Source organism: Plecotus auritus (assembly GCF_963455305.1).
Source record: "Plecotus auritus genome assembly, chromosome: 4".
NCBI classification, from domain to species: Eukaryota; Metazoa; Chordata; class Mammalia; order Chiroptera; family Vespertilionidae; genus Plecotus; species Plecotus auritus.
The window spans coordinates 166,784,788-166,856,876 of record NC_137775.1 but is presented as its reverse complement, the minus strand read 5'-3'; the positions used below and the strand labels follow the sequence as shown (position 1 = coordinate 166,856,876).

The 72,089-nt window shown below is 38.4% G+C and overlaps 1 protein-coding gene across 2 annotated transcripts; it reads left to right on the top strand.

The window, feature by feature from the left end:
• The first annotated feature begins 19,929 nt into the window (after nt 1-19,929).
• Nucleotides 19,930-39,008, top strand: SEM1 (SEM1 26S proteasome subunit). 2 transcript variants are annotated; one of them, XM_080666339.1, is made up of 4 exons: nt 19,930-20,124; nt 25,793-25,837; nt 34,630-34,723; nt 38,812-39,008. In XM_080666339.1, the coding sequence occupies exons 1-4, from the start codon at nt 20,049-20,051 to the stop codon at nt 38,852-38,854; spliced, it is 258 nt and encodes an 85-aa protein (XP_080522465.1). In that variant the 5' UTR covers nt 19,930-20,048; the 3' UTR covers nt 38,855-39,008. The 2 variants fall into 2 exon arrangements, with proteins under 2 accessions (XP_080522465.1, XP_080522466.1); XM_080666340.1 differs by lacking the exon at nt 25,793-25,837.
• The last annotated feature ends 33,081 nt before the right edge of the window (nt 39,009-72,089 follow it).

Below are 72,089 nucleotides of genomic sequence, written 5' to 3'. Positions count from 1 at the left end.
CTGAACAGAAAAAGGACATTAGGTAAAAACTATGGAAATCTGAATAAAGTATAAACTTTAACAATACTGTATTGATATTGGGTCATTAATTTTGACAAACAGACCATACATACTAACATGGTAATAACAGCGGAAATGAGGTGTAGGGTATATGGGGCTCTTCATGCTAGCTGCATAATTTTTATACAAACATAAAACTTCTAAAAAGTAAAGTTTATTAATAGAAACAAAAGAGCATATAAAAAAATTTTGCTTTGAATAAGTTCCTTAAAATGTATATTTTTCCTTCTGCTCCCATGTTTCTTTAAAAATCGCAAGGATGCATAAAGAACAGCATTTTTTAAAGAAATTCACAGGAAATGTGTTTATCATGTAAGTGTAATAAATCACTTTTCCCATCCTACCACCATGAATAGAGATTAAAATTTTAGGGTCATTTTTCTTTAGCTTTATTATCCTATCTAATAAAAGAGTAATATGCAAATTGACCATACCTCTGCTACACCCACCAGCCAATCAGGAGCGAGTATGCAAATTAATCCAACCAAGATGGCTGTGGCCACAGAGCGAGCAGGAGGCTTGAGTTGCCCCCAGTGATGGAGGAAGCCAAGCTTTCCACACACCCTGGCTGGCCTAGGCCTCTACTCAAGGCTACAAAGTTTCAATTATAGAAGATAAATAAATCCCAACAGAAATGGCTGCCGCCACAGAGCGAGCAGAAGGCTTGGCTCCACTCCAGGCTACAAAGTTTCAATTATAGAAGATAAATAAATCCCAGATACCAGGGCCTCCGCTTGGGTTGCTGGGGGGCATGGCCGGCCTGCAAACCACCAGAAGCCCCTTGCCCAGGCTGCCACACGCCCCAAGGGAACCCCCACCCTGATCCGGGACACCCTTCAGGGCAAACCAGCTGGCCCCCACGCCTGCACCAGGCCTCTATCTTAATAAAAGAGTAATATGCAAATTGACCATCACTCCAACACACAAGATGGCTGCCCCCATGTAGACACAAGATGGCCACCACAAAATGGCCAGCAGGGGAGGGCAGTTGAGAGGGGCCAGGCCTGCAAAGGAGGGCAGTTGGGGGTGATCAGGCCTGCAGGGGAGGGCAGTTAGGGGTGACCAGGCTGGCAGAGGAGGGAAGTTGGGGGTGACTGGGCCTGCAGGAAAGGGCAGTTGGGGGGGACCCAGGCCTGCAGGGGAGAGCAGTTGGGGGGTACCAGGCCTGCAGGGAAGGGCAGTTAGGGGTGACAAGACCTGCAGGGGAGCAGTTAGGCATCAATCAGGCTGGCAGGGGAGTGGTTAGGGGGTAATCAGGCTGGCAGGCAGAAGTGGTTAGGGGCAATCAGGAAGGCAGGCAGGTGAGCAGTTGGGAGCCAGCAGTCCTGGATTGTGAGAGGGATGTCCGACTGCCCGTTTAGGCCCAATCCAGGTAGGGGTCCCAGATTGGAGAGGGTGCAGGCTGGGCTGAGGGACACACACCCCCGTGCACAAATTTTGTGCACTGGGCCTCTAGTTAATTATGATCTTAAAAAGTAATTTTTCTATTTGTAAAATAGATAAAATCCTACCTTGAAGGAGGTTTATAAAGCTTAATGAAATGAAATAGATAAGTAGTACCTAAAAAATTACTTTAGAGCTAACATTCCAATATCAGAGCTTTTTAGAATGATTCATTGTTATTTATTTTCACAACTAACTAGAAGATTTGACTCTCCTGTCAGTGAAGAGTCCGAGGCCTATAATAATTTTAGTCCTTTGTTAGATTTTCTTCATACAAGTGAAGACGACATGGACTCTGCTTAAATACCAGGACATGCTGTCACAAGCCGGGGGCAGAATTGCATAGATGGTCCACACCCTGGCTCCGGCTCAGATTTTAGAATCCAGGACACAGTGTAACCAAGCAAGTCACTGTTTTATGAATCAGCCCCTCCACATGAGGGGAAGATTCCTTGGCAACCTGGCAGTGCTGCTCTAAGAGAAGAGAAGTGATTGCCTAGGGAGAAGACATCAAGACTACCACACGTATAGGCTTGCTCTACCCAGGACGTGGGGAATTTTGTTTCGCTTGGAATCAGCCCCAGAATTCAGAAGTAAGCTAACTACAGCTTGCTTTTTAATATCCTAAAAAATGCAATCTTTTCATAAGACCCTAGGAACTGGCTTTCATACTTGTGCTGGCTTTGTCTCTGCTTGCTATCCCAGAGCGCTTGGGGTTAATACACCATTGCTTGATCTCATCAGGTAATGTGAGGCAGAGTGAGGCAATCAGCTGTTCAATGCAGTCACAGGTGTGCATGTAGCAACAACCCCACATGTAATCAGAAGTCACGAGACAGTAAGGGTGACTGCAGGTTCTGAAAGAAGACCTGATTAGGTCAATACCAGAAACTAAGCAGCCTGGGTGGGGTACGGTCATCACCTCTGTGGTGTCTGTTGTTCTCATGGTTTCTGCTATCAGTGCCTGATTCAAGAGAAGTTCACCTGGTGGGACCACCAGGAAATAGGCAAGCTCTTCTCCCATGGAACTGCTGGGTCCAGTTTTTGGCCCAAGGTAATTTTCAAGTGCTCCTTTCTTTCTCTCATCTAGGCTCATGGGACTCATGGTAATAAAGACTTATGACTCATGGTAGCTACTGACAAGAGTTTTATGGAACATAAATTCACGAGGCTCTGTAGCTTGACTTTTAATACTATATGACTTGAAAATTGTATGGCTGAATCCCATAACCTGTATTCTTTTTCTCTATAATACTGTTCCTATTGCATCTCTCCCTAGAGATTCCTCTCTTCTCATCTCCAAGACTGCTGTGACTCATATACTCCTTAGGTCTTTCCTGTTAACTGCATAGACATGCACTCCATTTCTGCTTAAGAATTTAGACTGAATATGATAGGAATGCTGACACCAAAAAAGAATGTAATAAGCATAGGGAAAGTTGTTAAAGCTAATAAATTGTTTAAATATCTTCCAGTCATAGTCCCTAATTTGAAGTGGTATGATGATACCCTTTGGCTTTTAGTTCTTACACAGAATAAATTTTTTTTAAATGTTGATCAGGTTCCTATTTGTGGCTAATATTTATTTTTCAGGAACTTTCAAATGCATGTAACCAAATTCAGTGGGCATTTTCACAACACAAGAACCACCCCCATGAACATATTATTGGGGTATGTATATCTCTATCCAGAATTCTCTGAGTGCTAAAGAGCTAGTCAGTTAATATACAAAAAAAAAGGTGTGGCCGGGGATTTGGCTTCAAATTTTATTTCTATCATTTGACTCATGAAAGTAACTATTTGGACAATGTGTTTGACATTCCACTTATCTGACTCCCTATGGAAAAGAAATACCTATGTATATTAATTGCTGTCAGTCCCACAGTAGGACCTGCATTTTAAAAATATTTTTTGTTTATTTTCTAGCATTCATCTTATTTTGCTGTTTTCAATTACTATAATAGCATATGGGAATAACCCACCACATTTCAAATTTGTATTTCCATCATCAATTTAATGGGTACCATGAGCATAAATAAGAGCAAACTGGTATTATAAGATCACAAAGGTGCATACAGGATAAACACTGCTTTGTTCCTCATCCTGTGTGTGTAATGGGAGAATTAATATATGATAAATTGGTGGGAATCTTGGTACTTTAATATATAACAATAAATGAGGGAATTTGATTGAATAAACCTATCTTATTGTGGTCAGTCATTACTGACTTGAGGTTTTAACTCAGAGGACATTTGCTTTGTTCTAAATATGCTGACAAAGCTTTGATAGAATAGCAGGGAAGCACTTCAGGGGGAAAAAAAGTATTGTAAAAAATAAACGTATTGCAATTAATACAGCCTCTGAAGTATTTTTACCTAAATTTTAGGAAGATCTTATGATCAACAAATGGTGTTGGGATAACTGGATATCCACATGAAAATGAAGTTGCACCTTTATTTCACACAACATATAAAAATTACTAGAAATGGATCATATACTTAAATGGTCATGACCTTGGGTTAAGCAATGGTTTCTAGATGTGACCCAACAGCATAAATGATAAAGGAAAAACAGATATGGATTTCATCAAGATTAAAAGCTTTTTAATGTTAATTATGTGAGGAGATATGTTAATTACCTTAACTGTAGTAATCAATTCATAATGCATATGTATATCAAATTGTACACCTTAAATATACACAATTTTTATTTAAAAGATATATAAATAAAAAAGATTTAAAACTTTTTGCTTCAGTGGACACCAAAGTGAAAAGACAACTCACAGAATGGGAGAAATTGCCAATCATATATATCTGATAAGGGACTTGTACCCAGAACATGCAAAGAACTCATACTCAACAATAAATAAAACAAATGACCCAATTTAAAAATAAGCAAGGGATTTGAATAGACATTTCTTTAAAGAAGGTATGCAGCCCAGTCGGCGTGGCTCAGTGGCTAAGCATAGTCCTAATGAACCAGAAGGTCACTGTTCAATTCTGGTCAGGGCACATGCCCAGGTTGCGGGCTCAATCCTGGTACAGGGGTGTGCAGGAGGCAGCTGATCAATGATTCACTCTCATCACTGATGTTTCTAGCTCTCTATCCCTCTCCCTTCCTCTCTGAAGATATATATATATCTCCCCTATCTAATAAAAGAGGAATATGCAAATTAACTGTCACTCCATTACACTAAGCCACACCTACCAGCCAATCAAGAGCGAGTATGCAAATTAACCCAACCAAGATGGCTGCGGCCCCAGAGAGAGCAGGAGGGAGGCTTGGGTTTCCCCGGCGATGGAGGAAGCCAAGCTTTCCGCACACTCTGGCCGGCCCAGGCCTCCACTTAAGGCTACAAAGTTTCAATTATAGAAGATAAATTAATCTCAACAAAAATGGCGGCAGCCACGGAGCTGGAGAGAGCAGGAGGCTAGTGTTGCCCCTGGTGATGGAGGAAGCCAAGTTTCCGCAGCCCTGGCCTGCTTTGGCCTCCACTTAAGGCTACAAAGTTTCAATTATAGAAGATAAATAAATCCCAACAGAAATGGCTGCCGCCACAGAGCGAGCAGAAGGCTTGGCTCCACTCCAGGCTACAAAGTTTCAATTATAGAAGATAAATAAATCCCAGATACCAGGGCCTCCACTTGGGTTGCTGGGGGGGCGTGGCCGACCTGCAAACCACCACAGGCCCCTCGCCCAGGCCGCCCCAAGCCCCAAGGGAACCCCCACCCTGATCCGGGACACCCTTCAGGGTAAACCAGCTGGCCCCCACCCATGCACCAGGCCTCTATCCTATCTAATAAGAGTAATATGCAGATTGACCATCACTCCAACACACAAGATTGCTGCCCCCATGTGGTCAAAGATTGCTGCCCCATGTGGTCAAAGATCCTGCCCCCATGTGGACACAAGATGGCCACCACAAGATGGCCAGCAGGGGAGGGCAGTTGGGGGCAATCAAGCCTGCAGGGGAGGGCAGTTAGGGTGACCAGGCTGGCAGAGGAGGGAAGTTGGGGGCAAACAGGCTGGCAGGGGAGTGGTTAGGGGGTGATCAGGCTGGCAGACAGAAGCGGTTAGGGGCAATCAGGAAGGCAGGCAGGCGAGCAGTTGGGAGCCAGCAGTCCTGGATTGTGAGAGGGATGTCCAACTGCCCCCTAAAAGGGCAGTCGGACATCCCTCGAGGGGTCCCGGATTGGAGAGGGTGCAGGCTGGGCTGAGGGTCACCCCCCCACCGCTGTGCACGAATTTCATGCACCAGGCCCTCTAGTGTGTGTGTGTGTGTGTGTGTGTGTGTGTGTATATATATATATATGATATACAAATAGCCAATAAGCATTGATAAGATGAACAACATCATTAGTCACTAGGCATGTACAAATCAAAACCACAGTAAAATATTCTGGGGGAAAAAGCCTAATAAAATATACCTAAGCCATTAAAAAAAAAAAACGACAACAAATGAGATACCACTTCATACCCCCTAAGATGGCTATATTCAAAATAACCAGACAATGACAAGTGTTGGCAATGTTGTAGAGAAACTGGAACCCTCGTATGTTGCTAATGTGAATGTAAAATGGTATAGTGCCTTGGAAACAGTTTGATAGTTCCTCAAAAAATTAAACATTGAGTTAGCATATGAGCCAGCAATTCCACTCCAACTGGATTTACTCCTAGTTATATCCCAAGAAAAATGAAAACATACATCCACACAGATTCATAACCCAAGAGAAACAACCGAAATACGCATCAACTGATGAATAAACAAAATGTGGAGTGCCCACACAATCTTACTTGACTATAAAATGGAATGAAGTATTGACACATTATAACATGGATGAACCTTGAAACCATTATGCTAAGAAATCAGACACAAAGGACCACATATTATATGACTTTATTTGTATTAAATGTCCAAAATAGGCAAATCTATAAAGTAGATTAGTGGTTGCCAGGGTCTGGGGGAAGGGAAAATGGGGAGTGACTGCTAATGGGTATTGGGTTTCTTTCTGGAGTGGTGGGAATGTTCCATAATTAGATAGTGATGATAGTTGCAAAACTGTGAATATACTAAAAAACATGTGAAATGTTAAATTGTATGGTATGTGAGTTAGGTTTATGAAATATTCACACTTTAAGGTAAAGAAACTATGGTTCAAAAAGTTTGAGGACTTTATTAAGATTGGAGGTAGGAAGTATTAGACCAATAGTTCTCAAATTGATGTGCAAATCAGCAGGCATCAACGTCACCTGGAAACTTGTTAGAGATGCACATTCTCAGGTTACACCCCAGATCAAATGAGTCAGAACCTCTGGAGGTGGAGCTCAGTATTCTGTGTTTTAACAAGCCTTGCAGGTGATAGAACACAGGTTTGAGAGCCACGGGATTAGTTAGTTTTAAAGCCTCATTGCTCTTCCATTCACTAGATTTGTAGCCTTTGGCAAGTTTCTTGACCTTTCTGTGCCTCAAATTATTCATCTGGAGAAATGGTTCCTTAACAGGGTTATTATGAGGATTAAATGTTTAAACACAAGTATTGTGCTTGGAAGAGAGATTTTCATTAATGAGTTGAATACTCAATAAGAGTCGGCCATTATTTATGTAATAGCACTGAGCTGACCTGGGAATCAAATGCACATCCCCTAAATGGGCGGATTTGGGGCCACATGTAAAAGTTAAATTTCCTAGTAGATACATAAAAAAAGTAAAAAGAAACAAGATAAATTAACATTAGCATTTCAACATGCAATCAATATAAAACTTTTTGAAGTAGTTTACATTCTGTTTCACACTGACTCACCAAAATCCAGTACATTTTATACTTAGAGTGCATTTCATTTCGGACTAATTGCATTTGACAGTCACCTGTAACTAGCAGCTGTAGTACTGGACAATGCACCTGTAATTCAAATGCTGTGCTCTTTTCCCTCTCTAAAGTTCTGGAGCATTCAGCTTGCAGTCTCTGTCTGAGGATTTTCAGAGCAGATGACAAGATGGGGACAGGTCATCAAGCATCCTTTCCTGACCAGTCCCACCTTAACAGGTGATGCTGGGTTGCAGATGGAGCTTCCAACCCACGTTCTTAACTACATATTATTACAGAGGGATGACCTGATAAAATGCCTGAGGTGAATCCTAATAGAGTAACATATTAGACTAGAGGCTCAGTGCACTAAATTTGTGCACAGGTAGGATCCCTAGTGGCTGCTGGCTGCGGGCCGGGGCCTTCCTTCATTCCGTGTCACCCCCTGGTGGTCAGTGCTCATCATAGTGAGTGATCGAACTCCTAGTCGGTCGAACTCCCAAGGGGACCCTTTGCATATTAGGCTTTTATATATATAGATTGCCGGCTTTCATATGGTGTTCACTGTTCTAGCTATAGTGTCTAGAAAACATACCTGGCACATAACAGGAGCTCAACAACTTCCTTTTTTTTCAATTAATTAATAAATATTAACAGTATTTTTCTAACTTAACTTTAATTTTATGATTTTTTTCATAAAAACACCTAATAGTTCCTTTAATATTGCCTTTACTTCTCACAAGCAGATCCATTTTTGTCTTCAAAATTGATTTTCAAGCTCCTCCTTAACTTTAAATATTTATCAAGCCCCGAGTAAAGATTAGGTTTCATAGAGCAGGCCAGGCCAAGGGACCCCACTGGTGCCTGAATTCGTGCACTGGGCCCCTAGTATAAGAATAAATACAAACAAATATCCATATTTCTAAAACAGATGGTTCCTCCTCATTCTCAGTAGCAATAACTGTAGGACACATGAACACATTAAGGGACACACTGACCAGTTTGAAGGAGCACACGGAAACACTGCCGATGTGTGGGTGGAATGGTTTCCCAGGAAGGTTGATATCTGCTGTGAATTCGTTTCTTCACTGAGTTCCTAGGATTCTTGATTTGAGATGTTGTGAGTAGTTTACTCAGATGGAGTAAAAGATGAGGTCCTAGTGGCCCACAAGGCCTTTCTGACCATACTCATAGTAGTCTTCCCCATGCCAGAGGGGCCTCCTTCCTGTTCCTCAGACACACCAGGTTTGTTCCAACCTTCGAGCTGCACTCTCTGGTTCCCTCAGCCTGGAATGCTCCTCCTCCAATATCTACTTCGTTACCTCCTTTCACTTCCTTCAAGTCCTGCTCAGATGTATCTCATTCTCCATGAGTTCTATCCTGATTGCATTATTAAATACAATCAGCTGCCCAGATTCCAACTTCCCTTCACCTTCTTTACCTTGCTTTTTAGCACTTACCACTCCTTAACTTATGATATATTATCCTGTCCTGTTATATTATATTGTTCTTCACACTAAAATATAAGTGCCACAAGAGCAGATATCTTGTCTGTCTTGTTTACCCATTTACCCTACCTTAGAGCACTGCTGGCCTATAATAGGTGCTCCATAAATCTGTGTAGAATGAATAAATGAATTAGTTCACTCATAGGCCAGGCTCCTTCATAGATTTCTTTTCACTTTCACTCTTAAGCCTAGTATTAAGATCAACTGGGAGGTTTTGTAAGCTTATCTCAGAAGTTGAAATCTCCCAACCTGCTTGTTGCACTTGCTCACTGAAGGACCCTGTCTTTGGAATTTATTCCTCTGGGCAGGTTGCCAGAGCTTGAATTTGTTTTCTTTGGGGTATGATGCAAGATTTTGGAGATTTTTTTTTTTTCCTTTTAGAGGGGCGTGTTTTCAATTTTGGCTGACATTGTTGTTTTGTCTGGGGTTTTAGTCTTGTGTTGAGTTTTGTCTAGATTGATCAATTTAGCAACTATTCTTCACAGAGCTATGGGATAGTAGAAATTAGATCTGGAAAAGACCTCATGGTTCAGCCAGTCCATCCCCCTTGCCATTGAAGTGTTGCTCTCCACAATATAATGTCCACAGCTTTGTTCAATGAGGTTTTAAATGTCTTCATTGGGCACCCTATGTGCCCAATTACGTTAGTATTAGCTAACCCAGTGGTCAGCAAACTCATTAGTCAACAGAGCGGCAAACCACGACTCGCGAGCCTAATGCTTTTGACAATTAACAAAAATTCCCAATGTTTGTCTAAACTTTCCCTTTTATATTATCATTTTATTTCTCCTATTTGTAGTCCAAGGTAGCAAGCCTTTTCTCTTTTAGGATTTTATGCCTTTTCTGCTCCATTGGTTCTTTAAACTATATATGCATTCCTACTTTAATCTCTCTTCATTCTGTTTAATTTTGGTTTTGGTTTATTCAATTCCTTCCAATTCTTCCCCTTGATTTTTCTTAGCACATGTAGTTTCACTAGTGGTCCATCGAACAACTGTGCTTTCCCTTCTGAAACTTTAAGACAAAGCAATGCCATCCTAAATAGTAAATATAGCCAATTCATTGGCATAATCAGCCTAGGGTATTTTTATTTTGTTTATCAGAATACTTAAGTTCTAGGCAATGCTCTTCATGTAACTGGACTTTAAAATTTTGCTGGTAATTGGGTAATATCAGATATCTCACTCAAGCACTGTTGTTTTTATATCTGCAAAGGAGAGACTATCCGCTTCAGCCTCTTTTGCTGTAACCTTATGAAAATAAGTATGTTTTTCTAAGGCTGAAAGATCTTTCGGATACAAAAATCCTCCACTTCCCAGCTTTCAGATAGAATCACATGGGATAAATTATTTTCAATACTGCAAAGTTCAAACGGCTCCTTTTTCCCTGGCTTATAGTAGTTTATATTAGAGCAATGCAACTCAAACTAATTGTAGCAAAGGACAAACTTTTATAATTCTCAAATGCAGTGGACTGATCTTTGTAAAATACAAAATCACTGGGTTAGATGATGTGACAATGTCAAATTAAGGTTTCTAAATGCTACGTTCACGGTTTGTATTTATCTTGCCTCAGATGGGCACTGGTCTGTAGATTCCACTTTGAGTAGCTCTGATAGTCCTCACCTTCAGATTCAGATACTTTGCAAGATAAATTTTCTATTCTGAAGATTAATATACTTGATTTTACTTTTCAGCTTCACTTCAAAATCAACTTTTATACAGCATAGTAAATACTAGTACTAGTATAGTTAATAATATTGAAATAACACTGTATGGTGCCAGGTGGGTACTTGAAATGTCAGGGGAACACTTTGTAAAGTATATGATTGTCTAACCACTATGCTGTACACCTGAAATTAATACAAAATAATGTTGCATGTAAACTATAGTTAAAAATAAAATTAAAAATGTTTTATTAAAAAACAAAATGAACTTTTAAAAAATAGAAGAGCCAATCATTTCCCCAAAATATTTGGTTACATGTTTCCCACAAGTATTTATCTTTCTATTTTTCAAAGTATAATAATCACTAATTTATTTCATAAAATCAAACCTGAATAAAAAATACTTTTAAGAAAGAAAAGAAAAATTTCTTGGAGTTTATACCAGGTCAGTGAGTCACAGGATGGTCTCTTGGTCACACAATGCCAGCAGCTCCACTTCTCAAACTGCCATCATTAGTTTCTAGCAAACCTGACCTCAGCCAGGACCATACTGATCATGGGCAGAAATCCACCAACCCAAGAAAGGTAAAAAAAAAAAAAAATTACTTTTTCCACCCTGCTTGGCAGTCTGCCATCAGCCTGTACATTTTGGATTTAAGACACAGATTATATGTCAGCAATAACTGGAGTAGCTATTACATAAGCTGGTTATGGGATGCCATGTGCTTTCTACCGGCATCTTTTACAGTTTGAGTATAACAAAATTTTAGTTTTAGCACTTTTTTCTGAAATAGCCTTCTCTTATTTTTAGTGGGTTTTAATTACTTCGAGAAGGAATTAAATAAAAATATACCAAAATATCTTTTCTCCAGGGAATTAAAAAAATAAAGTTTATGAGAAAACATGAAATGTGGGGAAATATTAAATATAGTAAACTGCACAAATGTAAGATATAAGTTACATGTTGGGCTTTGTATGATCTAAAAATCTATTCCAAGAAAAAGAAAAATTGAAATACGAAGACTTATGAGCTTGTTTCAAAAATAAGTTCCAGCTGGTGAGAACATGATAAAGGTACAACACCATACCAGGTAAATAATAGCACAGGATGGGTGAGGCATTGGTAGAGGGTTACTTTAAATGCAGAACATTTTACACAGCTTTTAAAAGGGGTTTTTACAAAAGTAAGAAAACATAAATATATGTGTGTGTGCGTATGTGTGTGTGTGCATATGTATACATATATATATGCAGAAAATGTATTGAAACAATATATCAGATGAAGTTTTCTTTACACAATTTTCCAAGCAAAGCACATGGCCAATGTGGATTAATCACTAATGAATTTTTAAAAAGTGAACAGATTACTAGCTCCTAAAGCTTGTTATTTTGTTTTCAAATGTTTCAATGTGCCAGGTGTTTCATAAAAATAGCTTTTATTATTTCAAATGACTTATGTAACTAGAATGCCCAACTTTTATTTCCGTATTAAAATCTAAGAGTTAAAAACCATTAACAAACGAATATGCAGTTCAGTTAGCAGTCACTGAATGTGAAAAGAGTTCTTAAAACGCTCTTCTTCAGAGCCATTCTCGTTCCCATAGAAACCAATGTGAGAGATTCTGGAAAACAAGGTAAGTTCTAAAATAATCACCATTATAAATACCCATTATATAAATGTAAATACAGGCAATTGAAATGATTTAGATGATTCTGAAATTGCATATCATTTCCCAAACCATAATGATTCCTTCTGAGTGGTTCTTGTCTGTCATATAAATATAGCATTTACAAAATTTTTAAAATTCTTATGATTTACTTGTGAGACCATAATCGCCTTTTCAAACAAGTCTTGGGCATGCAAATATAGATTTCTGAACATGAATTCTGGTGCAAGATGGCTGGGTTTTTACTTTGTGGTAGATTAAGTACTTATCATTAGCATTTGGATTTTATATAACTGTTTCTTTATTCATTATAAATTGCTCTGCATGAGACTAGATATCTTAAAGTATTATTTTACAATTATGATTTTTCACATTTCTATTTGCCCAAGGATTCTGTCATGATAAAAGAGCCAAGAAATCTTCTTTTATTGGGTTTGTAATTCCTTTCAAAGTCTAGAATTGATCACTGAGTATGGACTACTTACAATACTAAATGAAGCTGTGAGTTGTTCACAGGGATATATTTCTCTAAGAAGAGCTAAGCCCCTAATGTTTAAGAAGCAAGAATATATCAGAGGAAAAATTCCAATTGTGAGAAGCAAACATTTGAATTGGGTATAGATGTTGAAGGAGTTCTGGGCATGCCATCCCAAAATATGCTGCTTTGGTATATTGATTACTTTGAACTGAAGGTACTTGAAAAACAACAAATGCAGGGAGAGGTTTTCTCACCCTATTTGCCTAAAGACAGATCCTCCAAAAGAACCTCAATTGTCATAAAACTCCTCCCCAGGACTGACTCATTACTGGGAAGGAGACTAGAAGTCGACTCCACATCCAGACACATTTTTCCACAAACTCGATTGTTACCTTCATAACTAGCTAGCTAATATTAATAGGAAAGGAGCAGAGGGGAGGCCATAAGCATGGTCATCCACGCAGCTTCACCAGGAAGCTGCCACTTGACACTCCCGGGAACCATCAGTCCACCCTCTGCAGATCACTGGAGAGGGGGTCCAACAAAAGGGAAGAGGCAGCAGGTGCAGTAAAGTCCGGGTGACATCAGTCCAATTTGGGAACAAAGATCATTGGCTAGAGGGGTGGAGCTAATGCAAGCCTGCAAAAATTGGGGAATACATAATCCCAGACAAAGGAATTCTCTCCTTCTGGTTCCTCTTGCTTTGCTCCTGCTTCATGGCGCTCGCCGGGCGCTGACCTGCCATGTGGCCCTAGGAACTGCATGGCCAATGACCATGCAGATCCCACATGCAATGGACTGCTGCTGGGAACACAAGCTAAAGTAGCCAGATGCTGGACTGGACTATGCATCTATGGAACAAAAACTCTGGGCAATGGCTTTGATCTTAGCCCTGCCAACGACAAAATGGGACTTTTTCCATGGCAGGATGGAGGGAGATTGACCTTGGAAACTCAGGGGTTTCATTCCACAGAAATAAAGCTTTCCACAATACCTCATCCTCTCATGGGGGCCTCAGGAAATTCTCATTCCTGCAGCACCCCAAGAAGCCCACTTCTCCCAGCAACAGGTGGGGACACAGAGGACATTCCACCGATAACAATATCTCCCAACTTTTCTAACAACCCATTCATTTTTTCCTAAAAACTATTTACTCTCCCCTAAATCATTTGTATCCTCCCTTCCACTTAACACATGTGAGAATAAACAAGTCATGTTTTCTGTCAAAGAACAGTTTAGATAGCCGCCATTTTGGACTGCCCGAAGTGGCAGCCACCATGTTGGCCGCATGGCTTGCAGCTCCCCGGGGGCCGCCATCTTGAACCAGCAAAGGCCAGCCCCTCCCTTTGAATTAGCCAATTGTGAAAGACTGCATGCCTGAACTCCAATTAAGAGTGAGGAACAGGTCACGTGTGTCAGGAATTATAAAGCCAAGCAGACCACCTGCTCAGTGTGGGCGTGCTTCCAGACCATGTGCTGCGCACCCTTCTAGGTAGAAGTAAAGATATTTGCCTTCCTGCCTGGCTCCCGAGTATGTTTTGTGTTCTACCAGGACCCCTGAATTTGGAGGCTCGCCTTATTTCTTACACACAGTAATAAACTCTCAAATCTCACTGCTATGGGGGATATTCACATTTTGTTCCTGGGATGCACCCAGGAACATATTAAAAATTAATAAATTTGTGCATATTAAAAATTAATAAATTTGTTTACTTTTTCTCTGATTAATCTTCTTGTTATCAATTTATTTTATAGACCCAGTTATTAAACCTAGGAGAGTAGGGAAAGTCTTTCCTTTCCTACACTGTTAAAGGAGCCACAACAAGTTATACACTGGTCATGCAGTGCTATTAACTACATCAATTTTCAGAAACTCAGATATTTTCTCTTACTTCCATTTCATCTAAACCTTTGCTTCTTCAAATGTGGTCTCCAGACCAGCAATATTGACATCACCTGGGAACTTATTCAAAACATAGAATTTCAGGCCTTAGGTAGACCAACTGAATCAGCATTTGATTTTAATAAGATCACCAGAGATTTGAATGAACATTAAGGTTTAGAACACAGCGAGCCCCAAATATTTGCTCCAGAAAAATTTTAGAAGCTTTATTCCAGGTGGACTGATGGAAGCTAAAGAACCTACTGGGGTATAAACTCTGAGAGGGGAGGAACCTTATCTGCACATGGCACCTGCACAGCATGTATTTCAGAGCCGAATCCATAAACAACGTTAAATCATTTTGAGACAAGAGAATGAAAAATATCTACTTATATCAAAGGTGACATATTTTCAAGTGTTATGTTTTTTAAAAAAACATGTGTTTTAATATTTTATTTTATTTTTATCACTCCCCTATAAGCCAAACCATTAAACATATATCACACATATATTAAACACACACACACACACACACACACACACACACACACACCACTGCCTTGGCCATATGGCACAGTTAGTTGGAGCTTCATCCTATACACCAGAAAGTTGTGGATTTAATTCTTGGTCAAGGTACATACCTACTTTGTGAGTTCGTTCCCTGGTCAGGGCATGTACTGGAGGCAACTGATCAGTGTTTCTCTCTCTCTCTTTCTCCCTCTCTCTCTCTCTCTCTAAATATATTTTTGGGTGAGGATTTAAAAAATATAGCCTGATCAGGTGTGGCTCAGTGGTTGAGTGTCAACCCATGCACCAGGAGGTCACTGGTTCAATTCCCAGTCAGTGCACATGCCCAGGTTGCTGGCTCAACTCGATCCCCAGTAGGGGGCATGCAGTAGGCAGCAGACTGATGTTTCTCTCTCATCGATGTTTCTCTCACTCTCTCTTCCTTCCTCTCTCTGAAATCAACAAAATGTTTAAAAATAAAATATAAAATAAACACAAAATAGATTAAAAATTTAGATATAGGACCTGAAGCTATAGAACTTCTAGAAGAAAACATAAGGAAGAGCTTCATAACATTGGTCTAGGCATTGCTTTCTTGGGTATGACACCAAAACTACAAGCAACAAAAGCAAAAGAAAGGCAAATGGAACTACATCAAACTAAAGAATTCTGTACAGCAAAATAAACAAACAACAGAGTGAAAAGGCAACATATAGAATGGGAGAAAAATAAACTATACATAACTGATAAGGGGCTAATCTCCAAAATATGTAAGGAAATCCTATAACTCAATAGCAAAAAACTAATAGCCCAATTAGAAAATGGGCAAAGAACTTGAATAGACATTTCTCCCAAGAAGACATACAAATGTCTAACAAGTGTGCAAAAGATACTCAATATCATGAATCACCAGGGAAATGTGAATCAAAACCACAATGACATATCACCTCATATCTATCAGAATGGGTATTAGAAAACAAACAACCAAAAACAAAATGTAACAAAACCCTAAAAGGTAACATGTACTGGTAAGGATGTGGAGAATATGTTAACTCTTATATACTGTTGGTGACAATGTAAAATAGTGTAGCCACTATGGAAAATAGCATGAAAGTGTCTCAAAAAATACAACCAGAATGACTATGTCATCCAGCAATCCCTTCTGGGCATTTATCCAAAAGAATTGAAATCAGGATCTTGAAAAGATATCTGCGCTCCCATGTTCATTGCATCATTATTTACAATAACCAAGATATGAAAACAATCTAAATGTCCATTGACAGGTGAAGGACAAAGAAAATGTGGTCTATACATACAATGGATTACTCAGCCTTTTGTTTTTAATTTGAAAAAAAATATATATTTTATTGATTTTTTTACAGAGAGGAAGGAAGAGGGAGAGTGAGTTAGAAACATCAATGAGAGAGAAACATCCATCAGCTGCCTCCTGCACACCCCCTACTGGGGATGTGCCCGCAACCAAGGTACATGCCCTTGATCAGAATCGAACCTGGGACCCTTAAGTTCACAGGCCGACACTCTATCCACTGAGCCAAACTGGTTAGGGCTACTCAGCCTTTTAAAAGAAAGCAATTCTGTGCTAGTCAACAACATGGATGAACCGGGAGAACATTATGCTAAATGAAATAACCTGGTCACAGAAGGACATAAGTAGCACAACCAAAGTCACTCAAGTAGATGATTCTACTGAGTGACTTTGGAGCCTAAGCTTTTCATCGTCCCTGAAAGGACATCATAGCATTGCGTTCTCAGTTTTTCATGGCTGGCTAATTACCTGTGTCCTCCCGAAGTCAGAATGAAGATGCTTTTAAAATTGGTCCTTTCTCCAGATATCGGCCATTAAACAGCCCCTCACCATTTCTTCCTGGATAGAGATGGATACAGAAAGGTCAGTCTCATGTGATCCATCCTGCCTAGTTATGGAATGGTTACTCCACAGCAAGCAAAGATTCGGGTATGTATTTGTGATGTAACTAATACCATGTGGTTCCCAAATGCAACTTCTAGAAAGGAAAAGATTTGCCTGAGACAAATGGAATCATCTACTATAAAATCTGCTACTAATTTGATTTCCTTTGAAGTTTAATATAATCAACCAATTAAAGACATGATCTGATATGAAGGTAAAGGCATAGTTTTTACTCCAATGCTTCTCACTAGAATTGTGGATGGTTCCTAGCCATGGAGAACTATGTCAACCCCAAGATTTGATTTTCTCCTTTATTCTACCTGTTTGACCTTGGCACTTCTGTCTACATTTATATGTTTTGCCATTTTCCTACATGTGTATACCTTTAGTAGTGTAAGAAAGAAATGATTCTGGAGATTTGTGTGTGAACTGTCTGCCTTTCCACACAATGAGATTGTTTGTTTCCTATCTTTAACAAAGCCCTTAGGATATAATAGCTCCACCACTTACTTCCCTCAAATATAAAACAAATTTAAATTTTAAGTATTCACTTTATAGGACTTTTGTGAGGAAGATTCAATAAGTAAATATACAGAAAGGGTGTGGCATAGTGCCTGATGCAAAGTAAGCACTAAATTCATGTTGGCTACTGTTTTTTATATTATTATTAACTTGTGGAGGGACTGACTTCCTCACAAAGTATCACCCAAGATGTCATCTAAGAAACAAAATCCACATTTAGAGATTTTTAGGATTGGTATGAAAGATCTGAGATAATTAATAATAACTAACATGTATTGATCACATTACACTATGTACATCATATAATCTCATTTAATCTTCACTATAACTCTGCAAGTAACCAAAATATACTTTAGAGAAATTAAGTAATTTGCCTAAAATCCCTCTTTGGTAGGAATTCACCATGGATTTATAGCCTGGTCCATCAAATATGTATTCTTATATGCTCAATGTAACAAAGTAATAATGCATCCAATGCCTCACACATTAATAGCTATCATTTCTCAAAGTTTTTCCCTGTGCCATAACCATGAAAATGAGAAGTCACTAATTTTAACCATGTGCCACGATGGCTAAAATGAGAGATTATCCAGTCAGTGGTTCCAGCATTTTGTATTTAATGAACTAATAAAATAAAATAAACGGGGACTAAACATGAGGTTGTTTCTCAATTATTCCTTTAAAAAGAATACATTCAGTTTCAGGGAAGAAAATCACTACATTGCTATTGCTTTTACTTTTGCTAAGAATTAATAAATCAAATAATAGGCCCAGGAAGTAGAATTTGGGATTCTCGACTCCTTGGACTAATTTTTTAATAGCATTTTAAATATTAAAATATACTTCACATAATATAAAATTCACCATTTCAGTAGTGTTCAGTATATTCCTTCTTTTTGCAACCATCATCACTATCTGCCATTACTATCCTCAGTCATCATCATATTAGCAGTTAGTTCCATCTCCTTGCAGCCACTAATATTTCTGTCTCTATAAACTTGTCCTTGGGCAAATCTTTTATCTCTGCATAAGATGACTGCTCGGATGTATGATTTGTTTTTTATTCTTTGATGTCAAAATCCAGTTGCCTGCCCCAAGCTTCAACTTGGTGTGTGGTTCTAGTGGTATATGTAATATGTATGATAGAAGGCATGATAGAGAGTATAAATCTCTTAAGAGAGTTCATCAAGGTTAGCAAATGCTGCCATTAAGTGGAGTTTAAGATGAAGAATATACTACATACTTTCTACATATGAAGAAATATACTACATACTTTCTGCATTTCTGCTGTCTACATTCATTACCAACTTTAGATTTTTCTCATAGTCTCTCTTCTTTCATTTATTTGGTACTTACGTATGTAGCATACCAAGTTACATATACTTGGAACTTAATTTGAAGACTGTCAATGTTTTCAATAATCAAATCAAATTAGTATTATGAAGGGTCCTCTTATTCTCTTAAAAGTTACATCTACTTGTAGGTTCCCAAATTCTGATCCAAATATGTGCTCTACTTAGTTGCTCCATTCTCCATACACTCATGTTCTTTGTTCACTTCTTAGGCAATTTTAGTTGAAAATAGAGTTCCAAATGTATTATTGTGTCATTGTGACCCATCTGTTTCCATGTCTCTGAGTGGACTCTGAGCTACTTGAGGGCAAGGACCTTGTCTACACGTTTGACCTTCCAGCACAGTCCCTGGTACATGGAATAAACTAATGCTGTTGAAGAAATGGGACTCCAACACATAAACAAACACATGTAACAAAACTTACAATTATTAATGTACATTTAATTATATTATGCAATATTCAACTATAATATTACATATAGATGAGACAGTTTTATGTAGATCACTACATTCCAAATATTAGATATCTTAAAAATTCAAAATGACATATTTTGAACGCCATACTATGTATCTCGCTTTTATGTAGCATTATTTTGTAATAACCTGTGAAGTGGTTATTACACACACTCGCTATTAATCGGGTATTCACCACAATGTAACTACAAGATGGAGGAACATTGAATGGGAAAATTTGGAGATTAAAGTCAGGTGAACCAATCTGCATTTGTGTTGACTAACACCACCTGAATGCCTTTGGCCATTTCCTAATCTGAATATTCTGGGATGTGATATATTTAATACTATGCTTAGCGAATTGGTTTAAGGACGGAGCTAACCTAAGCTAAGGGCCCGGCATTTACCAGGCCGTTCAAGAATCTTGGCGGACGCCTCACCCCTCAGGTTTGAATTTTGTTTTTACACATTATGAGTCTTTTCCAGTCACGGAAACCTACCCTGACATCCAGTTTGTCAATTCAGAGACTCGCGTTAAGGCCGCAGAGGTACAACAGACACAACATAAGCAACCTTTCTAACTGAAGGGCTGCTAAACCCGCAGGAGGCGCGCGGCCGACCTCCAGTATCCCAGCATTCCTCGCGCCGCCCCTGTCGCTCTTCTCCCGCGTCTCTATGGTAGAGCGCGCTCGGAGGCGGCAGCGGCGGCTGTGGTGAGGGCGAGTGGGTCCAACTTTCCTGCTGGCCTGAGAGCGTTGGGGCGCGGAGGGGCGCGATGTCCGAGAAAAAGCAGCCGGTAGACTTGGGTCTCCTGGAGGAGGACGACGAGTTCGAGGAGTTTCCTGCGGAAGGTGAGCGGCGGGGCCTCGGCCTCGCGGACGGTGACTCAGGCTTCGGGTTGGAGGAAGCGCAGCAGCGAGGGCCGGGCCCAGAGGCTCCCGCGGGAAGTTTGGACCCTGCGGCCGGCTCTGGAGGCTCTGCGAGTGCGACTCTCAGTGCACCCGGCTTGGGGCTCGTCGCGTCCGGGTGGGGCTCGCCGGGGACGCTGAATGCCTTCTGCTTCCTCATTGGGAGGAGCCATGGTGAACCTGGGCCCCCCCGACGCCGGTGTCCGGGATGGTTGGTCCTTTTCCTCTTCAGCCGGCTACTTCGCTCCTGACTCTGTTTTCCCTTTATTTTCTTTGGTTTAGCAGCCCTCCTTTGCCTTCACACCTTTCAGAGTTGTCGTTTCTGGTTAGGCCAGTGCTGCTGACTTTTAGGACATTACAGATAAAGTCTGAATGAATGTTACGTAGGATGGGAGGGGCAGGTGTTGCTGCTTAATACACGTTATTGTTTTTACTCTTGTTCCTCACTCATTTTTGATTACTTTGAACTAATCTAAGTTTAAGGATTTTTTAGGACCCTAAAATTCTATATTTTTATTAGTTTCATGGTTACCTAGAGGAACTAATCCATTTTCACAAATCTAGCCAGAAGGAACTGATATTTACAATTTTTCAGATAGACACTGAAGCCTGGAACAGTTGAGAAACTTCCCAGTGTCACATAACTGGCAAGAATTGATGGACAGCTGGCCCATTTGACACCAGAGTTCTTAAATTCTTTTCGCTGTTTATTTAGTAGATTTGGTTCTGTTTGTTTGTTAGATCGTTGTGGCTACTTAGATTTTTTTTCAAGATTATTTACTTTATTGGCTAAATGTTATAGTTAGGATAGATATTCGTCTCATAAGAAAAGGAGGTTACTATTGGGTAGTCTTTCTGAAGGTGGTAGAAAGAATTGTGGTTAATGGTGTACACATTTGTTACATTAAGCAATTATTTGCATCACTAAAATTGTCCTAAGTTATACCCATCGTGATTCTATTAAATCATAAAACCACACAGCTGGAACATTTGTTCTTTGTATATATAGTGCACTCATTTGTTATTTTTTAATGGAAGAAGAAAGACATTAGTGTGCAGACTACACAAATTCATAAACTAGCCCAAGCACATTTCTTTTCAATTCTGGGATTCATTATACATTGTGGGGATTGTCTTCTGTTTTGATAGTAGCTTTATCGTCAGACATGTTTTCTTTACCTCACTTTCAAGTTGGTTCATAGCTTTGAACTAACTATGCAGTAGAAAACTGGCTTATTTAGGGCAGGATCCATTTCTTACTTAAATTTCATATTTCAAAATAGCATTTATTCATTGTTTATCATATACAAGGTGCAATATTAGGCACTTTATTTAAATTAGTCTAATTATCACCACAATCCTGAAGCTCAAAGATTTGAAAATTTTGCCATTAAGTGGTTAGTCCCAACCAAGCTTTATTAACATTTATCAAAGTGCCTGGTACTTTTTAGATGGTCAATAAATGCTTGTTGAATGGATGAATCTGTATTTAAAATAAGTAGCTGAAAATTGACTGCTTAAAAAGGATCTCGAGATAATTGTGTACCTGATGATATACATGATTTTTCTCAGCAACTTTCATCTTACCAGCTTTTGCAGAATATGTAGTTTGTTCCTGTTCTATGTTTATGTTGTGAGCAGAAATTTGTTCAAAATGTTTGTAGTTACATAGTAAAAAAATGTCATTAAAGATAAAAGGAAAAGCAAAGAATATTTTTTGTGAAGAAAAAGGCCTTCACAATAGACTGGTTTATTAGTATTAAGTAATTCACCATTTATTGTTTAACTTACAGAATATTTGTGGTCTTCAGGTTTGAATGTGTAGAACCTGCTTTCATTCAGGAAACTTTCCATTTAGAATGACAAAAACATTTGAAATTACTTTATTTTGTTCAGGTTTCTGTATGTTTCTTCTTTTCAGTTTTTCTTACATGTTAATTTGAGTTAGTAAGATTTTTCTGGATACAAAATTAGCTTAGGAGGTGAAATCAAATAATTTACTAATAAAAACTTCAATAAGTAACAAAACTAAGTATCCTTCTAGAATTTACATATACATATGTATATAATTTTGTGTGTGTTTATATTCTTTAAATACAGAACTATATTTTATGTAACATTTCTTCTACTTGATTTTTATATTTTATGTCTTAGGCACATGTTTACACATTAATGTAAAACTTTATCTTATGCTTTTTAATAGTTGTGCACTACTAGTCCCTTGTATGCATGTTAAGTAATCTACTTAGCTTTTGTGTTTATCTATCAGATAAACTTTTAGAGAAGAATTTGCTAGATCAAATTGGCAGGTGCATTTGTATTTTTTTAATATAATTTTTTACTTTTAAATAATTGCAAACTTACAGAGTAATTGAAAGTACATTCTTTTTTCCCCCTAAACTAGTGGTCGGCAAACAGTGGCTCGCGAGCCACATGCGGCTCTTTGGCCCCTTGAGTGTGGCTCTTCCACAAAATACCACAGCCTGGGCGAGTCTATTTTGAAGAAGTGGCGTTAGAAGAAGTTTAAGTGTAAAACATTTGGCTCTCAAAAGAAATTACAATCGTTGTACTGTTGATATTTGGCTCTGTTGACTAATGAGTTTGCCGACCACTGCCCTAAACCATTTGAGAGTAAGTTGCCAACCTGATGCCCATCACCCTTGCGTATTCTAATTGGAATTTCCTACAAAGACATTATCACAGTACAACCATCAAAATTGGAAATTAATACACTAATACATTACTATCATCCACAAATCATCTTCAGGTTTCTCTAATTGTCTCAAAAATGTCTTGATTTAGAATCATGGATCACTACATTCAGTTGTCATGTCCCTTTAGTCTTCTTCAGTCTAGACCAGTGGTTCTCAACCTTTTTAATGCCGCCACCCTTTAATACAGTTCCTCATGTTGTGGTGACCCCCAACCATAAAATTATTTTCGTTGCTACCTCATAACTGTAATTTTGCTACTGTTAATGAATCGTAATGTAAATATCTGTGTTTTCCGATGGTCTTAGGCTCTACAGCAGCAGCTCTCAACCTGTGGGTCGCTACCCACAGGTTGAGAACCGCTAGCAGGGTCGCTTAAGGCCATCGGAAAACACAGATATTTACATTACGATTCATAACAGTAGCAAAATTACAGTTATGAGGTAGCAACGAAAATAATTTTATGGTTGGGGGTCACCACAACATGAGGAACTGTATTAAAGGGTGGCGGCATTAAAAAGGTTGAGAACCACTGGTCTAGACTCGCAGGCGTCCTCAAACTATGGCCTGCGGGCCACATGCGGCCCGCTGAGGACATTTATCCAGCCCACCGGGTGCCGCTGCCTGTCCTGCTTAGCAGCCGACTCGTCCTGGGCCCGCAGTGCACATAGGAATTTGTTCATAGTTTTTTTTTAAACTATAGTCCGGCCCTCCAACGGTCTGAGGGACAGTGAACTGGCCCCCTGTTTAAAAAGTTTGAGGACCCTTGGAGCGTTCTCAGTTTGTCTTCAACTTTCGTGATTTTGACACTTTTGAAGATTATAGGCCAGTTATTTAATAGAATGTACCTTAACTTTGACTTGTTTCATGTGTCCACATGAATAGATTCAGGTTCTGCACATTGGCAGGAATATCAAAGTTATGATGCAGTGTTCTTACTGCACCTTGTCAGGGAGAACATGATTTTCATTTGTTTCATTACTCATGATGTTCATTTTTATCACTTTATTAAGGTAGTGTCTGAGAGAGTTTTCCGTTGTTAGATTACTAATTTTCCTTTCATAGTTAACTGGTATTTTGTGAAGAGGGATTTTGAAACCATGTAAATACGGTATCCCATTTATCATCAAACTTTCAGTTTGTTCATTTGCTTATTTATATCAGTACACATTCATGGATTCTCAGTCAGTGGGTTACAATTTATTACTATTATTTACTTTCATCCTCAAATTGTCCCATATTTGAACATTGGGAAGCCCTTCAAGCTATCTTTGACCTTTTGACATGCCACCATCAATCTTTGTGTAGTACCTTCAATACCTTCTGGTACAATGAAGTATTCCAAGCTAATCTTGTACTTTCCCTGCTCCATTCCTGGAATCAGCTATTTCTCCAAGGCATATTCCTTTTATTGTAGAACTAGTAGCCCTGCGCGCTCACGCATGCATGAGTAGCTCGCTGCCCCGCCCTCCTGTAGCTCTCCAAGGCTTGTAGGTCACTGCCCGCTCTCCTACTGTTTGGTTGTTAGGTGTCACGGTGTAACAACCATTTGCATATTACCTCTTTATTATATAGGATGATATTTAGAAGGCAATATCTTAATTCCAGTTATGCTAATTGCTTTTGGGACCATCTCAGTGGAAGGAGCTAGGAAATGTACAAATGTGTGTATACATTTATACACTTTTACATCTATATTGTATGTGTTCGTATAAAATTATGATTTCACACAGAGATCTCCAATATCTGTTTGTCATGGGGTTTATTCTGTGTTTTTTTGCCCCCCTTTCCATATTCATAGTACCTTTCCCAACAGTGAGATACCTGGCTTCCATTACCATGAGTATATTATCTATTTGGTCATCCTCCTCCCTAACCAATCTTTGTTGCCCCCTGCACACAGAGATGCCCTCCTCATCCCACTTGGGTATCAACATTCTATGTCAGGCCACCCTCTCCCCTCCTCCCTCCAGTATTGGATGACTTCTTCACCCTGTTCAGGCTCTGACATACCAACCATGCAGTGCTACTCCACAGGAATGCTACCCCTCCAAGCTCTGCTTGGGCTCTGACACCTCTTCAGGACCAGGTACATTTTGAAATTTGATGTATATTTTCAAATTGCTTTTGAGAATGATAACAGTAATTAACAGTCCCATCTACAGTTCACCTTTTTCCTCATTAGGTTGCCTGTTTATAATAATAAGAGCATAATATGCTAATTAGACAGGACAGCTGAATGACCTTCCTGACGTACTTCTGGACAAAGCTGCGGCTGCAAAGGCTGAGCCCCTTGCACGAATTTTGTGCATCGAGCCTCTAGTATTCCATATTAAACATTTTATGCATTGTAGACTTGATGGATGAAAAATATTGCATCATTTTGATTTGGATTGATTTCTTTGTATGAGATCGGCCATTACGTTTTTCATTGAACTGTACCTTCTTCTTAATTGCCAGTTTCTTTATAACTAGAGGCCCAGTTCATGCACTGGTGGGGTCCCTCAGCCTGGCCTGCAGAGATCGGGCTGAAACCGGCTCTCTGACATCCCCCAAGAGGTTCCAGATTGCAAGAGGGTGGTTCTCGGGTGACACACCCCAGAATTGGGCTCCCTCCTCTCTGATTCCGGGTGCGTCACCCGAGAACCTATGCTGCCAAGAGACTGCAGTTCAGCAGCTGCTGCATTAAGCGTCTGCCCCCTGGTGGTCAGTGTGCGTCATAGCTACTGGCCTGTCAGCCGGTCAGCTGGTTGCTTAGACTTTTATATATATAGATTTTTGGATAATAATTAGAGTCATATAAGGATTGCATGGTTGTATTAGTCGGCTCAAGCAGCCATAACAAAATTCCATATTCTGAGTGGCTTAAACAACAGCAATGTATTTTGTCACTTTTCTAGAGCCTGCAAAGTCCAAGATCAAGATTTTAGCTGATTCATTTCCTGGTCAGTGCTCTCTTTCTGGCTTTCAGACTGTTGCCTTCTCACTATGCCCTTTCAAGGTGAAGACAGCAAGCGTTCTGGTGTTTTATTTTTTTTTCTATAATGGTACTAATAGTTTCATCATGAGGACTCCACTCTCATGATTTCATAGGATCTTAATTACCTCCAAAAGGCCTCATCTTCAGATACCATCCAATTAGGGGTTAGGGCTTCAACATAAGAATCTTGGAGGTTGGGGGATACAGACATTCAGTCCATAACAATGATACGTGTAAGTGCATAGCATAGAGTTTGGCATAAAGTTGGTATTCAGTGAATATTAGAGCCCTTTCTCTTCTCTCCACAATCTGTTTAGGGCTTTGGATTTTGGATGATGTTTGATATTTAATTTACTTAGAATTTGAACTATTTTTGACAAATACTTTATTTGTAATTTTAGGTATATACGCAACTAAGCTTGTTGAGTTTATGGGTTATTTGATAATTTATTTTCTAGTATTAAAATTTTAAAATTAAAAAATATTGTTAATTTTTTTCCAAAAGTACTTTTTAAAATAGTGTGATTATTTATGTAAAATATTATAATACATAGAACAGTAGCATACATTGTTTAAGGATGTATACAGACAGACAACAGGTATAAAAAAAATACAGGGTAGTGAAAACTCCCAAATCAAGATATTGGTGCTTGAGAGGGGATAGTGAGAGGTGTGACCAGGATATTATGCAGTAAAAACTGCTTAGAAAAATTATTTGATTAGCTCTTTCACTGATTCTGTGGAATGAACAAGCAATAAGCAATCCTGATTTACACGACTCATTGAAAGATGTGGACTGTGAAAACATTTAGGGGAAAATGAAAGTTTTCAAAGTTATATTTTTCTTCTGAGGTACTAAAAATTCACCAAATAACATTACCTCCCCAGTTTTGTGTTCTGTTGTATGTGTAATGCTTGGTAGAAATGGTGTTGTCTTTGTTCTGGGACATGTTTCTTTTATCTCTATCACCCTTCAAGTTCCCTAGCAGTGATTAGCAAATAATAAATTACTTATTCATTGGATATATATATTTGTTGAGTGCTTCCTGTAAATCTGGCACTGAGTAGTGCAGAGAGAGAATGCTACTAACTAATATTTTTCAATACTAAGTGTTTCAGATACACAGCAGCCTTATGGTTTTATATTTGGGGCTCAGGAAAAGACCAAGGTTACAGTTAACTAGAGGCTGCACTTAGCCAAATTTGATTCCTTAGGTAGATATTTGTCTTTGGACTTAATGATGTAAATGTCAGTGGAGATGATGGATCAGTAGTTTTCATACCAAGCTTGAGCCTTTCAGTATTTTGCAGGTGCTTATCTGGAATGTGGGTCTCCAAATCCTTTCCTCCCTACCTTCAATTAAACCATAGTATCTTTGCATTTGACTGTCTTTATCTGTTGGGCTTCTGGTTAGGAGGTCCTTTGGTTTCCTTTCAATTGCTGCTGCTGGGGGAGTGGGGAGGGTGATTAATCAATTGATAAAGTACAACAGCAGTTGAAAAGAAGGGGGAATTATTTCTAGTTGTGTACTACCTGAGATAGCAACATTTGAACAGAGTTTTCAAAATACAGAAATGTAGGAAAGGGGTTTCCAAAAGAAGGGCAAAGAAGTAGATTCTTGGAGGTGGAAAATCAGTGTGTAAATTTTGGCTATGAAATAGTGGTTGCAAAGCAGGTAGTTTGGGGCCTAACATGGAAGGAAGGCTTTAGCCAAATGACCAGTTTGGACTTTATCCTTAGGTAGGTGGGACGTGGATTTTTTTGTTTAATATGTATGTGTTTTCCTTCAGATAAGCAGTTTGGGGAAAATTAACCCAGAAAAATTAATTTGAAAAGATGAAAAGAGATAGAGTCAAGGAAGCTAATTAGTAATAGCTTAAGTGAAGAGTAAGGGCCTGAAATAGATTATTATTAGAAAAGAAGTGAGGAGAATGATGGAAGAATAACAAGGGAGCTTTGGCAACTAGTTTGATAATGGAGTGATGGTAGTAAGAAGAAATCAAGTTTGTGATTTTGCACTTGGCATGTCTAATGTATGACAGATGGTGGAGTTCACATTGGATACCCTTGTTTCAGTAATATGGAGGATCAGAATGAGGAAAATGATGAGTATAGGATATGAGGGTTTGGGAAAGATTAGAGTAATGGCTTTGGAGAATTTTTTAAGAGAGAATTAAAAATCATCGATTAACAAAGGTAACCGAAGTCAACATGACTTTGTAGTGGAATCATTCTGCCAGATATATATTTTTAAAAATTATTTATGAAAAGAATTGTTTGAATTTCCTTTTGTTAAAATATGAGAACAATTATAAATGGTTATGTAAGTTATTTTGAGCTTCTTTTCAGACTCCTTGCAACAAATAACTAAAAGGTCACCAGTAGTCTTTTACCAACATCGTTTATTACTTGCTTTAGGTTGCTGCTCTGAAGTTCCTCATTGACATATTTGGTTCTTGTTAGAGAAAATATAGTAGTGCAGTGGTGCTATGCTAGCTGTTGGTTTCTTAGTCACTGAATATAGACATTAGATCTCTAGGGTATAAATATTTTTGTATCACGATAACCTACAAAAGTGACATTTAAGAAAAAAGTTTTAACTTATTTTATACAGCTTAAACAGAAATACATGTACATTTATCTCAGAATGTCTAGATTTAGTGTGGCTAATCATATTCATGAGCATAATGATGTTATTTGCAAGTATTGCTGTTCTCTTTTACACTCATCTGTGTTGGTGAGTGTACAATTTACAACTTTTCGAACTTCATCTGTCTCATTTTTTCTTTATACATGCACTTTTTTTTATTTGAAGAATCTTTGTTGGAGATTAGTTTGTTTATATTCAGAGTAGCTTTGCTATTAAGGAATGAATGATAATTTGATGCTCCTGAAAACTGGTATAGATTAGAACATTTGCAACCCTATTTGGTATAAATTGAATTTCCTCTTTACTTTTCTCCAAAATGGTATCCTTCATACTTTTAAGGTATTTTGTATGTTGGAGGGTGGGGAGAATAAGTAATCTTTAGAACAGAGAGAGAAAAATCTTTTCCCTCTTTAATGTCAAGGTGATACTTAGATAAAGTATATGGGATCTTTGATAGCTCAGATTTTTGAAATTTAAAGCTAGTCACAGATGTAATTCTCACTGACAAATGTGAACAAAGCCATATTTGGGGGCAAAGTCTTAAATAATTTAGAATTGCTAGAAACTTATGTATTAGGCATCTGTTATTGGTTATTTCTAATTCTGACTTCTTAAAATATGATAATTTTTTTTACCAGTACACATCTGGAGTCCTGCACACTGAAGTCAACACAGATGTCGTTATTTAAACGATTAATCACAATCCTGGCAATGCATTTAGTGTTGGAGATAACATGTATACTTTATAACTCATCCACATGTTGAAGGAAGGCATTAGCTATGAATCTGGTATCCTTGTTTGATTTTATTTTTGACCTTTTAAAAAAGATATTTCTGGGTTTAAGGCTTTAAAATGAAGTGATTAAATAAAATTGCATGATTATCAGTGTTATGTTGTAATTGAAAATTAAAACACAATTCAGTCAGAGATAAATTGCAAGAGATGTCAGCCAAATCCTAGAGATTACAATAGTCACAGCTTGTTTATGTTACATGTTCACTTAGTAGAGTTTACATATATTATAACTTACATATATTGTAACATATATGCATATGGAGAATTTGTAAGTGTTGAAAATAATATTTAGGGTTCTTATACCCTGTCACTTAAACTTTTTACTTAATATAGTTTAATACATTCCTAGTTAATAAAGAAAATCTTAAAAGTTTCTACCTAAAATAGATTATAGATTCTGGTTTGTCACTGTGAACACTAAGTTTCTTAATGGTACTCTTGTTAAATAATTTAAAATACTTAAGTGGTAGTTCAAGCAGTTAATTATTGTCCTGAATTCTTCATCTATGGTGGTTGGAAGGATAGCATGGCATGGGGCTTCTGTGCATCTTACTCCTAGGATAAGACATTAAGGTTAAAAAGTATATTTAAATTTATGTGATGATTAATGAATTTAACTAGCTTTTCCATTTTTTGTATCCTTGTATACTCAAGAGTGTCATAATTACGAAATTCTGTATAATAATACCAAAGAAATATAGAACTATTGTCAAGTCTTTTCTTTATGTGTGTGTGTGTGCTCTACCTAGAATTTTCCCCTCTTTCATAAGGCATTTTCTTTTGGGGGGGGGGGGGACTTTATTTCTACCTTCTTTCTTTTCCTTTCTTGCCATTAAAGTAGCATTAGGTGGTGGTTAAAGGAGGGAAGAGATGCTTTGTCCTTATGCATTAAATGACCATCAGAATTCAGCTCAATAAACTAAAAATTATACCACTCTTGAAATTAAAAAAAAAATGTTCAAAGTAGTATCTCTGTATTATGTTAAGAATTTTTACTTTTTCTAGCCTTTTTAGAATTAAGGATTGGGGCTTCTACAAAAAAAGTTATGAAATACATATGTTTCTGCCACTCTGAAGTAGTTGGGTACAAATTAACAAGTATTTTTTTTTTAGTTTCTCCAAGTTAAAAGAAATAAAGCTAACTTAAAGACGTGAATTCATCAACTAATAACAATGTTGAAATCAATGTTTTGAATCAAGTCATAATTAGATTAAAAATTACTAGGGAGCCTGTGTCTTTATTGTTCTGGAAAGGTTAGCAAAGATATGTGAAAAAAATATTCTTATTATTTTATATTTCTAACTTGAATCTTTTGACACATTACCATTTCCTTTTTAGAGACCAGTGTAGATGGAAACCACGTAGTGAACAATTTAGGAAGCTGGTTAGTTAGAAGTTGTTCAGACTGATGTGAGGTTTGGTGTCATAACTTTGACACAATTCATTTGTGACTTGAGTTATATCACCCCTTTTACTCAAGAACCTATTATCCAGTATTAATGAATTCAGATTATTTTGTGGAACATTAAACTTCATAAGGTAGCTTTATAAAGACTCCTTAAAATAGCAGTAAAACAAATATTTAATTTGACAATTTCTATTTCTAGACTTATCCCAAATATATTTAGAGTCTAGGATTTGATATCATGAAATAATGGTAGAAAAAGTTACTAAATATTTTCTTGTAAGGCAGTCTTCATTTTCTCTATTTTTTGGTAGTAGTAATGGTGGTGGTTTTCAAACAAAGAGGGGTATAATGTACACTGATCTGTAAGGCTTTTTCTGTCTCCAAAATTCTGTAATTTTAAACAGTCCTCAGTCTTAGCCATTTTATAAAAACTTGAAGTCTAAAGCCAAAAACCCTGCTACATTGCAGTTTATCGAAATTGTTTTATGTGAAATTTTTATATGGAAGGCCTTAATATCATTAAAATAAAACAAAAAAAATCCTGAGTTGCCCATTAATACTATTAGGTAGCTCCAGAGCTCTAGATTATAGTAACTGGAGGGAATGTGGAGTAATAGTATTATAGTTATTGTTCACTTGCTGTAAAGGGGGTAATGGATTTCGTTGTTTTACTACAAGTTCAACATACAGGAATATAAATTTCTATAAAGATACATTTGAGATTATTTGAAGTGTTTTATTCAGTTTTAAAATTATTTAGTTGATTTTTAATGATATAGTATTACAGAGAAATATATCTACTGTTTGAAATGGGGCTTCTTTGATATTTAAAATTTTCTCTTAGGATACACCTCATATTACCTTTTCTTAATGTTCCTCTCTTGTATACTTAATAATGCAATTTCTGCCCCATTTATTTTTACCCTATAATAGTTCACTTCTTTCTTATTGAGATGTCTGTTTTTTAGAAGAACAACAAAAAAAAGAAAGTTTATATAGAATATTATAATATACAGTTATAATGTACATAGTAAACAGTTTATTATTTATTGCAATGGCACTATGAGAGTAACAGTACTGTTTAGTCCCTATACCTGATGATTAACTTTGGCTTAACTAAGAAACGTTTCTAGTCTGTAAAAGTGTAGAAATGTTAGTCTTTCTGTTTATCTTTAGCTTTGGGAATAGCTATATCTATTAAATTGGTTTATAGTAGCTGTCTGATCACTCTTCCTTAGACTGAGGAAAATCCTGAATATGTTTTCCTTTTCTTTAACTTCTTAATGTACTCTTCATTAAAAATATAGTTAATTTCACACACAGAATAATAAAATTTTTCAGTTCAAGTTTTAAGGTACTTCTACAAGAAAGGAGAAAATGTAAGAATATATTTAGCTCAGCCAACTTAATTTTGATATGTAATTAGTACTTACTATTATTGAGTATTGCTATTGTTAAGGACCTCAGAGAATAGGATTTCAGTTTAGGTAACAGCAATATTCCCTCTTTGAGAACAATAATATTACTAGGAGATATAAAAAATATGCAGGTAAAAATTCACATTTTTTATTATTGAGAGCTTTTACTAATGAATATACATTCACTGCCCTATACAGTGATTAAAGTTAGCCATACATTTGACTGTATGTTGTTGCTTCTTAGCACCCTGAAACAAATTGCCTCAGGGAAATTTTTTCATCTTTTTTTAGGCACTGTGGCCTTAAAAGATAGTTCCCACATGGTATCAGGGGATCATTGAATGAAGTGATCACATTTCTCAGAAGCAGTCTTAAGTATAATTGAGAATTTTACATAACTCATTTATAATACATGATATTGTTGATATCTTCTATCTTGAATTACGTACTCTTGGCTTTCTGAAGCCATCACTAACCTCTGTTTTCTTTTTATTGACAACTCAGGAAGGGAACGTAAGTATAGTTTCTAAATGGAACTACAGCATTTTATTAAGTTTCTACTATGTGCCCAACACCCAGGTGTAGGCATTAGAATTACAAATTTAATAAAATGCCATTCCTACCTGAAGGTGTTGAACAGTATCCGCAGGAATGGCGGTGGTTGTTTTAGGCATCTGTGGTGGATGGGTATATACTGTGTAAGACTGGAGAGGAGGGAACAGAAAGAGGGCCACAGTAATAGTCCATGAAGGGAAAAATTACTCCTCAATTAACATAGTGGCAGTAACAATAGAGAGGGGGAGACTAAACTCTGGAGATAGTTGGGAGTTGGAAAGGATAATGACTATGATAGTTGAAGGAGAAAGAGTAGCTAAGATGCCTCTCATGAGTCTGCTTTGGGGGACCAGGTAAATGGAGATACTTCTATTCTTAAATCATAATGAAGACATATCACATTTAAAAATTTTTGCTGATGCATAATGTAACAAATAAAATACAGTATGTGTCATTGCTGAATAGCTTTAAATCTAAATGTGCATTATAAGAAAAGCCTAACTCATATGTTTTGTTATTTAATTATTTTTCTTTTTAGGTTTAAATATTCTTAGCCATGTTTCTAATAGGTATCTACTAAGATGAAGCTAATGGCTAGGACCTATTAAGAGAGAATGTAATTCATAATTATTGATTTTGAAGGGGAGGGGTTCAAACAAAAATTTACAAGATCTGATTTAGAGTTCCGTTGTGTGTTTCACAACTATTTGTTGTGCATATGCTAGGTACTGTTTGAGTTTAAGAATACAAAAATAAAATATAGTTGTTACTCTTGAGCTCAGACACTCATAATATGATTGTACAGTATGTAAGTGCTGTGATAGAGATATACACAAAAGAAGGGATCTAATCTCTAAAGGTAAGGAGGATGAGAAGGGAATATGGAAGGCTTCCAGAGGTAATTTCCAAACCAATTTTTAAAAACTATTTTTCTGACATTTTAATTTTGAAACTTTCAACCCTGAAAAAAAGTTTAAAATAGAGGGCAAGTGGGGCATGGTGGTGGTGAATTGAGTGAAAGAGTCAGAAGGTACAGACTTCCAGTTATAAAATAAGTCATAAGGATATCATATACAGCAATGATGACTCTAGTCAGTAATGCCGTACTGCATATTTGAAAGGTGCTAAGAGAGTAGATCTTAAAAGTCTTCATTACAAGAAAAAAATGTAACTGTATAGTGATGATACTAACTAGTCTTGTGATCATTTTGCAATATACATAAATATCAAATCATTGTGTTGTACACCTAAAACTAATATAACATATGTTAATTATACCTCATTTTTAAAAAGAGGTATAATGTTTACTTTATTTCTGTCATTTATAGCATATATGATATATATAAAATATATATTGAGAACCATTTGTAAGTAAATTGTCGACAAAATAACACTTAACTCTTAAATATTTCAGTGTACATGTCTTAAGGAATAAAGACATTCTCCTCTAAAACAATTTTACAATCAAATTTAAGAAAATATTTAGTCTACTTTTTATTATCTGTGCATGAGTTACCTTTTTCATGTTTAGCAGTTTTGAATTTCAGGCTGATATCTTCCTGTTACTCAGCTTACCTTAGTGTTGATAGTGCTATGTTTTGAAAGATTCTGAAATAGACCTTATAAAAGTTAGCCCAAGGAGAAATCAGGAAAGTAAATATCCTCCTGAAATTAAAATAAATTTTCATGGCAAATATAATTTGTGTATTAACTTCTGTTTTAGATTATCTGCAAATTCAAGAATTGAGAGAACATATGTGACAGCATAAATTGAGATTTAAAGAGGAAGATTACCATTTCTCATTCTAGTATATATGGTATTAGATGTTTTGAATTGTTAGAGTTTTCGGGGCAAAGTTTCTGAAGTTCTTGTATTTATGGAAATAATATATGAGAACTATTTAGACAGCATCTGTTTCTGTTTTCAGACTGGACTGGTTTAGATGAAGATGAAGATGCACATGTCTGGGAGGATAATTGGGATGATGACAATGTAGAGGATGACTTCTCCAATCAGTTACGGTAAACTTTAATCCAGATTTTTATATAACTTAGCATTAATTGTAAGCACAGAATATGTCATCTACATATGATAATTGAGCTCTTAAAAGATAATTAATCTTTGAAATATGTTTTTGGATTCTAAAAAGTAAGACATATTGCCTTCATTTCTTGTGTTTCTAAATATGAATATTTTGTGTAAGTGCCTAGAACTTTTGTTCTTTCTAGGCTCTTGGCAAAAGTGGTTAAATAGAAGCATATTTGCAATATTTTATCCTTGTGGGTTTAATTCTGTTGAAGTTAATTTTCTGCCAATATTGAATAACTCGGTAGAAATTAGAATTGTAGTATTCCAATGTGTAAATGTACCATAGTTGTTTTATCCTCTCATCTGCTGATGGATACTTTGGCTGTTTCCAGATTTTGGCTATTGTAAATAATGCTGCAAGGAGTATAGAGGTGCATTTATTCTTTTGAATTGGTGTTTTGGGTTTCTTTGGATATATTCCCAGAAGTGGGATCACTGGGTCAAAAGGTTCCATTTTTAATTTTTTGAGGAAACTCCATTCTGTTTTTCACAGTGGCTGCACCAGTCTATATTCCCACCAACACATGCCTGAGGGTTCCCTTTTCTCCACATCCTGGCCAGTAATTGTTTGTTGATTTATTGATGATAGCCATTTTGATAGGCATGAGGTGATATCTCATTGTGGTTTTAATTTGCATCTCTATGATGATTAGTGACCTTGAGAACATCTTTAAGTCAAATTTCTCCCAAGTCTCTTCTGTCTTTCATTAGTCAGAAAGTAGCACTTTTCTTTTAAAAATTAAATCAGGACATTATTGCATGCTACGAATTTATTGGGAACTTTTAGTAAATGTATTTATAATTGGATTTCTTGTCACTACTACATTTTGCCTTTTTACTGCTTTGGAAATAGAGTATTATCCATATGTTCTTTGTGGCTTGTTGTTTTCATAATACACCTCCACAGTGCTCTTATGTTCTCTGTTGTGTTTCTGCCTTTAGGTTTGTGGATTTCCATAGTATATAAATCTTGGTATCTCCATTAGTAAATAATATATTTCTCTTTATTTTCCTGTTTGAGTCATGAGTATTGTTCCCCACAAGGTTGTTCATATGTCACCAGCTCTGTCAAATAGAACGTATTGTAGTGATGGACGTGTTCTGTAACCCATTAGTGTGATTATTGAGCACATGAAATGTGGCTAGCGCAGCTAATGAACTACATTTAATGAACTAATTTTACTAACTTGCTACGTGTGAATACTATATTGGACAGCATAGCCTCAGATAATACTTATATTTCTGCTTTGAAAAACTTGTCTTGATTAACAAGTCTCCAGCAAAGATGCTCTTCCTTGTCTTTGTAAAATGCATTGATGCCTTTAGTGTGGTATTGTAAACCATGGTAAAAAAAAACATGCTTTTCTATCTTCTGATGTTATTTGGTCCTAATCCCATCTAATTTTGGAAAGGCAATTTGTACTTTAGAGTCAGTCATGTTCCCTGAGTTCTAACTCCAAATCTGACTTCAGCAACGACCTAGCATAAACGTTTCATGTTTCTTTCTCTCTTAGTGTAATTACCTTTAGCAAGTAGAAGTAGAAAGAAAAAGGATATCTGTGTCTCCAAGTAACTAAAAGTCCTTCTGTTTTTGCTATTTCTGATATATTTGTTTCTCTGTATATCAGAAGTAGGTAGGATTATCAGATTTTCCTGACCCTGCATCACATTTTACATAAAAACTATGTTCTTGATTTACTAGCACTGTGTCAGATATAGCCACTGGCATATAACAGTAGTTTTTTTGGATAGTAAGAGGTGTTCCCAAACCTACTAGTGGCTCTTAGTCTTGTTCTGTTGTAAAAGGAATGATGTTTTTTTGTTTGTTCGTTTCAAATAGTATGTATTCACTATGTGTGTCTCATTTCTTTGCTGGATTTTTCCATTTAACAGGATCTTGATCCATATTAGTGTTTTTATATTGTTTTATGTTTTGTAATTAATGGCCTTGATTTCTTTTCCTTTTGATTTCTTAATATATCCTAAATTTTAGCAAAGAAGTTTTCATGTTCTCTAAGAATTTAGCTAATAGGGAAGTATATCATTATTTTGTATTTGTAAACAATTTATAAATGTTATTGGTTACTACCTCCTGTCAGGAAGTCAGATGGATGTTTTGTTTTGTTTTGTTTTTGTCATTGTTGTTAAAATAAGAGAAGGTAAATAATGTACATTAATTGTGTTGAAGGCATCAGAAAACAATTATTTAAGAAACTTTTTAAATTTCCTGAGTGGGAGGGCAAAAGAAGCATTTTAATTAAATTTAGCAAAGGAAAGGGTAGAGTCAGAAACTTGTGCTATTCTTTATACCCCTACTCTAGCATTTTACCACTAGTCCATACTGCCCTCGATACCTGAGCAGAAAAAAGATGATTCATATGAATAATCTCTGGCCTTAATATTAGTCATGGACTTTAGGTTAGTATTTATATTATAAGTAACTAAAATTTTTAGGAAATTGAAGGAGTTTGAGGAAATGAATAATAAATATTATACATCATTCCCACCATGTGCTTTTTACATTGTTTTTACACTGGATAGTATGATAGTGGCTAAGCTAAATTATACTTGAGGACAAATGATGTAGGGCACATTAATCATACTTCATATTTGTATTATGTTTTATCATGGATTGGCCCTCAAATAATTTTGTGGTCAACTATTATAAAATCAGAATTATGGCTGGTAAGTTGCTGGTGATATTTGGAATGGTAGTTTAAATAGCTGAAATTCATTATAGAACTAAACTTTATTGTGCAAATGTTTTATGTAAGGCTGATCAACTATTGCAGTTGACATTTTCAGAAACTTCAGGTTGAATAAATTATTTAAAATTATAAAAAATGTCTTTTTAAACTGTGTATTCCGATATAATTTTTGAGATTTTTTTATTAACATTAAAAATTAGGAAAGTAAAGTCTAATTTAATAGTTTATAACTTACCTTAATATATATAAAAAGCCAGGGGCCATCACGACTGAAACAACCGGACAAATGACTGAACAGCAGGCTGTGTGGGGTGACCAGGCCAGCAGGGGTGGGTAGTGAGGGATGACCAATGACTGAACAGCAGGCTGCGTGGGGCAACCAGGCCGGCAGGGGGGGGGGGGCAGTTGGGGGCGACCAGACCAGCGGGAGGGGGGCAGTTGGGGGTGACCAGGCCAGCAGGGGGTCAGTTGGGGGCAACCAGGCCAGCAGGGGGTCAGTTGGGGACAACCAGGCCGGCAGGAGGGGGAGAATTGGGGGCGACCAGGCCGGCAGGGGGGGCAATTGGGGGCGACCAGGCCGGCGGGGGGGGGGCAGTTAGGGGCGACCAGGCTGGCGGGGGTGGGGCAGTTAGGGGTGACTAGGCCAGTAGAGGGGGGCAGTTGGGGGTGACCAGGCTGGCATGGGGGCATTAGAGGCCCGGTGCATGAATTTGTGCATGGGTGGGGTCTGGCCAGGGGGAGGGGACATGGGCGGTTGGCCGGCCTGCCTGCCGGTCGAACTCCTGGTCGAGAGGACAATTTGCATATTAGCCTTTTATTATATATGATATACACTGAGTGGCCAGATTATTATGCGTCCAGAGATCATAATAATCTGGCCACTCAGTGTATGTAAATATGGAAATCACCTATTGTGATGATTATGAAATCCCTAAAGATTGATATCAGTGTTTTGTGTTCTTAACTATATGGTTTATGATTCTTAAAATTTATTTAAATATTTATTAACATTTTATGGTATTTGGAAGGTATTTGGAAGATGGTGAATTTCTTCTATTTCTTCCATAAATAGATTATCAGAAAATTAAGGAATATGAAATACTAATGGGAAATTAAAATTTTATTAGCATTGTGTTGATTCACATCCAATTTCTTACATAGATTTATTTCTAGGGACTAAAATAATTTGGTAGTATTTTTAATTGGTGCCTAGATTTAGTTCATTTTTAATTTATTGCATTATTTCTAAAAACCACCTGTTTCTTTATCATAAAGAATGTCTAGTGATATTATATTTTTGTGTTTTATTTTAGAGCTGAACTAGAGAAACATGGTTATAAGATGGAGACCTCATAGTATCCAGAAGAAGTTTTGAAGCAACCTAAAGTTGAACTATTGTAAATTCTAGGGCACAGAATCCAGGATGAATAAACTTAGAAAATGTTTATTTCATTACTTGCTTGGCTTTATTTTTGCTTTTGTAACACAAAAAATAAATGTTTTGATCTAATTTTGGTTTGGTTCAGAAGTCTTGATTTTTGCCTCTAATAATTAACTTTTTCATAGTATTCATGGTTTTCCAGGACTTGATTATATAGTGAGAGTAAAATTTCCTATTACGATTTTTTGTTTTAATGTTAACTGAGGCTCAGAGAGGTTAAAATGAAATGAGGCTAGAATCCATATCCCCAATTCAGTAGTTAAACCACGTCAATTAAATATTAGTGTTATTCATAAGGTATTCTTTTAAGTTACTTTTAAACTTAATCTCATCTGTATTTTTAAAGCTTAGACATTCACATTTTTAAGATGATTCTTCAAAACCTGTGTTTTAAGATATTAATCATTTTAAATTGTTTAATATACTTTTCTGAGTGGGAGATTTAATTTGGTTGGTAAATGATTCTTTCTGATAAGACTTAGAATGGGGCTGTTATACAGTTTTTATTAGGAATATTTTCAGACTTGAATGTGTTACTATTTAGAAGTAGAATCACTGGTGCTGTTGAATAATTTAAAATGTAAAATTTGTTTAATATGATGTAGTATGAACACCAAAAGAAGTTGAGCACCGGAAATATAATTTAAGTTATGCCTCGAAATGATTTTGAACATAAGTTTTTTCCTCCTAAGACAAGCATAAATCTGCCTTACCTGACGGAACTAATAGATGATCAGATGAAATAAAAGTAATAAAGAACTTTGGAAAGTGTAAAAAGACGTTATGTTTTTGTAACCATATAGTTATAAAATGTAGCATGTAAAGAAATATTTTGATGGGTATTTTCTCAATATTCTGGTCAGTGGTTATAAGGTCATCTTTAGACCCCATTATCATGGGTTACCTTGAGAGTCTCAGACAAGTACCTAGGCGAATGGCCACTTCATGTGACTTTTAAATAGGTGAGGTACAATTTTGAAACCTCGTAGGAATTGAACAGGGACTTTAATGGGTTATCTCTACTTAAAGTCAGTATTTTGTCCTTAAAGAAATTTCAAATTTCAGTTTAGGTGGTTTTCTCTGTTAAGAAGTAAGTCCCTAAAAATTGGTATTTGGCATCAAGATGATGAAGCACATCGATGGTAGAAAGCAAGACTAGTCTAGCTTAAGAAAATTATGGGATTTTACAGTTAATAGATTTCTTTAACTTTGACCTTGTGAAGCAGGCAGGAAAGACATGTCTATTATAAATATTTCATCAAATAGAAAACTGAATCTCAGAGAAAATAAATTAGAACGTGAAAAGCATCCAAGGTTGCATAGCTAACAGGTGTCAGATACAGGTTTGAATCCAGGTTTTTTCCCTTGTAATTTTCCATAATACCATTTGAAATAGTTTTAAATTCAAATTGTAGATGTAATAATGGTCAACATTTTTCATCAGGCCTTGGATTGGAATTGTTGCCATTAGATGCCATGTCCTTTCATCCTGTTCCCACTAAATGTTTAATTTAGAGGACTGTGATAATAAGCCAGCTCTCTTTTGAAAGATTGTATGGTGTATTAATGCCTTTTTATGGCATGTCATGATCTACCCTGTATTTTTTAAAGATACTCATATCCTTTCTGTCTCTCACTTACCAAGTTGAAAGCGAACATCTTCCACCCTTAGACTGTCAAGTTTATACTCCTACCTTCTTTGTAACCCTTTGGCTACAGTCTATTATCCAGGTAATAGTAGAACAGTATCAGTGTTGGCTACAAGGTAGGATGACATCTTAGAGTAAGGAGACTAATACTGCATATTTTCATTTTTGGTATTGATTTTGTCTTTTTATTATTGGTCTCCTGTTCTAGATTGTGAATTCTTAAAAGATAAAATCCCTATTGTATTCATCGTTATACCTCCTCCTCTTAGTCTGGGTTCCCTTTGCAGACCTAGAGATAAGAATTTAAGTGTGAGTAGTTTATTACAGATGTGATAGGGGAATGGGGAAGTGAGGCAAATAATACAGGGGAACTAGTAAAGAGTATATATGTCAAGCAAATAACCACTGGGCAGTTAGATCTTAACTCTATCTAGGAACTCTGGGAGGCCATATACAACATACCTCAGAATTACCTGAACCAAGGTGCTAGGGGCTAGAATATCCAGTCCAGGGCTAGGATATCCAGCCCTAGCCCCCAGCACATTGGTTGAGAGTTAGTCTGAGAGAGGGAAATCTTTAATTCCCAGTAACTTGGTCTGGCCCATGTGCATGCAGAGTAGGTTCTGGTTGCCAGAGAAAGCCTTCAAGCTGCTGGGAGTGGGGAGTGAGGCTGTCCTGTCTGGAAATGGTAAGTAATGAAGTAATAGAGTCAGGGCACCAACAGCATCTGCACATCCCTACACTATACTTAGTATTTCTTAAATATTTATGATAAAGTGAATTTTGAAACCTTTGATCAGGAGATCAGAAGAAGGATTGGAATAATCAGCATAGACTAGGAAGTAGAGACATTTTTAAACAATGAGAGATGACTTTTGATTTTCTTCTTGGTTATAAGGCACAAACAAATCCATCTAATAAGCCATGCCATGTAATTGTTGTACCTGGACAATTCAAACGTTATATTCTGCCAAGAGAGGTCAGCAGGGTAACCAATGACTATAAAATACACCTTTAATTGTTGCCTGCAGTGAAAATGTATTACAGAAAAATCTTAAAACTTTTTGCTTTGATCAGAACATGGCATCGTTATAGTTCAGTGACTTCGATAAATTGACCACATAATCCTGTTTATTTTTTCAAGACTAGTCCATTATTTAAGCTAACATGATGGCTGTTATCTACATGGGTGTTAGAAAATAAAGATCACTTTAATACGGATGTTTGAATTTTGCAAACCTCATACTCTATGATTTATGGTTGGCATTTTATGGGTAGAAACCTGTGGTCCAAGATAAGATGTATCTTAATGATTTTTTTATATTTCCAAGAAAAATGGACTACTTTTATGAGAAGAACAATTGCTTCTCTTTGCTAAGGCTAAGAAGGTTAACATTGTTAACCATAAAGATGACAGTTTTTATGTCATTTAACTAGAGGCCCAGTGCATGGAATTCATGCACTCAGTGGGGGGAGCCCTCAGCCCGGCCTGCACCCTCTCACCGTCTGGGAGCCCTCAGGGCCTAAGCCGTCAGTCAGACATCCTTAGTGCTGTGCTCACCAGCCGTGAGCCCAGCTCAGTGCTTCTGGCTGAGTGGCGCTCCCCCTGTGGGAGTGCACTGACCACCAGGGGACAGCTCCTGGGTTGAGTGTCTGCCCCCTGGTGGTCAGTGCATGTTATAGCAACTGGTTGTTCCGCCATTCGGTCAATTTGCATATTAGCCTTTTATTATACAGGATATGTTTTCAATCTCACTTTTGGTGATTAAAGAAAAGGGCATTTGCTAAATGACTTTGGCGACATATGTATTTTTCCTCTGAAATGGAATGTAGGAAAAAATTGTATAGGAAATGTCTTCTAAAAATTAGAATTATAAGCAAAGTTTTAAATGGTATTGATTTTTATATTGGAGAGTCTCCATATTTTACAAATTAGCTGTTATATAAGTAGAAAAATGTTTTGGAAGCTAAATTTTCAGTTTGATACAATAGGCCAGACCAGTGGTCGGCAAACCGCGGCTCGCGAGCCACATGCGGCTCTTTGGCCCCTTGAGTGTGGCTCTTCCACAAAATACCATGGCCTGGGCGAGTCTATTTTGAAGAAGTGGTGTTAGAAGAAGTTTAAGTTTAAAAAATTTGGCTCTCAAAAGAAATTTCAATCGTACTGTTGATATTTGGCTCTGTTGACTAATGAGTTTGCCGACCACTGGCCTAGACTATGTATTACTAGTTGTTAGTAGTATAGGTGATTGATTAGTGGCTGTTAGTTTTTTTTCAAATTAAAATTGTTAATAGACTAACAAATTATCTAAGTCTTTTTAATGTCATTGAAAGAGAATATATACTTGCCTGTGGAAAATATTTTTTTCCTACCTGAATGAAATTGCTAATCACATTTTACTATCACAAGGTACAGAAAAGTCTAGGGATATTCTATCAGGAATTAGATGAGCAATGTCAAATAGTGTTTCTAGGAGTCTGTGGGAGACGGTGCGAGGATGGGGATCCATACATCACTCTTTGTTTCAGTCAGAGTTTTTTTACTTTTGTTTTAGACATTGGGATTCAATGTAAGATTTCATTTGAAAAGTTGATTCTGCTGCCTTTCTTTTAAAGTTTGATAACAGTGATCTAGATATTTTACAATATTGGCAATTTCTCCTAAATGCTACCAGGTAAGTTAGGTTTTACTTTCTGTCCAGATTCAGGGTAGAGCCACCTCATACTATGAAAATTATAAACATTTTTTTTAAGTTAGCTGAGTCTCTGTCATCTATGTATTTGTGACCATGATGTTAGACTTACAAAATTGGACAGGTTCTTCAAGAGCATCTACCTCTACCACTTCATTTTACAGGTGAAGAAATAAACCCAGAGCAGTTGGGACCTGTGCCCAAGGTCACATTGGGCAGAAGTAAGAAAAGATTCTATTCCACTACTCTTTACTGCATTGAACTTTCTCTTACGGGAATATTTGTTAAATGTTAGAACATATAAAAGACGAAAAAGAAAGGATGAGAACAAATAACAATGTAGAAAAGTTTACCCATTAAAGAAAAAATTGAGCAACTACTGTGCATCAGGCACTGGGTTATTTACTGAAACTAGCCTGTTAGCTTTCATACCGAAAATATACATGTGCTCTATGTGGTGTTAATGTAAGTTGAGTAGATGGCTCCTGGCCTTTAGGGTTTAAGCTATTGCTGAACATTAACTACATCTTGGCTATCCAGGATACATAGCTTCTGAAATTGAAAACAACACTCAGATTTCCTTACGGCTAATTAACACCAGCACCTCCCCACCTCCACCCCATATTCCTTTCTTTGCAGTCTTCATAGAGCCAAAAATCAAGGTCCCTGGTCCAGCCCTACCTAAAGGGGTGACAAAATATGGCAAATTAAACTTTTTCCTGGGACTTTGAGAGGTACAAAGATGGGGAAACTGTCAGAATTCATTTAGTCCTGACGGCTAAATAGTTCCTGCTTCAGAAGACCCCACCTGAGCCTCTTGGACTCTACCTTTTTAAGGCCTGGCACTTCAGCCTTATCTTTGATTCTCATAATTCTCACATTTTTCCACTAAATTCCCTTTTGCTTAAGTAAATCAAAGTGGTGTGTTTTTTTGTTTGTTTTTGTTTTTTGTTTTGTCAGAACTAGTAATCCCAACTGATATCTATGTCTGTGGAAGATTTTGCAAGTCTTCATTGAACATAACAACACAAACAGCTAGAGAAGACCAGGACCTATGAAACGTTAGGCTCTTTGTCTCCAAGTTCAAAACCTCAGTCCTTGTACCACGAAATGATGACCCTAACCCCCCAATGAACCATTTAGCTCTTTGTTACATTAACAAACATTGGTATCAGGAGAGCTGATATGCAATAAAAATAATTCCCTTCACTCACTTATCTTTCTCTTCCCCGCTAGAGGTGACTGCCTAAGAAGCCTTACTGGGCCTCTCGCGGGTGTGAAGCACTGTCATCCTTTTTCCAATCTTCATTTTGATCTGCACAAGTACCATTGCACTGGCCCTCTGCGGAGTGCTGTTGACCTTGTTCACTGATTGCTTTTAGTGATTCCCTTCAGTGATTGATGGGACGCATGGACAGTAATGAAAACAGCTGCTTCACTTTGTTGTAGCAGAACTAAAGCCTGAAAACAAATCTAATTTTCTTTTATGGGGAGGGGAGGTAAGAACAAAAGATTTTGATCAGCCTCCTAAAGTAACATGAAAGGAGGACTGGGGGACTTAATATGGTAAAAGGAAACTTTGAAAAGGAAAGGAAGCATAACTGCTCAGACTCCTAATGGAAGGAGTGGCGATGCTCTAATTTTCTTTAACAATAAATGCCATTCACATGCTAGGAATGGTATATACACTGGCCCACAGATCCTCCAAATAAATGTACGATCTAAATTGGGAGAAAAAGACGTGGACATGTAAAACAATCATGGGAAAATCAGAGAGATTAGAATAGAGCTTTGGCTACCAGACTTTGAGATCTTTCCCTTTTCATATGTCTATCAAATTGAGAAAATCTAGCTTGTAGGAAACTAAAGATACTTGGAAAGTTCTTGAGTTCTTTGAGTTGTTTTTCTGCCAGTAATGATGAATATAAATGGTTAACTATTAAAAGCCACAGTATAGTACAGAATGTTAGGTATTTGTAAATATCTTTTAAATTAAAATCCTTTTAATACTTGTAGGCAAATTACAGCTACCTGGGTTGCAAAAAGTTTCTTCTCCTTTCACATTTTCCCTGAAGGAATAAATAGATGGTTCAATCTATAGGTAGAAAGGCAACAGAATAGCCCAAATGCAATGTCATTGCAATACTTTAATCAATTTAGATGTCAGTGACTAGGCCTCTATTTTAAACGGAAAGATGGTATGTTTCAGTCAGGGGCAGGGCCACTGCCCACCTATATAATGTCTCAGGTGGAAGTGCATAGTGAAATACTAAAAAGTAATGTGAATTCATTATTCCTTTTGGTTCTTTGTAACGTGCCCCATACTGAGTGCAGAAGGTGGTTTTCTCCAGAGAAAGAAAGAAAGCCCTAATTTTTATTTTTCTTTCTCTTACAGCTAGAAATGCATGTATTTTTTGTCTTTTCCCCTTCCTCCCTTTATCCCTCCCTCCTTCTTTCCCTCCCTTTATTTTGGAATGGTCATACAATAAATAGCAAGGAAATGGCCCTTACAATCAATGTAATTGCTGGGGGTGAGGTGAGGCACTGTGTCACATGCTCCTGTAAGACCCAGAACCCTCCACATGATCTTGTCCCCACACCCTTCTATGAAGGACCACTGGTGTTTGTGGACAGGATTACCAGAATGGGAGAAAGTGTAACAGCAATTCTGATTTTTGGTTTTTGCCCAAGACTTTCTGTTGATTTTCCTCATAGAAAATCATGCCCCTGAGTTTCTTCTGTGTACAAAACTGTTTTGTTATCAAGTTTTTGTACAAATTTCTGGTCCAGCAGGTAGTCTAGTGGAATTTGTCTTTCTCCTAATGCCATTGTCTATTTTATGAAACAGCAAACATCCTGCTACTTTATACAGTATATACTTCTCTTGGTGGATTAGTGTTTATTAATTTAAAAAAATACTAATACTGTTCTAAAACCTAGTGATGTTCTAAGTCCTAGTTTATCTATTTTTATTGGGAAATATAACCTACATGATCTTATAGATTCCTTGTGTAGTTACAGTCTAGTGGTGGAGGCAAGGAAAAAACAAGTGGACACATGTAAATATGTAATTACAAATTATGAGGGAAGTAATTTTAAAGCTAAAATGGCTCAATATAATAGAGAATAGCAAGGGTGGGACCTACTTAAGAAGGGGTTCTCTGAGGATCAGATCCTGCCACCTCCTGTAGCTGTGTAGCAGTTGCATGTGAAAAGTGACACCATTTACTGTTCCATTTACTAGAGTTCAGTGCAAAGTCCTGTCTTTTTTTATTATTATTTAGTTACCATGTCTTTTATATTAAAACATTTTATTGAATTTATTAGATAGGATGGGGTGACATCCTATCTAATAAAAGAGTAATATGCAAATTGACCACACATCCACTATACCCACAAGCCACACCCACCAGCCAATCAGGAGCAAGTATGCAAATTAACCCAACCAAGATGGATGCAGCCACAGAGCGAGCAGGAGGCTTGGGTTTCCCCAGCAATGGAGGAAGCCAAGCTTTCCGCCCGCCCTGGCCTGCCCTGGCCTCTGCTCAAGGCTACAAAGTTTCAATTATAAAGATAAATAAATCGCAGATACCAGGGCCTCCGCTTGGATTGCTGGGAGGTGTGGCCAGCCTGCAAACCACCACAGGCCCCTCGCCCAGGCCACCCCACACCCCAAGGGAACCCCCACCTTGATCTGGGACACCCTTCAGGGCAAACCAGCTGGCCCCCAACCTTGCACCAGGCTTCTATCCGAATAAAAGAATAATATGCAAATTGACCATCACTCCAACACACAAGATGGCTGCCCCCAGGTGGACACAATATGGCCGCCACAAGATGGCCATCAGGGGAGGGTAGTTGGGAGGGACCAGGTCTGCAAGGGAGGGCAGTTGTGGGCAATCAGGCAAGCAGGGGAGGGCAGTTGGGAGGGACCAGTCCTGCAAGGGAGGGCAGTTAGGTGTGACCAGGCTGGCAGAGGAGGGAAGTTGGGGGTGACCAGGCCTGCATGGAAGGGCAGTTGGGGGGGACCCAGGCCTGCAGGGGAGAGCAATTAGGGGGGACCAGGCCTGTAGGGGAGGGCAGTTAGGGGGGACCAGGCCTGTAGGGGAGGGCAGTTAGGGGGGACCAGGCCTGCAGGGGAGCACAGTTAGGGGCAATCAGGCTGGCACAGGAGCATTTAGGCATCAATCAGGCTGGCAGGGGAGTGGTTAGGGCAGCCGTGGGCAAACTACGGCCCGCGGGCCGGATCCGGCTGTTCTATCCGGTTCTCTTGCTCTCCCCTCCGCTCCTTTATTTTGAATTTATATTAGTTCACACAAACACTCCATCCATGCTTTTGTTCCGGCCCTCCAGTCCAGTTTAAGAACCCATTGTGGCCCTCGAGTCAAAAAGTTTGCCCACCCTGGGTTAGGGGATGATCAGGCTGGTAGGCAGAAGTGGTTAGGGGCCATCAGGAAGGCAGGCAGGTGAGCAGTTGGGAGCCAGCAGTCCTGGATTGTGAGAGGGATGTCCGACTGCCTGTTTAGGCCTGATCCTAAACGGGCAGTTGGACATCCCTCAAGTGGTCCCAGATTGGAGAGGGTGCAGGCTGGGCTAAGGGACAACGCCCCCCCCCCCCCATGCACGAATTTTGTGCACCAGGCCTCTAGTTGGTTAATAAAATTATATAGGCTTCAGGTTTACAATTCTATAATAGATCATCTGTATATTGCATTGTGTGTTCACCACCCAAAGTCAAATCTCCTTTTGTCACATTTATTCCCCCTTTACCCTCTTTTACCTGCCCCACCCCCCTTTTCCCTCTGGTAATCACCATACTATTGTCTGTGTCTGTGAGTTTTGTTTATTTGCTAACCCCTTCACCTATTTCACACACCAACCCCTCTCCCCTTTGACAGCTGTCAGTCTGTTCTCTATGAGTCTGTTTCTAAAGTCATGTCTTTCATTAAAAAAAAATGGTTTCCAAACTTTAGAGTCGTAGATGTGAAACAGATAACTACAAATAATTATTAATCATATATTATATGTGCTAAATATAGCATATGCATTTTCTTATTTAGTTTTAAGTACTGTTATTATTTCCACTCTACAGATGAGGAAACAGATACAAAGAGACTAAGTTATTTATTAGTGTTGCACAGCTAGTAATAGAGCTGGTATACAAATGGAGGCCATCTGACTCAGGGCCTATTTAACCACTAAACTCTAGTGCAGATTGAAAATGTTTTCTTGGGCCCGGCCAGTGTGGCTCAATGGTTGAGCATCGACCTGTGAACCAGGATGTCATGGTTCGATTCTTGGTCAGAGCACATGCCCGGTTGTGGGCTCGATCCCAATAGGGCGTGTGCAGGAGGCAGCTGATCAATGATTCTCTGTCATCATTGATGTTTCTATCTCTCCCTCTCCCTTCCTCTCTGAAATTATATATATATATATAATTTTTTTAAGTGTTTTCTTGGTCTTGGCCAGGAAGGGCATTGTCTGACTCTGTAGAAGGGAGTGTTACTGCATCTCACAGGGCAGGACAGAGAACAGAAGAAAGGAATGAGTATAAGGTACTAATGAAGCTGCATTGCCTTTTCAAGTTAGTGTTTATCCTAAGAATCCAATTTTGGATGGTGAGAAGCCAGTATTTTGCTAGTTTAATTAGAGATTGTCTTTCCAGTATTCTTTTTTAAAAAATATATTTTATTGATTTTTTACAAAGAGGAAGGGAGCGGGATAGAGAGTTAGAAACATCGATCAGCTGCCTCCTGCACACCCTTTCCTGGGGATGCACCTGCAACCAAGGTACATGCCCTTGACCAGAATCGAACCTGGGACCCTTCACTCTGCAGGCTGACACTCTATCCACTGAGCTAAACCAGTCAGGGCTTTCCAGTATTCTTGTTCTTTCATACTGTATTTGGAAACTTCAGCCTCACGCAGTTGGAGAACCAAAGGTACCCTGTACTGCCCTAGTGGCCCAAGTCATAGAGGCACCATGGGGTGTGGGGTGAGGAAGCACAAAAACTCAATGGGGATGAAGCTGGAGGTTCTTGGACAACTGCTTTTCCCCACCCAGAGTGTCTTCCTTCAAGGCTAAAACTTAGGTGGGTCTGAATTTTTTTCAATAATAGAGGTTGTTCTTTCCAAACTTTTGGGTGGCTGCCTGCCAAATTCCACAGTTTGGCACCCAAATAGTGACCTTGGGTCAGAGAGGGCTCCACTCTTGGTTTCCTGCCCACTGTTGTTCTTTCCTTTTACCAAGCAACTCTGGGGTAGAAATGCAAAGTACTACCGAAGGAGCCCTGAAAAGAAATGATGTGTGTGCAGGATGTTCAGTAACTAATTTTCAGGGAATTGTACTTGAGAGGCCATTGAGTTTCTATTTGTTTTACCTGGAGTCACAGCAAGTTTCACCCAATTATTGCACTGACCAGGAAACAGGCATGAACCATGTCACCAACCACAAGACCAAGGGGGTACTGTGATTTTCTAAAATTAAATCCATATTTATAAAAGATAATTCTAGGACCAAATTCTCCATCCTGATTCAGGCATCATATTGTAGCAAAAGATGTCCCCGTTACAGTTTACACTGTGAATTTAAAACTATTAGGAATATTATCCAGACACTTATTTTTTTTCCATTTTGCAATACCATGAATTGAGGGTTTCAGGTTAGTAGTTATGCTTTCTCTCCCTGGAGCATACTTCCTGGCATATTCTGTGATCTCTCCTGCCTCTTGGTTTTGCTCATGAAGTTTCTCCAAGCCACGACCCCCTTTCCTCCTTTCTTCAATTGGATAAAGCCCCATTACCCTTCAGGACTCATTTTAGGCATCATTCTCTCCTGGAATCCCTTTTTGGACTCCCAGGTTGACTCAGTACCCTCTTCCAGCTTCCCATTGCATTCAATACCCTTATCTTATTCTTGAGCTTCATTTAATTGAAATGATCTGCTTTGAGAGTTTTTTCCTCTGTCATTAGAATTTCAAGTCCTCAAGGGTGGGTTCTGTCTTTATTTAGCCTTTTCACCTCTAAATCTAGTAAAGTCCTTAATAAATGTCTTTTGAGGTAAATTAAATGGGCAAAAGCTGGTTTCCAATAAGAGGTAGTCAGAGTTCTATAAGACTTTTGGAAGGAGAGCTGATTCTGTATAGCCATCACTGAAACGATGAAACTAAAATGCAGCTCCATAATCCAGCCATCTCAGAGAAGATAACTAGAAGATACTGAAGCTGAACTTGAATCTTTTGCTGATTTCTAATTCTAACTTGTTTTAAACCTAATTGTTTGCTCTGTCTTAATTTGCACAACTACAAAATAGCTGTGAATATTGCGTTCATAGAAACCTGTGGGGCCTCTATTTATTGAGCCATTGGAAGTCAACCCACCAGGAATGCAGTGCCTTATTCCAAAAACAAAGCACATGCAGCCTAATCGATGCAGAAGCGAAGACCAACAGTCATGGAGCAGTTGTGCTAACCTAACATTTCCCTGGAATCGACAAGGAGAATGTATTTCCATGAGGGAAGCTACTGGGTTCCCCCTCCCCTGCCTATATTTCAAGTTATAAACACTCTCCTCATTGACATTTATTAGAAAGTAACACAGAGCAGATTGCTAGATTTGTATTCTGCAGACATTTTATATTGGGCCTATCATATGCTTTCTGTGTGCCAGGCATGATGGCATCCTTGGAGGCTAAGCCTTCAAATCCTGTTCTACCATTTTAATAATTTCATTGACTTAACCTTTATATAAATGAAGTGTATACTTTTCTCTAAGGAACTTTGCTGCTGTATGCTTGCCAAAAGAATACTTCCGGTTAGAAATTCAGTCTATGGTCTGTCAGATGATGATGCAAAAGGTTTAACTTAAACACAAACACTAGGTCACAGAAGGGCCGGATCCAGATAGGTTTGTATTCCTCCATCCTCATGTCCCTGGCATCTCTACCCTTCTCTTTTCTGCCTCTGTCAATACACTTGAACGAGAAACATAAATACAAATGCTATCAATAGTTAATGTGTTGGGTTTTTTTCCACCTTCCCTTTCATTGGGTGGTAAGAAAACAGTCTATATAGTAAAAGCCCAGTGATAGTTACAGCGGAACGACCAAAACAACCGGCTGCTATGATGCACTCTGACCACCAGGGGGCAGATGCTCAATGCAGGACCTGCCCCCTGGTAGTCAGTGCCCTCCCACAGCTGGAGGGCTGCTCAGCCAGAGCAGGGCTCACAGTTGGTGAGCACAGTGGCGAACCAAGCGGTAAGGAGCAAGCAGGCGGGCAGTTAGGAGCGAGGGGTCCCGGATTGCGAGAGGGCGCAGGCCAGGCTGAGGGACCCCTCCCTCTGCCCCTGCATGAATTTCATGCACCGGGTCTCTAGTTTCCAAATAAAGTCACATTCTGAGGTACTAAGAATTAGGATATCAACATACCTTTTTTATTTTTGAGGGAAGGAGGGGGATAAAATTCAACCATAACTATCAGGAAACTAGATCCCAAAAACATGAAGGAATTCACCCAGAGTAACGAAAAGAGTTAGTGGCAGAACCAAAACAAGACTTTGAAGTTGTACAAGATGTCAATTTCTAATTGATGATTAATCTAATTGATGACTAATCTTTCTACTAGTAAATTACAATAGTAATATGGGTTTAAAGTGAATTACTCTCCCCTATATAAATGTATATGCAATACAGAACTTTTTGGAGTTCTTGTTAGTGTGTGTATATATATATACATGCATATATACACATGCATATATACACATACACACACACATGTCTATATATACATATATATATATTTAAGCATTAATAATGGAACACTATTTAAAGTTGTGGACTCTAATTAGCTAAAATATCCAGTATTATAATTTTTATTTATTTACAGCAGGAGAGAACAAGTGTGAAGAGTTTGTTTTTTTTTCTATCTCGGTTGTTAGCTAACCATTCTAGAAAACAGGATAGAATGTATTCATAATCTACAGTATGTGGTGACACTTTAATATTCTGCTAAATTATCAAAGCTTACATTCTTATTCAGAAGTGACATGCACACAAAACAATACTAAAGAGGAAAAATCAGTAATATAAATAATACTTTGTTTAAGTTCTTTTGAAAATAACCTATTTGCCAACTGTATAATTTTCTTCTTTTTCCAATGGCTATCACTTTTATCAACTATAAGAGCTCAAGCTTAAAGTTATTTCGTAAGCCAGTCAGAGAAAAATAAGTATCACGTGATCTCACTCATATGGGGAATCTAATGAACAAAATAATCTGATGAACAAAATAGATCCAGAGACATAGAAGCATGGAACAGACTGTCAAACCTCAGAGGGAAGGCAGGGGAGAGTGGGTGGGTGGGAAGAAATCAACCAAAGAACTTGTATGTATACTAGTAGTTGCATAACCCATGGACACAGACAATAGGGTGGTGAAGGTCTAGGTGGGGGCAGGGGGGCGGGCTAGAGGATGTCAACGGGGAAGAAGAGAGGACATATGTAATACTTTTAACAATAAAGATTACAGATTATATATATATATATATATATATATATATATATATATATAGTATGCCCAATTAAGTCTTTCTGCACATTTACCCTTTCTATAGTATTAAAACATTTTCAACGTGGAAAAAAAAGTGATTTCTTTCGTAAAGCTACTCTGAAAGTAGTATTTGTAAGTGGATTCTCACCTCCACAGGTCTGTTAATGGTTGTATGCAAGGAGCTAATAGAATTTATCAGTGTTAAAATATCATTAAAATAGAGAGTGGTAAAGAGTATCCCTTTAGAACTAAAAATAATAATTACATGGCAAATAATGAAATATATTGGTGTTACACAAGGACAGGAAGCAGAGATGGTAATCTTCACCAGGCCTTAATTACCTATATTCTTCAGAATATTTTTCAAATGGTGTCAGATGCTTTTATTATGGGGAAGCCTGAGCACTTGGGACTAAAGAAAGCCACCCATGTGGTTTAGCAATGCTGTTCTCTTGAGCTGAACACAGGCTTTTTGGTTTGATGTTTTGGAAGATGCTGCTGCCTCCATCGCCAGAACTAAGGCAATTGGGTATGTGGCTCAGTAACCCTAGAGAAAAATACCCCTGAATGGACCTCCAGCTACAACATTCAGACATCCAAACCCTAAAGTATCCTAAGATTAAATTATTATACTTTGAAGGAAAAAAGCTGACAATAGCTTTGTTACTGCGTGCAAAGTTCCAGGTTTACTGTGGCCGTGGGGTAATTGTCATGACATACGCCTTTGAAGTAGCTGGAAGAAAGGAAAAATTACCCCATTTGATTGATAGAAAAACTGAGACAAGGGCAGCTTACTTGCTTGTGGTTACCCAGAGAATAGTTGGCTGAGACTCCAGGATTCTTGACTCCAAATTCATTGCCGTAACCACCAGACTGAAACCAGCTGCCAAAGGCTGTAATTTGGTCTTGAGGCCGTGGCCATAGTTTAGAACCACAATAGTGAGGGAAACACACTTTAAGGAGGACCTTGAAAATCTTTCAAGGGAATTATGCTTCTTTATCTATGTTGATTATGCAACGATTGGTATAAGTGAAGGTTCTGGCCCCAACATGTTTGTGGCTTTGGGTTAGGCTGGGGTCCCTTTAGGAAACTAGGAAGGTTTGCCTCAACCTGGAGCCCAAATTTTTATACCAATTGTGTTGAGTTTATGATGAACAAATAAATGCATTAACGTTATGCTTTTTATTTGGCAGAAGTCATCATATAGTTTGCCATGGATATAGCAAGATGGGCCGGGAAGGAGAGGATTGGAAAGTTGGAGACGGAGAAAGCATACTTCTTGGGGGCCATAGAGTGATCTGGAAAGACCCCAAGGTTGATCTGCAGGGATCTGAATAGGTGGGTATAGGCTTTGCATTGAGAAAATGCTCAGTGTCTCCAGGAGGCAGAGCATAGTATAGGTTTTGTCTCTGGGCACTAGTCTGAAGTTCTGGAACAGGGGTCCTCAAACTTTTAAACAGGGGGCCAGTTCACTGTCCATTGGAGGGCCGGACTATAGTTTAAAAAAAATACTATGAACAAATTCCTATGCGCACTGCGGGCCCGGGACGAGTCGGCTGCTAAGCAGGACAGGCAGCGGCACCGGGCGGGCCGGATAAACATCCTCGGCGGGCCGCATGTAGGCCGCGGGCTGTAGTTTGAGGACGCCTGTTAATCTGGAAGCAAACCTCAGGCATCATGGGGACTGGGCTGTACTTCTTTGGGGTTAAGGCTCAAAGAATGGGTTTCAGTAGAAACATTCAAACTATTTTTGAGAGAGTAAAGCAATACTATTCCATTGAAACCAGTGGTACCAGGTAATTATAATCATCATGTTAATATAAATAATAACTATAGTGCATCTACTCTTTATTTAGTACCTACTATGGGCTGCAAGTTACATAAGCTTTTATATTTATTTTGTTCATTCTTTACTACAGCCCTGAAATATAGGCTTTACAATTTACATTTTATAAATGTGGAAATTGAGATTCAGACCCAAAGTCACAAGGATACATGGGATGGAGAAGGGATTTGAATCCAATACTCTAATCCCACTGCCCATGCTTTATGGGCAGAGTGATTGTCTCAAGTATCACAGCTCAACCATGGTTGTTGACTAGTTAGTGTAATGGTCAAGGTAGACTTGTCATAAAAAGATATGTATTGTGATCTTTAAATCATTCTGACCAATAATTTTTAAAGGTATCATTGGGCTTAGAAACAGCTGACATAACTGATAGAACAGACTGATTATTAAAAGAGCACAGAATTGAATGAAAGTAGGGTGACTGTCCTGGTCTGACAGGTATAATTTAATTACAAATAGGGTTCCCACCCATTCTCAAAGGTATCCTGATTTGGCCAAAAAATTATATGGCGCCTTCTGTATAAGAGCCTTGGAGTTCCATATTCTTCTAAATTGGAACTGGCCACATTAACTATACCAACAGACTTAATTAGAATTGCAGGAATTAGTGTCTGACTAACTTGACGATAAAAGTAAAATTATTCACCAAAAATTATTCATCATTTCTGAGGGAGCAACTTGTTCCACAAGTTGAAAGCTCTGTGTAGCCAAATAGGTGGTAGCAGCAAAGTGACAGCAGAAGTTCAGTTCAGTTCCTTTGGTCAAATTTATTATTTCTGTGCCAGCACCACATCACCCTAATTAATACAGTATATAATAAGTCTTTATATCTGATGGGGCAAGTTATCTCATCTTATTTTTCTTCTCCAGGAATATCTTAGCATTGACCGTTTGTTCTTTTAATATAAATTTTAGTATCATTGTTGAATTCCTAGAAGCAACTTGTTCAGATTTGATTGAAATTGCATTGAATTTAAGGAAAAATTTGGAGGGAGAATTGATATTTTAATGATTTGAATTCCTTCTAATCAGCAATGTGGCATTTCCATTGATTTATTAGGTCTGAATGTCTTTCAATAAAGCTTTATGGGTTTCCCCAGAAAAATCTTGCATAACTTTTGAGAAGTAGTTAAGAGTAAGGGCTAAGAGTATGAAATCTGGCACTGGAAGGCCTGGGTTTGAATCCTGCCATTTATACACTTGTGTAAACTTATGTAACCTCTCTGTGTCTCAGTTTCTTCATCTTTAAAGTGGGGATAATAATTATGCTCACTTCAAAGGGCTATTGTTAATAGTAAATAAATTAATATGTAAAGCAAATAGGAATATGTCTGGGAAATGATAAAAAATATATAAGTATTTGCTGTTAGTATTATTTATTCCTAGGTGCCTTTGAAATGAAATAGAATAACTTTTTTGGTAATTACATTTTTCTATTTCTGTATATAGACATGCAATTGACTTTTTACTTTTATATATTGGTTTTAAACTTAATTCTGTGGTGGTCAGATATCATTTGTTAGAAACTTCCTGATAATTACTCTATGGCCTATGTTTTTTTTAATCAGTTTTCATAAATATTTCATGAGTTCTTTGGAAGAATATATATTTTTAAGTTATTAGGTTCAGATTTCTCTATATGTTCAGTAAATCAAATTTATGAATTATGTTATCCAAATCATCTCTGTTAATAAGTGTGTTGGTTTCACTAGATCAGTGGATAAAATTGAGTTAGTAATATAGTAGATCTCTAAATAGTTTAAAAAATTTTAAATGCCTACTGTAAATTATACAACCACTATGAGGCTTCTCAGCTAGATAAAGCGTAAGTTCCTTTCCTTTTTACTGGGATTAGATCAAGTCCTTATGTTCAGAGTTGCAGTTATTCATATTTCTGATTTTAAAAAATAAAATTATTGCACAACAAAGTGTAACTATATCTCTACTAGTTCTTTTCATCTCAGTCCTATAAAAAATTGAGAGGTGTGTCTAAATTTCCCACTCAGAGAAAGGGTTTGTCCATTTCTCTCTATGGTTCTATCAACTTTAGATTTATATCATTTGAAGCTATTTTATTAGTTACTAGAGGCCCGGTGCACAGATTCGTGCACCAGTGCAGTCCCTCAGCCTGGCCTGCACCCTCTCGCAATCCGAGATCCCTCGGGGGATGTAGTAGTGTGCGAAGTGGCAGGCGGCTGGGGAGGGGCTCATCCTGGCCCCGCTGCACCTGCTGCTGCTGCAGTTTGATAGCATGCTGCCGTGGAGGCGGGAGAGGCTCACAACACCGCAGCAGTGCTCACCAGCTGTGAGCCTGGCGTCTGGCACCCGTCAGTCAGCTGAGCAGTGCTCCCACTGTGGGAGTGCACTGACCACCAGGGAAGCTCCTGTGTTGAGCGCCTGCCCCCTGGTGGTCAGTGCGCATCATTGCAACTAGTCAAATGGTCGTTCAGCGGCTTAGGCTTTTATATATATAGATATACAATTTTAGAACTGTTATATCTTCCTTGGGAGTTGAAACTTTTTAAAAAAATATATATTTTATTGATTTTTTACAGAGAGGGAGGAAGAGGGATAGAGAGTTAGAAACATCGATGAGAGAGAAACATTGATCAGCTGCCTCCTGCACACCTCCCACTGGGGATGTGTCCGCAACCAAGTTACGTGCCCTTGACTGGAATCGAACCTGGGACCTTTCAGTCCGCAGGCTGACGCTCTATCCACTGAGCCAAACCGGTTTTGGCGGGAGTTGAAACTTTTGTCATTATGTTGGGATGCTCTCTAGGCATAAGAATGTGTTGTTGTTTTTTTGTCTCAAACTCTATCTCATTCTCTATTATTATGACTATTCCAACTCTTTTAATTAGTATTTGCATGGTGAAACATAGTTTTCTTTTTCTTATACTTTCATTTTACATTGTTCCATGTCATTAGGTATGTTTTTATTGAACTGCTTTTAAGTAACATAGAGTTGGATTTTATTAATTTATTTTTAAATATTTTTATTGATTTCAGAGAAGGGAGTGGTGGAAAAAGATAGAAACATCGATGATGACAGAGAATCATTGATTGGCTGCCTCCTGCTCACCCCCTACTGGGGATCAAGCCTGCTACCTGGGCATGTTCCCTGACTGGGAATCCAACCCCAAACCTTTCAGTGCAGGAGACAATACCCAACCAACTCAGGAGACAATGCCCAACCAACTGAGCCACACTGGCGAGGGCCTACCAACCATTTTTTTTCTTTCTTTATTGATTAAGGTATTACATATGTGTCCTTATCTCCCCATTACCTCCCCCCACTCATGCTCTCAACCCCCTGGTGTCTGTGTCCACTACCAACCATTTTTAATGAAATTGCTGTATTGTTAGAAGTGGGTCAGAGACAGCTACACTGATGCAACTAGGCACAGCTACCAGGCCTCTGCTAGATGGAATGGTACCTTTGTGCAAATTAGAAAAGAGCGACCCCTTCAGGAGGATATGGGGTATTTGATTTAGTGAGCAGAGAACATGGCCTGGAGAGCGGGATTCAGGGTGGGTTTTAGTCACTTTGTTGCAACCTTAGCTGGGCGCTTTCCACCAATCATAGCACCCCTGAAATGGTAAGACCTGTGGTGGCAGGGCTCAGTGTCAGGACCCGAGGCAGGGGAGGGAGTCCAAAAGGGCTTTAGGACAACAGAGACTCTTCATGTTGTGCATTAGGGAAAGCCCGTGGTGCTTTAGGAAACGCCAGCTTGTTGGTAAGCTGGTCTCTTCAACTACACTTGTACACAGAGACTCTGCCCCATATTTGGATCACTGTCTAATATACAGACAACTTATGGGTCCTGTCTCCTAGGAATTGCATATGAACTTAACCTTTATTTCTTTTTACACGCTCTCTTTCTCAGAAGGCATGTGTTCACATAAGAACAAATTTTTACTGTTGAAAAACATCCATGTGGTTTAACCATTTGAATCAATAAAGGAAAGGACTGTACATTAGAGATATTCAGCATTTTTTATTATGTAAAATATGTACATCATGCATTCCTGGCCACCCAAGTGGGTGCTTAGATACTAACCAAACCCAGAGAAAAGATAGGCATTGAGATTTACACTGAGCCTTTTTTTTTAGTGGGTGTCCACTATGTGCCCAGGACTGGGCTGGCACCAATCATTGTCTTTACAGAGGTACTAAGGGAGTATTAGCAAAATGCTAACGTGGCAATCCCTGGGCCCTGAAGCCGGGAGAGTTGCACTCCATTGAATCACACATAGCATCCTCTGATTTCACTTGGGATCCATCAGCCTAAATAACCTAATTGAGTGTCATAATTGATTTGGGAGACTCATTTCCTTCCCTGGAAATCATTAAAGGTGGCCACGGCTTGCTTGAAGCAGCACTTTCTCTAATGGAATCCCCTGGACTAGTTTATGAGGAAGAAAGGCCCTGTCAGCAGGTGGCTGCTGAGCCCTGCTGGCCGGAGGCTTGCCCAGACCTGCCCTCTCCACAAAGGCGGCCAGTAGCTCCTCAGGCCTCCCCATAGGGCGCCTTTCAGAGTACACAAAAAGGGCATATTGCCATTCCTAGTAGAAGCAGCCACCCTGGGCAAAGGGCCGGCCATGGACAGTCCTCTTGGCCATAACCCCAATTAGTGAGACACATTGCTTGCCACTAAGGAATTTTCAGCAGGAAACTCTTTTGTGAGTGGCTCGACTTCTCTCTTGTTTGAAATACCTAGATATTGTGACTTCTTTTTCGAAGCCAAAGTTAAATTTCTAATTAAATCCTTACCTTTGAGGTCTTCCAACCAACTGAGAAAACCCACTAGAGGTGTGGCCCTAAAGAATTTGTAGTTCCTTGTTTGATTTCAGCAGTGAGAGGGGAAGCTGGGAACTCTCCTCTCACAAGAGATGGAACTCACAAGAGATGGTTCTCCTTTCCCTAGATTTTGATCCCTCTTGAACTTAGTTTAGGGTAGATATAGCCTGAGCCAAACTATGAAAGAGTGGCATCAAATCCTGATAAAAATGCTAACATATTGGGTCACAAATGGAAAGATGTCTGAGATTTAGTTTTGTGACATTCATTCATTTCAGTAAGAACCTTTTTCCTAAGATTCATCTCTGTCTGCAGTGGAAATTTCCATTTGAAATACAGCCCCTACAAGTAGAAGCCAACCCCAATTTAGAATCATCTCCATGGCCCTGAGATAGCTTCAAGTCTATAAGTGACATTTCTAAAGTCATCTAAGAAAAAATGTCCCTGTCATTGGTGAGATGGAAAGGTTGCCCTAGCCTGCTCTTTGGTTTAACCATTCTCACTATTCTTCAATGCATCCAATTTAAATTTTCTTCCTGCCATTTAAATTTCTTGTCTCTGTGGAGATGAATAACAGATGTTTCATATTTTTCAGGGCTTAAAGACAATATTTCTTTAAGGTATATGATCACAATTTTATACTGTGGACTGCATATTTTTGTAGTCACAGCTACAGCTCAATTTATAAATTCACCCAACTTATAAATAAGCCCAACTTATGTATTTTATATTTTTTAAAATTTATTTTTATATGTAATATATTTATAACATGTGCATTCTTCATCTGGGCTACATCAGCCCCAATAGTTGAAGAATGTGCATGTTAAAAGTGCTAAAGTATGGCATTCTGTTCATCCCATTCTCACAGATTTTATGGGACTCAGGGGTTATTTTTGCCAATTCATCTAACATCACTAACTAAATAAATATAGATGATTTTTGATGTACAAAGATAGATTTCTAAACCCTAATCCTGCACTTAGATGAAAGAATCCTACTAAGTCTAAACTGACTCTTGAAGACTAAAGAAAAAAAGGATAATTTTTCGTGGAAGCTGCTTAAATGAAAAATTAATTAGGCCAGGGGAGGATAGACATGGGGATTAAACTGTCATGCTAGGATTTGGATGGTTGGTGACAGACCAGGTGGGCTCGGGAAGTCAGGATGGGGTGGGGGTTGACGTGTTCAGTATATCAGAAACAGCAAGAGGGAATTTGGTGGAAGCGGTGATGGTCAGGCAAGGGAGTGAAGCTTGGGGAGATGAGCCAAGCTGGGAGAGAAGAATGCTTAGGCAGTAGGAATGGGGTACTTTGGTTAAGAGAGTGGGGACTAGGAGGTTTGGGCAACCAAAGGCCAGGAGCTGAGACTCTTGACCCATCTTTTGTCATCTTGTTCTTCATCAGCCCTGTATACATGTTGAAGCTTCTTTTTTAGTCTTGATGATCATAGGAGTTATTATCCATGAGCAGAGACTCCGGTTTCCACCATGACCTGGTTCTTGACTATGTCTGTTTTTTTCTCTCAAGTTCACCTAACATGAATTACATTTGATATTCCAGGAAGACCTCCTCAATTATTGTCTTATACTTATTTTAAGTAACAATAGCTTATCTTTGAAAAAATATCATCTGCCATTTTAATAAGGCATGGAAAATTATATATATATATATGAAATAGTTTTTAAAATAGGATTCTTAAAGGAAGAGCCTAACACCTTTTCCAGTGTGGAATTTTACATTCTCTTGATTCCTAGTTTATTACCACTGTGGCCACAGAGGTGACATTTCCTTCGAGGTTTAGGAAATTTATGGCAATACTAATAAAAACCAATTCTTGACTTGCCACCCACGTGCTGCTTGAAGCTGTTCTTCTGGAGGACCTGGAGACTGTGGCATCTTAGATTCCTGACTTTGCTGTTATTCATCCCACCCACCTTTCATTTTTCTCCATGAGTAACTGCTTTCCTCTCAGTCCTAGTAACCCAGAGGCATTGAAGTCCAAAGGCAACACTCAAATGGAAACATAAATCCTAGAACCTCACACCTGAGCACACCAGAGGCAAGCTTACTGCCAGACTAACTCTGGGAAGCAATTGCTATCAAATTGCATGGATGAGACTAACTTAATACCAAAAAATTAAAAACAGGTCACTCCCTAAAAATAGAGAAAACAAACAAACCAGAAATTTATGTATTTTGAAATGATTATAGCTGTCAGGCTAGTTTTTCAATTGGTGAGAATATTACATCTTAGTTGTAGTTTTCAGTGTGTGTGTAGTTCTGAGTGTATGAGTTCTTCCATTTTTTTAAAAATGTATTTTTATTGATTTTTTACAGAGAGGAAGGGAGAGGGATAGAGAGTTAGAAACATCAATGAGAGAGAAACATCGATCAGCTGCCTCCTGCACACCCGCTACTGGGGATGTGCCCACAACCAAGGTACATGCCCTTGACCAGAATCGAACCTGGGATCCTTTAGTCCACAGGCTGATGCTCTATCCACTGAGCCAAACCAGTTAGGGCGAGTTTTTCCATTTTTTTTTTTTTTTCATTTAGAAAACAGTGGTTCTCATTGGAATTCTAAGTAATGCCTTTCAGGACAACCCTACAATGTTGTTATTGTCACTTACAATTGTTGTTGATTTTCTTCAGTATTTGAAATCTTTCTATCCTTTCATGGGAAAGCTGTCAGAAAAGTCCTGAACTTAGTCTCCCCAAATGGCTGTGCCTCCTGGCAACGGATTGGTACAACCAAGTCAGATGTAGGACCTGCTGGCAAGGTGTCTCCCCAACTGCCTGCAGAGCTTGCCTAGGAGGTTGGAATCTTTTCATCAGCTTGGCAGTAATGTAACACACCAGGCCAGTGAGTACTTTCTGACAGCTGGTGAATGAGGATTGTATAGCAGAGTCTTGTGTAGCAGAGTTTCCCACCGTTTGTTTTGTGGAGCCTTAGTTTTGCAAGATGACCATAGGAAAAATATTTTTGTGGTCAAGTCAGTTATGGAAACCTCTGCCTTTGAGTTGTTTATAGATTCACAATGCACGGTAGCATGAACATGTTCGAGACTTCCTGTGCTTATAAAAAACTCTAACTTTGTTTAGTTTAGTGATTTCCAAATTTGTTTGACCACAGAATATTTTTTGGGAAGTATTATTAATATTTCATGGACCTGCCAGGCTACAGAAAACACACAGGATGGACAGTGTTAGGAAGATGGATCAGATGCATAATGGAAAGAAGGATGGATTTGGAGTCACAGATCTATGTTCAAATCAATCTGCTGTTTACCAAAAAAACAAAAACAAAAAAACACACAACACTTTTAAATTTAGATCTGTAGACTTTTTTCATCCTTGGTCTCCTCATCTGAAAATTGGAAATAGGAATACTATTTACTACACACAGTGCTGGTGGCATCAAAGCAGGCAGTGTGTGGGAGGACTCGGGATTAGTACTTAGTACAGTTTTAGTTGAATCTGACTCTTCTTAAGGAATGAACACTGGGGCCAAATGATACAATGGAATATATGGCACAGAGTGATCTGCGGAGGCTCCACTTACATGTGTGCCCTTGGTGATGCCTTCATGCAGGGTAGAGCTGGATGTAGTTAAAAAGGATATGGGTAGCCCTGGCTGGGTGGCTCTGTTGGTTAGAGCAGTATCCCATACAACAAAAGGTTGCAGGTTTGATTCCCGGTCAGGGCATATACCTAGGATGCGGGTTCTGTCCCTGGTCAGGGACCCTAGGGAGGCAACCAATTGATGTTTCTCTCTCACAGTGGTCTCTCTCTCTCTCTCTCTCTCTCTCTCTCTCTCTCTCTCTCTCTCTCTATCTCTATCTCTCTATCTCTCTGTCTCTCTCTCTCCCTCTCTCCCCTGTTCCCCCATTTATCTCTCTAAAAACATTTTTTTTGGTGAAGATTTAAAAAAAGAAAAAGGATATGGGCATTTCTATGGCACCAAGTTGGCCATCTTCAGAGTTGGTCGAAACTGGCCATCTTACATTACAAAAGATCAAACTAACTGCTCTCACAATACTGGACCAACTGTATGTTTCACTAAAGGCCAGCAAAATGATTGAGTGTGCGGATTTGGTGGCCTCTTTCCTCAGGAGAAAACTCACAGCTTTGTTTATGATATTTTTATTGTACAAGTAGCCACCATTGACCAGGAAATCTTTTTTTTTTTTTTTTAATGATTTTGTGACTTTTTCATAGTTTGGAGAATATTTTTATCTGAATATTTTGTTGTACTTCAAAAAATTATCTTAGTTTTCTAACCTCTAATTTAAATAAAAACATTAGTTAACAAGCTATCTCTATACTACAACATATGTATACATGAGTCCATTGTTAGATTTCTCTGCTAAAAATCCATTCACCTTCATTAATGGATGCTTTAATTAGAAGTCCTCAAAGAGCCTCACAAATGAATTACGGTAAACATGAAGCTTCACTGCTCAGAGCCTCCCTTGAGGATGTGCTGCTCTCCAACACTGAGGAGGGCCACCAGCAGAGTCTTCAGTTCTCAGCTCCTGAAGAGTCCACCTCAGCTGCTGAGCTGCATCTTTATCGAGGTTAGACCCCTTTAAGATTTTTCCACATCCAATGACTGATCCAGGCAGGGCTAAGGAAACTCACCATTTTGGTGCCTAATGTAGGACCACTCTGAGGGCCAGTATGAGTTTTAGTGGCCCCTGTTGGGTAGGCCAAGGCTTTGATCAGGCCTGAATTATATAGTTCTACCCACAGTGTTCTGCAAAAAAAAATGACAGGCAAAAATAATTGCAGTTGACCTCTGCTCAATCCTACTTCCTTCACCTTCTTTCCACAGGCAGAGATTCCCAAGATCTCAGCATCTGCTTTTGGAGAAGCCAGTCTGTGTCAGAAGTTGTCATTTCTTCTATGTATCTCCTAAATATCCGTTTGGTGTTTCATGAATACAGCATTCACTCTCTAACTTGATTATTATCTCTTTGTGGGTTAGATATATATAGAAACTTCTACATATATGCCACAGTTTTTATTGCTGTACCATAGACATGGAAGATAGCTGTTAAGTATATTATGAATGAAATGATATGTATTTTATGCAGATGGATAGCATACTTCCATTGTAAAGAGACTTCTGTACTGATCAAATGGTCACAAATTAAGAGAGCCATCTTAGAACTCTGGAAATTCTGTCGGTCCTGTTCAGTCTTTTTAGTGGCTCGCTCAATGTCCACTTACTCTGTGGAAATTTCCAGTCTGAGGTTCTCTCTTTCTTCCCTCTTCCTTTCCTTTCTGTGTCCAGAGTTAACACTGATGTCCAGAATTCTTCCACCTATATCCTTTCACATTCTTCTATGATAGCTGAAATTATATTTTTCTTTATGAATTGTTATTCACAGCAACCTTCTTGACTAATGCATTCAAAAATTGCGAATGCCATTTCCCCTATAAATAGGCCCATTTAGACAAATAACTGCTAAGCATTTTTTTCCTGTGAATATGTAAATAGGTTAAAAATGAAGATGCAGGCAGTGTTGTGTGAATATTATTCCAACATTACACTTAAGATCCTTTCAGCACCATTTGCTAACATTTTGTACTCCTAGCCAAAGTGCCAAAAATTGCTCTCTCCTCATGCAATTTTCAAAAATTTCGCTGGCACAAAATGAAGTAAAATCTCTATCTGCAGGAGAGAGCAAACTTCATTTAGCATGTTTTACAAAGTGCTAAATAGGTTTTCTATTTTGGGAGCGGAGTGGCAGGATGTGTGCTTCCTGCTATCCTGATCAAACATTGGCAATGCCGTTCCCCACGAAGTGCACATTCCAGGTTGTCTTTGGGTATATTAACATAATACTTGTTATTTTATTCAAAAGAAAAGGAAAAAATTACAGTGTGTTCAAGGAATGTGATGTCAGTATTGGAAGGTATTTTTCCTTGTCTTTAATTTTTTTTTATGATTTAAAATAAAATAATGATTATGGTCCCAGTGAGAGGCTTTTGTGTTCAACTGGTTTCAAAGTTGGGGCTCTTATTTTCTATTTTCTAGGGCATCAACCAAAAAAGAAAAAGTGTCATGGTCTCACCGCTGAGAAATGTCTGACCCTGGATTACTAGCATTATTTCAAGTAGTCCATCATATCTGCCTGAATGAAAGCATACTTGACTAAATAGTCACTGAATATATTTTCTAGGAAAAAAGTACTTGTCTCACAACATAATAATAACAACAATAGTAACTAATACTGATTGATTGCTCATAATTATCTAGGCATTATTCTAACCTGTATTATCTCATGGAGTCTGGACATCCAGCCTCTGAAGGCAGGCCTGTTAGTATTCCCATTTTATAGTTGAAAAACTAAGACCAGGAAGTTAAGGAACCTGGGCAGGCTAGTGAAACATGAGCTGTGATTTAGAACTTAGTTTGACTCCAAACCCTGCATTTTTTACTACTGTGCACGAATAAAAAGAGTGTGCAATGATAGGACCTTACAGCCCTAGTGGAGTTTGCCATTCAGTCCATAAGCAAACTTGGCTGAGGAGCATGGAAACAAAGAATGACGGGAGGAAGCTGGAGAGCACACAAGACATAGAAATATGTGACTTTTTGGTAAACACCTTCATCTTTACACCATGAAACACATATGCTGAGAATAGTTGACACTTCCAGCTTTTCCCAATGCTTGTATGTGGCTTTTGTCAATACCCAGCTATTGTTTGAAAGGAAAGTTTCTTCAATGCCAATGAAGGTTGAAGAATTGACCTCAGCAATTAGTTTTTGGAGAATTAATGATGCTAGTGAGCACGAGTCCTTTCTTTATAGATATCTGCTAATTTATTCACCTTCTCAGAACCAGTGAACAGGAGGAAGAGATGAGCCATGAGACAGAGGAGCAGAGCTTGCTCCTGCTAGACATTGTGGAGGCACAGCTCCACAACACAGTTGCTGCTTCTGGAAGCTTCCTGAGCATTGCCCAAGCTGACTTCTACCCCTCCGAGTCCTTTAGAGGAAACCATGTCTTGTTACACTTTAGGAGGTGGAGTTATCACAAGGTGGTGGGGGATAAGGAAGGAGACTGTTAAAACCTGGAATTGGACTTGGGACAGTGAACATTCTCACCCAGGATTCCAACTGGAGATATAGATATTGGCAGCTAACTAGGAAAAAGAGGTGAGCAAAAGGCAATCTCTTATAGTTAAATACAAGCTTTTTATTGTTCTTACCTTATTTAAGGATAACTATAAAAATATAGAGCTCATGGGGAAAATAGTGAAAAAAGTGTCATGCTGAGGACTTGAAAGAACAGAGACTACTTATCACTGAAAATGAGCCATTGTAGGATCCTGGAATAAAAAGTTCTGACCATTGTTTGGAATTCCCAGTTAAAATCAAGAAAACATAGCCTCTATGAAACAGGATGTAAAAGTAATAAAGAGAAAACAGATGAAGAAAAACAGATAGCAAGATGAGATCAAGAAGTAGATGAATCTGATGAGAAGGAATTATAAGAACTAATAAAACAATAGTGGGATTAAAAAATATATATATTGTTACAGAAAAAACCCACAAAACTTAATCTGGTACACAGGAAATAAACTCAGTGATGTGAAGGATTAACTTGAGAATCGTTCCTGAAAAGGTAAAATAAGAAACAAAGGTGAAAATGATCTGAGAAAAAAAGGACAGGAAACAGAAACCCAAACAGAAGAAGCAGCTAGAATTGCGGGAGGAAAGAAAACAATTTCTAAGGACGCAATTGAAGAAAGTTTTCCTGAACTGAGACCACTTTGCATGTGCAAATTGATATTCTAAACTGAAATCTACATACTTACAAAGTGACATTTAAAAATTCTATAAACTGTAGGTAGAAAAAATTTATTCTATAAAGGAGTAAAAGACAGGCATTTTCAACCTTCTCTGAATTCTAGAAGGCAGTGGATCAATGTCAAGCCTTAGTACTGTCCAGTAGCACTCCCTGTGATAACAGAACTGTTCTGTATCTGTGCTGTAGAGTATGGTAGCCATTAGCCATATATTGGTATTGTCCTAGTGAGCTGAAATTTTCATTTTATTTAATTTTAATTAATATAAATGTAAATAATCCCATGTGGCTAGCACCAAAAATTGGACAGTAGAAGTTTAGAGTTTTGAGGTTAGGATTGTGACTTAGATTTTTATTCCCATCAAGGTGGTCTGTCTCATATGAAGAAAATTGAAGAGCTTTTCTACATATTCATGAACTGAGAAAATATACCACCCATGAACTTTGACAAAAATCTTCAAAGATCTACTCAAACTGTAATAAAAATAAAGAAAAGTTAAGATAGTAAGAATGAAGAAGCTTTTTTATATAAGGCCTTGTGGTAACCACTGAAAATAGAAAACATAATATAAAACCTGAACAATCAAGACAATGACCTGTACCTGCATCTCCAAATTATGTTAGCAAAGCAGAAATGAGTTTGAGGCGGACTAAATTCCTTTTTTTAAAGATGTAATTTTCTTCTTAATCAGACAGGAAGAGAAATATGAAATGGCTTTGCATTTGGACAAATTGAGTTTAAAACACAACTATAAAAAACTAGAGAAGATAAAAGTAAAGAAATATATTGTTCTGCACTCAGAGAAGAATCCATAGCATTCAATGCTTTCATCCTATATTATAAAGAGATAATATGCAAATTGACCATCATGCCATCACAAGATGGCGGCGCCCACAGGGGGGGTGGGGGGGGCCCGCTGCTCTGCACGCTTGCCGCTGGTGTCCCCTCAGTCCTGCCAGAAGCCTTGGGTCCTCCTGCACCCCCCACTGACTGACAGCTCGCCCAGGCTCCTCCAATAAACTGCCCACCCCTCTATTCCTCCCTCCCCCAAAGCTGAAGCCTGAATGTGGTATCCAACAAATTGGAAGTTATAACTCATGTCGTTGAGCATATCCTCCATTCCTCAGCCGGGGCCAGCCGCTCCACACTCCTGCCGCCGGAGTCCCCTCAGCCCCACTGGGGGTCTGGGTCCTCCTGCACCCCCCACTGACTGAGGCTCAGGCAAGCAGGGATAGCCAAGGTGCAGGCAAGCCTTGGATGGTGGCTGCCCAGCTGCTCAAGGCTGGCCCGAGGCTCAGGTAACCAAGGCTGGCTGAGGCTTACACTGCTGGCAGTGGCAGCAGCAGAGGTGTGATGGGATTTTGCTTTCCCCGATCGCCGGGTCACCTCTGGCCCCCGAGGGCTCCCAGACTGTGAGAGGGGGCAGGCCGGGCTAAGGGGCCACCCCTCCAGTGCAAGAATTTTCATGCACCGGGCCTCTAGTTATTAAAGAACAAAGAAAACATAAATAAGTTAGGGAATGTACAATAAAGGAACTTCAAGAAAATCAGAAGACAGAAATACTAAATTTAAAGCAATAATTAATATACCAGAAAACAGATGATGGGATGAAAATAAACCTGAGTTGGTTGTTTGGGGAAAATAACTAATAAATAAATCTCTAGCTAAGTTAATCAAAGAAAAAAGGAATCCAAACAGCCAAAATTATGAATGGGAAATGAAATATGATGGTGGGGATAAAATAGATTATACTTAAGGAGAGAGAGAGTAAAACATTAAAACCTTAAGAGTTATAACACAAAGGTGAAGCCACACAAACACCTAAGAGAAGTCAAGAGAAAAGTGTATTACTCCTGGTTACTGATCATCTAGTAAAACTCTGAAAATTAAAGGGTTTGACAAAATGGAAGATCATGGTGACTGGATCATTATGAACAGTATCATTGTGGTAGGAAGGCAGAATTTGTACTTCACTGAGCAACTATAGGAGAAATCCACAGGGCATGGTAACTGACCAGTGGTTACCCTGAGGGCTTGTCAGGGGCCGTTGGATTAGGGGAGAAACCCAAAAGGATTCTTTCCTTGCCTCTCAGGAATGTTTACTCATCAAATGAATAGAGGATAAGAAGTAGCATGTACTAGCATATAACCCAGGACCTCTAAGGTGTGTGCACGAGCATGTGTGGATCCCCAGTCACCCTGGGAGATCTTAATCAGTTATTTACATACAGCCCTGGGTTCTTTCTGAATCTGTTTCCAGTGCTCAAGTAGCCTATCCAAGTCTGATTAGAGAAGGGTTAGCCCTGATTACATTTGAAGAAATGTGGCTGGTGAAAGAGGCCACAAGATGAAGACTTCTGAACTGGAGTTAGGTGGAGACACCACTCCTCTCTGTTTTACACAGAAGCTGTGTCTGCTGTGGGTTGTGGAGAGTCATGGGATTAGTCCATTGGTCATGTTCAAGTCCATCTAGAACTGCATGTTACAAAGGTGAGAAGGAGCTAGATTTCTGCATCCAGAGAATGGAGGTTCCTTCTTGTGATTAAGACAGGTACTCCCTGGGTGAGAAGGAGGAGTAAAAAGAAAAAAAAATAAGCAAGCAAGAGATGATTCAAAATTCTACTTATTTGTGACTCAAGCAATGAGTCTAAGGCTATTGTTAGCTACTGTCCCTGGCTCTTCTCAGTTCCTAGGTGAATGCAATGGAGGAATCGATCTGACTGCCCACTGCTATCAGGAAACCCAAGAGCTCACCAGCTTGTACTTAGGCACAGAACAAGAACAGTTTTAAATGTCACTGGTGTTACATGTCTTTTCTGGATGTCTCAGTGCATTCTTCATCTTCACACAAAGATTGACACACATTTCCCTTGTCCCTGATCAAAAAATAGAAGGCACTTCTCATTCTCTCTCAAAGCATCAAACAGTGAGTCCCAAGCTTTTGTAATCTTCAATTTACAACCTGAAGCCAGCACAGCAAGGTGTTGTCTGGGTGCTTTTAACATGTTAGAACTTTCACTATTTAACTTTTTCCCCCTTGAGATGCATCTCATTGGAGGCAAACCCTTTTTTTCTGCTTATTTTGATGCCAATGGTATGTGCTTGCTTATATTTGCTGTTTCATTTCAGGATGTTGGGCTCTTAGCAAAGCAGAATGAGGATCCCAGTTCACCCTCAGTTCAAGTACTGGATCATGTGCTTCCTGGTTGTTCTCAGTCTAGTTATTCTGCTGTAAACCAGCTGGACATGGGCAAATGGCCCCTGTTTGAACCATGCACTCGCTTCCTTTCTCTGGCTATCATCCCTCCCTCTTATCAGCCTGGCTAATTCTTACTCTGATTCCTGAATGTTACCTTGGGTTGTCTGTGTTTGCTGGATTTATTCAGATTGTCTTCTCCAATTCAACAGCCTGCCTTTTCTCTACCTCTCTTAGCTCCCAAGGGGAACGGCAAGCTCTTCTATGTATTTTTCTTCTAGCAGCCGGTCACAGAGATCACCGCTAACAGCTACAAATGAACAGTACAATAGACACTGTCTGCACTTGATGTTTGGGCTGGCCACCTCATCATTTGCTAATTTTAAATATCCTCCTGTGGCATTGTTTCCACACTCAGTGTTTAATGAGTTCTACTTAGCCACATTCCTCCAATCTACCTGTTCCCAGATAACTTGTGACCATGACTTTTCTTAGTACCTTCCAGAGAAGACCAAAGACAAGAATTCCTATTTAATTGGTACTTACCTTTATTCCTGGAACATCCCTTTTGCTCTGTCATATTCATGTGGTGCCACAAATTCCCCTCTCTTCTAGGACACAAAACAACCTTTTCTTATTGGAGAAACACAAAAGATGCTCTATAAATTCTTACACTTCCTCATTCTTACTTTACATTTGACCTACCATGTTTCTTCTTATTTAGGCAAGCTTTGCTTTTTAAGCGATAGTGTTTTTCTAATTACAAAATAAATACATATGTGATAAGCTCAGAAAATATAGAGAATCTCCAGTGAAGAGATGTGAAATCACCTATAATCTCCCCAATTATTATTTACTATTCAGTTTATATCTTCCTAACCCCTTCTCTATGTATTAACACAATTAGGATCATATTGTACATACTCTTTGTATTTCATTTTCAGTCAACAATTCATCATTAGTATTTCCCCATAGTAAAAAATATTATACCACATTATGATTGTTAATGATTACATAGGATACAATACTCCCTAATTTAATAAACCAGATCCCAAGTGAATATGTTAATTAACTTGATTATGGTAATGATTTCATAATATATATCAAATCATCATGTTGTATACTTTAAATATATATAATTTTACTTGTCAATTATATCTTAATATGGTTGAGGTTAAAAAGAAACCAAAAACAAAAATAAATGAAATTTCCTATTATTGAACATCTATATTTCCAATTTATTAATATTATAGACAATGCTTAAATGAGCATCTCTGCCCATACCTTTTGTATTCATCCTTAATTCCATTGAGCCACTATTTTCTCATGGAGTCAGGCTTCATGTCGTCCTCTCTAGTGTCCTCATTTACTTTGCCAGTTCAGTGGACAGTATTTTGGTACTCATGCCTATATCCAACGTAGGCATGCCTATTTGGGGTATACACACTAAGGTTGTTTTTAAACAGTCTCCAGGATTTCTTATTGTAATTCACCTGCCCACAATTGGGTAACTACATGATGACTATTTTAAGCTTTCTCCTCATTAGAGTTTGGTACTTACAGTCTTAATTATATAATGATCATGATTAT

Bases quoted from the DNA above. Each gene is read 5' to 3' on its own strand.
- SEM1 (XM_080666339.1), top strand. From the start codon at position 20,049: ATGTCCGAGAAAAAGCAGCCGGTAGACTTGGGTCTCCTGGAGGAGGAC. The intron at 20,125-25,792 runs GTGAGCGGCGGG...TCACTTTTCTAG, and splicing joins CGAGGAGTTTCCTGCGGAAG to AGCCTGCAAAGTCCAAGATC. The intron at 25,838-34,629 runs GTCAGTGCTCTC...TTCTGTTTTCAG, and splicing joins TTTAGCTGATTCATTTCCTG to ACTGGACTGGTTTAGATGAA.